Below are 72,089 nucleotides of genomic sequence, written 5' to 3'. Positions count from 1 at the left end.
CTTTCAGCATCGCAAACAACTCGTCGGGTGACTTGTTCATCCCTTGCATGTTGTAGTTCAACACAAAGCCTTTATAGCTTGGCGGCAGTGATTGAAGGATTCTGTCAGTGATAGCCTCTTGCGGGAGTTCAATCCCCAGCTCAGCTAGACGGTTTGAGTACCCAGACATTTTGAGCACATGTTCACTGACAGACGAGTTCTCCTCCATCTTGCAAGCATAGAATTTATCGGAGGTCTCATACCTCTCGATCCGGGCGTTCTTCTAAAAGATAAACTTCAACTCCTGGAACATCTCAAATGTTCCATGACGCTCAAAGCGACGTTGAAGTCCCGGTTCTAAGCCATACAAGACTGCACATTGAACTACTGAGTAGTCCTCCTTACGTGCTAACCAAGCGTTCTTAACATCCTGATCAGCCGTAGCGGGTGGTTCATCTCCTAGCGCAGCATTAAGGACATAATCCTTCTTCCCAGCTTGTAAGATTAGCTTAAGATTACGAGCCCAGTCTACAAAGTTGCTTCCATCATCTTTCAACTTAGCTTTCTCTAGGAACGTATTAAAATTCAGGGTGACTGTCGCGTGAGCCATGATCTACAACACAAATATATTCAAAGTGGACTTAGACTATGTTCAAGATAATTAGAGTTTAACTTAATCAAATTATTCGCTAAACTCCCACTCAAAAAGTACATCTCTCTAGTCATTTGAGTGGTTCATGATCCACTTACACTAGCTCAAGTCCGATCATCACGTGAGTTGAGTATAGTTTCAGTGGTAAGCATCCCTATGCTAATCATATCATCTATATGATTCATGATCGACCTTTCGGTCTCATGTGTTCCTAGGCCATGTCTGCACACGCCAGGCTCGTCAAGCTTAACCCGAGTGTTCCGCGTGCGCAACTGTTTTGCACCCGTTGTATGTGAACGTTGAGTCTATCACACCCGATCATCACGTGGTGTCTCGAAACGACGAACTGTAGCAACGGTGCACAGTCGGGGAGAACACAATTTCGTCTTGAAATTTTAGTGAGAGATCACCTCATAATGCTACCGTCGTTCTAAGCAAAATAAGGTGCATAAAAGGATTAACATCACATGCAATTCATAAGTGACATGATATGGCCATCATCACGTGCTTCTTGATCTCCATCACCAAAGCACCGGCACGATCTTCTTGTCACCGGCGCCACACCATGATCTCCATCAACGTGTCACCATCGGGGTTGTCGTGCTACTTATGCTATTACTACTAAAGCTACATCCTAGCAAAATAGTAAACGCATCTGCAAGCACAAACATTAGTATAAAGACTACCCTATGGCTCCTGCCGGTTGCCGTACCATCGACGTGCAAGTCGATATTATCTATTACAATATGATCATCTCATACATCCAATATATCACATCACATCGTTGGCCATATCACATCACAAGCATACCCTGCAAAAACAAGTTAGACGTCCTCTAATTTTGTTGTTGCATGTTTTACGTGGTGACCATGGGTATCTAGTAGGATCGCATCTTACTTATGCAAACACCACAACGGAGATATATGAGTTGCTATTTAACCTCATCCAAGGACCTCCTTGGTCAAATCCGATTCAACTAAAGTTGGAGAAACCGACACTTGCCAGTCATCTTTGAGCAACGGGGTTACTCGTAGCGATGAAACCAGTCTCTCGTAAGCGTACGAGTAATGTCGGTCCAAGCCGCTTCAATCCAACAATACCGTGGAATCAAGAAAAGACTAAGGAGGGCAGCAAAACGCACATCACCGCCCACAAAAACTTTTGTGTTCTACTCGAGAAGACATCTACGCAAGAACCTAGCTCATAATGCCACTGTTGGGGAACGTCGCATGGGAAACAAAAAATTTCCTACGCGCACGAAGACCTATCATGGTGATGTCCATCTACGAGAGGGGATGAGTGACCTACGTACCCTTGTAGACCGTACAGCAGAAGCGTTAGTGAACGCGGTTGATGTAGTGGAACGTCCTCACGTCCCTCGATCCGCCCCGCGAACTATCCCGCGATCAGTCCCACGATCTAGTGCCGAACGGACGGCACCTCCACGTTCAGCACACGTATAGCTCGACGATGATCTCGGCCTTCTTGAGCCAGCAAGAGAGACGGAGAAGTAGAAGAGTTCTCCGGCAGCGTGGCGGCGCTCCGGAGGTTGGTGATGATCTCGTCTCAGCAGGGCTCTGCCCGAGCTCCGCAGAAACGCGATCTAGAGGAAAAACCGTGGAGGTATGTGGTCGGGCTGCCGTGGAAAGTCGTCTCAAATCAGCCCTAAAACCTCCGTATATATAGGTGGGAGAGGGGGGACCTTGCCTTGGGGCTCAAGGAGCCCCAAGGGGGTCGGCCGAGCCAAAGGGGGGAAGGACTCCCCCCCAAACCGAGTCCTACTTGGTTTGGTGGGTGGAGTCCTTCTTTCCTTTCCCACCTCCTCCTTTTTTTTCTTTTCTCTTTGATTTTTCTTCCAATGCGCATAGGGCCCTTTTGGGCTGTCCCTCCAGCCCACTAAGGGCTGATGCGCCACCCTCAAGGCCTATGGGCTTCCCCGGGGTGGGTTGCCCCCCCCCCCCCCCCCTCGGTGAACTCCCGGAACCCATTCGTCATTCCCGGTAACTCCAAAAACCTTCCGGTAATCAAATGAGGTCATCCTATATATCAATCTTCGTTTCCGGACCATTTCGGAAACCCTCGTGACGTCCATGATCTCATCGGGGACTCCGAACAACATTCGGTAACCAACCATATAACTCAAATACGCATAAAACAACGTCGAACCTTAAGTGTGCAGACCCTGCGGGTTCGAGAACTATGTAGACATGACCCGAGAGACTCCTCGGTCCTTATCCAATAGCGGGACCTGGATGCCCATATTGGATCCTACATATTCTACGAAGATCTTATCGTTTGAACCTCAATGCCAAGGATTCATATAATCCCGTATGTCATTCCCTTTGTCCTTCGGTATGTTACTTGCCCGAGATTCGATCATCAGTATCCGCATACCTATTTCAATCTCGTTTACCGGCAAGTCTCTTTACTCGTTCTGTAATACAAGATCCCGCAACTTACACTAAGTTACATTGCTTGCAAGGCTTGTGTGTGATGTTGTATTACCGAGTGGGCCCCGAGATACCTCTCCGTCACACGGAGTGACAAATCCCAGTCTTGATCCATACTAACTCAACGAACACCTTCGGAGATACCTGTAGAGCATCTTTATAGTCACGCAGTTACGTTGCGACGTTTGATACACAGAAAGTATTCCTCCGGTGTTAGTGAGTTATATGATCTCATGGTCATAGGAACAAATACTTGACACGCAGAAAACAGTAGCAACAAAATGACACGATCAACATGCTACGTCTATTTGTTTGGGTCTAGTCCATCACGTGATTCTCCTAATGACGTGATCCAGTTATCAAGCAACAACACCTTGTTCATAATCAGAAGACACTGACTATCTTTCATCAACTGTCAAGCCAACTAGAGGCTTGCTAGGGAGAGTGTTTTGTCTATGTATCCACACATGTAAATGAGTCTTCATTCAATATAATTATAGCATGGATAATAAACGATTATCTTGATACAGAAATTATAATAATAACTATATTTATTATTGCCTCTAGGGCATAATTCCAACATATGCGGTGTGATTTCGATCTAGTGCCGAACCATGGCACCTCCGTGTTCAACACACGTGCAGCCCAGTGATGTCTCCCGCACCTTGATCCAGCAAGGAGGAGGGAGAGGTTGGGGAAGATCTCCGGCAGCACAACGACATGGTGTCGATGTAGAGACGGGGTCTCCCGGTAGGGCTTCGCCAAGCACCGTGGGAGAGGAGGAAGGAGGGAAGAAGGGCTGCACCGAGGGAGATGGAAAACTGTGTGTAAAACAGCCCCAAAACCCTCTCTATATATAGGAGGGGAGGGGGTGCGCCACCCCTAGGGTTCCCACCCTAGGTGGTGCGACGACCCAGATGGGAGAGGGGGGCGGCAGCCAGGGCTGGGAGAGGGGGTGGTGCACCCCTAGGTGGGCCTTTGGCCCACTAGCGCCTAGGGTTTCCCCTCCCTCCCTGTGTGGTGCGCATGGCCTGGGTGTGGGGGCACACCAGCCCACCTAGGGGCTGGTTCCCTCCCGCACTTGGCCCACATAGCCCTCCGGGGGCTTGTGGCCCCTCCCGGTGGGCCTCCAGAACCCTTCTAGTGGTCCCGGATACCCATGGTGGCTCCCACATGTTCCATGATGATCTCATCGGATGAACCACGATGTCAAGGATTCAATCAATCCCGTATACAAGTCCCTTTGTCTATCGGTATAGAACTTGCCCGAGATTCGATCGTCGGTATACCTATACCTTGTTCAATCTCGTTACTGGTAAGTCTCTTTACTCATTCTGTAGCACGTCATCCTATGACTAACTCCTTAGTCACATTGAGCTCATGATGATGTTCTACCGAGTGGGCCCAGAGATGCCTCTCCGTTACACGGAGTGACAAATCCCGATCTCGATTCATACCAACTCAACACACACCTTCGGAGGTACCCGTAGTGCACCTTTATAGTCACCCAGTTACGTTGTGACGTTTGATACACCCAAAGCACCCCTACGGTGTTCGGGAGTTGCACAATCTCACGGTCGAAGGAAAAGACACTTGACATTAGAAAAGCTTTAGCATACGAACAATACAATCTAGTGCTATGCTTAGGATTGGGTCTTGTCCATCACATCATTCTCCCAATGATGTGATCTCGTTATCAATGACATCTAATGTCCATGATCAGGAAACCATGATCATCTATTGATTAGCAAGCTAGCTAACTAGAGGCTTGCTAGGGACACACTATGATCTATTTATTCACACATGTATTACTGTTTCCTGTTAATACAATTATAGCATGAACAATAGACGATTATCATGAACAAGGAAATATGATAATAACCATTTTATTATTGCCTCTAGGGCATATTTCCAACAGAGGGGGCAAACCCAAGGCGTGGGGAGGCCACCTTGGGCCTGAAGGCCCACCCTAGGGCGCCACGCCCTTGGCCGCCGCTCCAAAGCTATCTAGGGCTGCCGCACCCCTTAGGGTCGGAACCCTCCTCCCTCTCCTCCTATACATAGTGAGGGTTTTGGGGCTATTTTGAGACACAATTGCCTCTCTTCATGGCGCAGCCCTACATCTCCTCATCCTCGTCCTCCGTAGTGCTTAGCGAAGCCCTGTCGGAGTGCCACGTAGCTCCACTATCACCACGCCATCATGCTGTGGGAGCTCTCCCTCAACCTCTCCTCCCTCCTTGTTGGATCAAGGCATTGGAGACGTCACTGGGCTGCACGTGTGTTGAACGCGGAGGCGCCGTTGTTCGGCGCATAGATCGGAATCCACCGCGATCTGAACACTGCGAGTACGACTCCATTAAGAGTGTTCTAGCAGCGCTTCCGCTTAGCCATCTTCAAAGGTATGAAGATGCTCTACTCCTTTGCTTGTTGCTGGTTTCTCCATAGATATATCCTTGTGTGACGTAGGAAATTTTTGAAATTACTACGTTCCCCAACAGTGGTATCAGAGCCAGGTTCTATGCGTAGATTCTATGCACGAGTAAAACACAAAGTTGTGGGCGCTGATTTGTCAATTGCTTGCCATTACTAGTCTTATCTTGATTCGGCGACATCATGGGATGAAGCGGACCATACCGATTGTACACGTACTCTTACGTCAGACTAGTTCCACCGACCGACATGCACTTGTTGCATAAGTTGGCTAGCGGGTGTCTGTCTCTCCTACTTTAGTCGGATCGGATTCGATGAAGAGGGTCCTTATGAAGGGTAAATAGCATTGGCATATCAACGTTGTGGTTGTCACATAGGTAAGTAGTGTTCTTGCTATAAACCCTAACCAGCCACGTAAAACTTGCAACAACAATTAGAGGACGTCTAACTTGTTTTTGCAGGGTATGCTATGTGATGTGATATGGCCAAAAGGATGTCATGTTATATATGTGATGTATGATATTGATCATGTTCTTTTAGTAGGATTCATGACTTGCATGTCGATGAGTATGACAACCGGCAGGAGCCATAGGAGTTATCTTAATTTATTGTATGAGATGCAAACGCCATGTGATTACTTTATTTTATTGCTAAACGTTAGCTATAGTAGTAGAAGTAATAGTTGGCATGACGACTTCATGGAGACACAATGATGGATATTATGAGGATGGAGATCATGGTGTCATGGCGGTGAAAATGATGATCGTGGTGCCCCGAAGATGGAGATCAAAGGAGAAAGATGATATTGGCCATATCATGTCACTATATGATTGCATGTGATGTTTATCATGTTTTTCACCTTATTACTTAGAATGACGGTAGAAAAGATAAGATGATCCATCATTAAAATTTCAAGATATGTATTCCCCTAAGTGTGCATGATTGCAAAGGATCGTTGTCTCGAAGCACCACGTGATGATCGGGTGTGATAGATTTTAATGTTCGCATACAACTGGTGTAAGCGAGTTTACACACGCAAAACACTTAGGTTGACTCGACAAGCCTAGCATGTACAAACATGGCCTCGAATACAGGATATCGAAAGGTCGAACATGAGTCGTATGGTTGATACGATCATCATGGAGATGCTCACCATTGATGACTAGTTTGTCTCACGTGATAATCGGACACGGGCTAGTCGACGTGGATCATGTAACACTTGGATGACTAGAGGGATGTCGATCCAAGAGTGAGTTCATTAGTAATTTGATTAGATTAATTTAATTATCATGAACTTAGTCTAAAATTGTCTTTACAAATATTGTAGATCCAATGGCCAACGCAAATGTCTCATTCAACTTGAACGCGTTCCTAGAGAAAACCAAGTAGAAAGATGATGGGAGCAACTGCGCGGATTGGGCTCGTAACTTAAAGCTCATCCTCACTGCTTCCAATAAGGCATATGTCCTTCATGCACGGCTAGGTGATCCTCCTGTTATCGCGACAGACCAGGACCCTAGGAACGCCTGGCAGTCGCGGAGTGATGACTACTCTCTGGTTCAGTGCGGCATGCTTTACAATTTAGAACCGGGGCTCCAAAGGCGTTTTGAGCAACACGGAGCATATGAGATGTTCGAGGAGCTGAAACTTGTTTTTCAAGCTCATGCCCGGGTCTAGAGATATGAAGTCTCCGACAAGTTCTTTAGCTATAAGATGGAGGAGAATAGTTGTGTCAGTGAGCACATACTCAGAATGTGTGGGTTGCACAACCGCTTGACTCAGCTGGGATTTGAACTTCCGGATGATGCGGTCATTGACAGAATCCTCCAGTCGCTTCCACCTAGCTATAAAGGCTTTGTGATGAATTACAACATGCAAGGGATGGAAAAGACTATTCTTGAGTTGTCTTCAATGCTGAAATCTGCGGAGGTAGAAATCAAGAAAGAACATCAAGTGTTGATGGTCAATAAGACCACCAGTTTCAAGAAAGGCAAGGATAAGAAGAAGTTCAAGAAAGACGACACAGCGGTTGCCACGACCGGTAAACCAGTTGCCAGGAAGAAGTCAAAGAAAGGACCCAAGCCTGAGACTGAGTGCTATTACTGCAAGGGAACCGATCACTCGAAGCGGAATTGCCCTAAGTACTTAGCGGACAAGAAGGCCGACAATGTCAAAGGTATATGTGATATACTTGTTATTGATGTGTACCTTACCAGTGCTCGTAGTAGCTCTTGGGTATTTCATACCGGTGTTGTTGCTCACATTTGCAACTCTTAACAAGAACTGTGGAACAAGCATAGGCTGGCTAAGGACGAGGTGACGATGCACGTCGGGAATGGTTCCAAGGTCGATGTGATCGCCGTCGGCATGCTACCTCTACATCTACCTTCGGGATTAGTTTTAAGCCTTAATAATTTTTATTTAGTACCAACTTTTAGCATGAACATTGTATCGGGATCTCGCTTGATGCAAGACGACTACTCATTTAAATATGAGAATAATGGTTGTTCTATTTATCTGCGTGGTATGTTTTCTGGTCATGCCCCTCTGGTCAATGGTTTATTCCTGATGAATCTCGATCGCGATGTTACACATATTCATAGTGTGAGTACCAAAAGATGCAAGGTTGATAATGATAGTCCAACATACTTGTGGCACTGCCGCCTTGGTCATATCGGCGTAAAGCGCATGAAGAAACTCCATATAAATGGACTTTTGGAGTCACTTGATTTTGAATCATTTGACACATGCGAACTGTGCCTCATTGGCAAGATGACCAAGACTGTGTTCTCCGGAACAATGGAGGGAGCAACCAACTTGTTGGAAATAATACATACCGATGTATGAGGTCCAATGAGTGTTGAAGCTCGCGGTGGATATCGTTATGTTCTCGCCCTCACTGACGATTTAAGTAGATATGGGTATGTCTACTTAATGAAGCACAAGTCTGAAACCTTTGAAAGGTTCAAGGAATTTCAGAGTGAGGTGGAGAATCAACGTGACAAGAAAATAAAGTTCTTATGATCTGATCGTGGAGGAGAATATTTGAGCCACGAGTTTGGCACACACCTAAGGAAATGTAGAATTGTTTCACAACTCACGCCGCCTGGCACACCGCGGCGTAACAGTGTGTCTGAACGTCGTAATCGCACTCTATTGGATATGGTATGATCTATGATGTCTCTTACTGATCTACCGCTATCATTTTGGGGATATGCATTGGAAACTGCCGCATTCACTTTAAATAGAGCACCGTCTAAATCCGTTGAGACTACACCGTATGAATTATTGTTTGGCAACAAACCTAAGATGTCGTTTCTGAAAGTTTGGGGCTGTGATGCTTATGTGAAGAAACATCAACCAGAGAAGCTCGAACCCAAAGTGGAAAAATGTGTCTTCATAGGATACCCTAAGGAAACTATTGGGTACACCTTCTATCTTAGATCTAAAGACAATCTTTGTACACAAGAACGAATCCTTTCTAGAGAAAGAGTTTCTCTGGAAAGAAGTAAGTGGGAGGAAAATAGAACTTGATGAGTGATACGTCTCCAACGTATCTATAATTTTTTATGGTTCCATGCTATTATCTTGTCAAACTTTGGATGTTTTGTATGCCTTTTATATCTTTTTTTGAACTAACTTATTAACTCAGTGCCAAGTGCCAGTTCCTGTTTTTTCCGTGTTTTTGACCCTTTTTAGAGGAGGATTTTAAACGGTGTCCAAACGGAATAAAACTTCCGAAAAGATTTTTTTTCCAGAACAGAAGATACGCACCAGACTTCAGAACCAAGGTAGGGGCCAGCAGGGGACCCCACAAGCCCCCTAGGCGCGCCCAGGGGGCCCGCGCCTAGGAGGCTTGTGGGCCCCCTGTGGCCCGTCTGCCCTACCTCTTCCGCCTATAAATTCAGAAAAAATCCAAAACTGAAAAAGAGATCCACGAAAATACTTTTCTGCCGCCGCAAGCTTCTGTCTTCGCAAGATCCCATCTGGGGCACGTTCTGGTGCCCCGCCGGAGGGGGGATTCGGATACGGAGGGCTTCTTCATCAACACCATGACCTCTCCGATGATGCGTGAGTAGTTCACCATAGACCTTTGGGTCCATAGCTAGTAGCTATATGGCTTCTTCTCTCAGTTAGATCTTCAATACAAAGTTCTCCATGATCTTCATGGAGATCTATCCGATGTAATCTTCCTTTGCGGTGTGTTTGTCGAGATCCGATGAATTGTGGATTTATGATCAGATTATCTATGAATCCTATTTGAGTTTCTTCTGATCTCTCTTATGCATGATTTCATATCCTTGTAATTCTCTTCGAGTTGTGGGTTTTGTTGGGCGAACTTGGTCTATGATTCTTGCAATGGGAGAAGCGCTTGGTTTTGGGATCATACCATGCGGTGACCTCACCCAGTGACAGAAAGGGTAGCGAGGCACGCATCATGTTGTTGCCATCAAGGGTAAAAAGATGGGGGTTTCATCATTGGTTTGAGTTTATCCCTCTACATCATGTCATCTTGCTTAAAGCGTTACTCTGTTCGTCATGAACTCAATACACTAGATGCATGCTGGATAGCGGTCGATGTGTGGAGTAATAGTAGTAGATGCAGAAAGTATCGGTCTACTTGTCTCGTACGTGATGCATATATGTATGATCATTGCCTTAGATATCGTCATGACTTTGCACGGTTCTATCAATTGCTCGACAGTAATTTGTTCACCCACCGTATTTTTTTTTTAGAGAAGCCTCTAGTGAACACTATGGCCCCCGGGTCTACTTCACACCATATTTTCAGCCTTACAATTTTACTTCATTGCACTTTCCGCCTTCATATCTCACTTTGCAGTCAATCTTGAAGGGATTGACAACCCCTTTATAGCGTTGGGTGCAAGCTCTTTTGTGTTTGTGCAGGTACTCTGGACTTGGCGCGATTCTCCTACTGGATTGATACCTTGGTACTCAAACTGAGGGAAATACTTACTGCTCCTGTGCTGCATCACCCTTTCCTCTTCGAGGGAAAAACCGACGCAAGCTCAAGAGGCGATAGAAGGATTTCTGTCGCCGTAGCAATGTGGTAATTGTACCTCCTCTCGAACCGGGGAGTAGCGCAGCGCAAGAAAATGTTCTTGAGGCGCCTACACCAGCAAGAGAAGAAGTTAATGATGATGATCATGACACTTTGGATCAAGTTGCTATTGAACCTCGAAGGTCCACAAGGGTACGTTCTGCACCAGAGTGGTACAACAACCCTGTCATGGAAATCATGTTGTTGGACAACGGTGAACCTTCGAACTATGAAGAAGCGATGGCGGCCCCGGATTCCAACAAATGGCTTGAGGCCATGAAATCCAAGATAGGATCCATGTATGAGAACAAAGTCTGGACTTTGGTGGACTTGCCCGATGATCGACGTGCCATAGAAAATAAATGGATCTTTAAGAAGACTGACATGGATGGTAATGTGATAAGGGTTATCGACAAGTTCAAGGGATTGACTACGATGAGACCTTCTCATTCGTAGCGATGATGAAGTCGGTCCGAATCATGTTAGCAATTGCCGCATTTTATGATTATCAAATCTGGCAAATGGATGTCAAAACGGCATTCCTCAACGACTTTCTTAAGGAAGAATTGTATATCATACAGCTGGAAGGTTTTGTCGATCCTAGCAATGCTAACAAGGTATTCAAGCTCCAGCTCTCCATGTATGTGATGGTGCAAGCATCTCGGAGTTGGAACATTCGCTTTGATGAGGTTATCAAAGCGTTTGGGTTTGTACAAACTTATGGAGAAGCATGTATTTACAAAAAAGTGAGTGGGAGCTCTATAACATTTCTCATATTATATGTGGATGACATATTGTTGATGGGAAATGATATAGAACTATTGGAAAGCATCAAGGCTTATTTGAGTAAGTGTTTTTCAATGAAGGACCTTGGAGAAGCTGCTTACATATTAGGCATCAAGATCTATAGAGATAGATCGAGACGCCTCATAGGTCTTTCACAAAGCACATACTTTCACAAGATATTGAAGAAGTTAAATATGGATAAGGATAATAAGGGGTACTTGCATGTATTACAAGGTGTTAGGTTGAGTACGACTCAACGCCTGACCATGGCAGGAGATAGAGAAAAGATGAGTACCGTCCCCTATGCTTCAGCCATAGGCTCTATTATGTATGCCATGATGTGTACCAGACCTGATGTGAACCTTGCCATAAGTTTGGTAGGGAGGTACTAGAGTGATTCAAGAGTGGATCACTGGACAGCGGTGAAGAACATCCTTAAGTACCGGAAAAGGACTAAAGATATGTTTCTCATTTATGGAGTTGCCGAAGAGCTCGTCGTAAAGGGTTACGTCGATGCTAGCTTCAACACAGATATGGATGACTCCAAGTCACAAACCAGATAGTGTATATTTTGAATAATGGGGCAGTTAGATGGTGCAGTTGCAAGCAAAGCGTCGTGGCGGCATCTACATATGAAGCGGAGTACACAGCTGCTTCGGAAGCAGCACATGAAGAAGTTTGGATGAAGGAGTTCATCACCGATCTAGGAGTGAATCCAAGTGTGTCGGGCCCGATGACTCTGTTCTGTGACAACACTGGAGTTATTGCCATTGCGAAGGAGCCCAGGTTTCACAAAAAGAGCAAGCACATCAAGCGCCGCTTCAACTCCATTCATGGATACATCCGGGATGGAGATATAGATATTTGTAAAGTACATACCAATCTGACTGTCGCAAATCCGTTGACTAAACCTCTTCCACGAGCGAAACATGATCAACACCAGAACTCTATGGGTGTTCGATTCATCACAATGTAACAAGATTACTGACTCTAGTGCAAGTGGGAGACTGTTGGAAATATGCCCTCGAGGCAATAATAAAGTGGTTATTATTATATTTCCAGTTCATGATAATTGTCTATTATTCATGCTATAATTATATTAATCGGAAACCGTAATACATGTGTGAATATATAGATCACAATGTGTCCCTACTGAGCCTATTGTTGGCTAGCTCGTTGATCAATAGATGGTCATGGTTTCCTGATCATGGACATTGGATGCCATTGATAATGGGATCACATCATTAAGGAATGATGTGATGGACAAGACCCAACCCTAAGCATAACACTAGATCGTGTTGTTCGTCTGCTAAAGCTTTTTTAATGCCAAGTATCATTTCCTTAGACCATGAGATTGTGCAACTCCTGGATACCGTAGGAGTGCTTTGGGTGCATCAAACGTCACAACGTAGCTGGGTGATTATAAAGGTGCACTACAGGTTTTTTCGAAAGTATCTGTTGGGTTGTACGAATGGAGACTGGGATTTGTCACTCCGTGTGACGGAGAGGTATCTCTGGGCCCACTCGGTAATCCATCATCATATTGAGCTCAGTGTGACTAAGGAGTTAGCCACGGGATGATGTGTTACAGAACGAGTAAAGAGATTTGCCGCAAACGAGATTGAACAAGGTATAGGGATACCGACGATCGAATCTCGCGCAAGTATCATACCGGTAGACAAAGGGAATTGCATACGGGATTGATCGAATCCCCGACATCGTGGTTCATATGATGAGATCATCATGGAACATGTGGGAACCAACATGGATATCCAGACCCCGCTGTTGGTTATTGACCGGATAGGTGTCTCGGTCATGTCTGCATGCTTCCCGAACCCGTAGGGTCTACACACTTAAGGTTCGATGGCGCTAGGGTTGTAGGGGAATAATCTATGTGGTTACCGAAGGTTGTTCGGAGTCCTGGATGAGATCCTGGACGTCACAAGGAGTTTCGGAATGGTCCGGAGGTAAAGATTCACATATATGAATTAAGGATTTGGTCACCGAAAGTGTTTCGGGCGACATCGGTAATGTACCGGGACCACCGAAAAGGGTTCCGGGGGTCCACCAGCAAGGGCCACCATCCCCAAGCTGCTACATGGGCAAAAAGTGGGTGGGAACCAGCCCCTAAGCGGGGTGGTGCACCTCCACAATCTGCCCAAGGTGCAGCAAGGGGTGGAGGGGGCAAACCCTAGGCGTGGGGAGGCCACCTTGGGCTTCAAGGCCCACCCTAGGGTGCCACACCCTTGGCTGCCGCCCAAAGCCATATAGGGTTGCCGCACCCCTTAGGGTGGGCACCCTAAGGGGGGACACCCTCCTCCCTCTCCTCCTATATATAGTGAGTGTTTTGGGCCTGTTTTGAGACACATTTGCCTTTGTCCACGGCGCAACCCTACACCTCCTCCTCCTCGTCCTCCTAGTGCTTCGCGAAGCCTTGTCGGAGTGCCACGTAGCTCCACTGTCAGCACGCCGTCGTGCTGCTGAAGCTCTCCCTAAACCTCTCCTCCCTCCTTGCTGGATCAAGGCGTTGGAGACGTCACCGGGCTGCACGTGTGTTGAACGCGGAGGCACCGTTTTTCGGCGCATAGATTGGAATCCACCGCGATCTGAATTGCTGCGGGTACAACTCCATCACCCGCGTTCTAGCAACGCTTCTGCTTAGCGATCTTCAAAGGTATGAAGATGCTCCACTCCTTTGCTTGTTGCTGGTTTCTCCATAGATAGATCCTTGTGTGACGTAGGAAAATTTTGAAATTACTATGTTCCCCAACAGTATGCAGCAAGTCATTCCACTTTATTCCTTTTTTTCAAAATACTAGAACTTTTGAACCGAGCGTCAGAACGATAATCCGTTTTCACGGCTGTGTTTCCTATGACGAGCTCTTCAAAACTAGATCCCATATGGATAGGTTTTGATAAACTTTTTTTGAGCAATTGTGGGGTGATATTTAGGCAAATTTAGTGCTAAATAAAAGCAACTTCTTATTAGTGTATGTAGTATGATCACCTATCAACTAAAATTCCTTCAAAATTATCTATCATGACTAAAAGGTTAAATAACTTCACTCTTTAGCAACCACATGGCAAATGTGACCAGCTATGAAATGGTTAAATTATGCGACGGATGTGCATGCTCGGCTCTGTATGCGCTCGATGTCCATTAATTCCTGTATGATTTTTTTTAAAAAGGTATAACTATCAAACCGTGTGTCGGAATTATGATATGTTTTCACCGTTGGGTTCCTCGTGACGAACTCTTTAAAATGAGATCCCATATGAATATATTTTGAAGATTTTTTTTCAAAAGCAACTTTGATGCTAGATGAGGCAACTATAGTGCTAAACAGAAGCAACTTTGATGCTAGATGAATTGCATCGTGTGTATACACATGAGTTGTTTATTGAATGCACTGGAGTTGCGCAAACACACACTAAAAGTTGCTAAGTTTATTGTGATACTCGAGCGCAATTATGGCAACTATTCACAAATAGCAGGCAACTGAGCATTAATGGCAGGCAACCTTAGGCAATTGACCATCGGTAATAGGCAACTGAGCATCAAAATTGAGCAATTCCATAATATTTTTTAGGCTACTGAGCATCAAAATTGAGCATTTTTCACAGTATTTGTAGGCAACTGAGCATCAACCACATGCAACTGAGCATCATTGTTTAATTATGTAAAGCTTTCAAAGGTAAATCTAGTCAACTGTTAGTCATGGTAACCAACTTAGAAGAATTCTTTGTTGATAGATAGTCATACTAAGGGGGAAAGGAGTTGCTTTCCTATAACACTAAAGTTGCCTCATATAGTATACAAAGTTGCTAAAAAGGAAGTTCGTCGAAACCTATCCATATGAGATCTAGTTTTAAAGAGCTCGTCGTAACAAACACAACCGTGAAAACGGATCGTCATTCTGACGCTCGGTTCAAAAGTTATGACTTTTCAGATTTTTTGATGGTTTCATGCTATTATCTTGTCAAACTTTGGATGTTTTGTATGCCTTTTATATCTTTTTTGGGACTAACTTATTAACTCAGTGCCAAGTGCCAATTCCTGTTTTTTCCATATTTTTTACCCTTTTCATAGGAGGATTTTAAACGGAGTACAAACGGAATGAAACTTCCAAAAAGATTTTTTCCAAAACAGAAGAAGATAGGGAAGCTTGAGAACCAAGGCAGGGGGCCTCCACGGACCCCACAAGCCCCCTAGCCGCGGCGAGGGGGCCCGCGCCTCCCACGCTTGTGGGCTCCCTGGGCCTCCCCTGCCCTAGGTCTTTCACCTATATATTCCCATAAATTCCAGAAAAAATCAGGAGATCATCGAAAGTACTTTTCCGACGCCGCAAGCTTCTGTCTCTGCAAGATCCCCTCTGGGGCACGTTCTGGTGCCGTGCCGGAGGGGGGATTCGGATACGTAGGGCTTCTGAATCAACACCATGACCTCTCCGATGATGCGTGAGTAGTTCATCATAGACCTACGGGTCCATAGCTAGTATCTAGATGGCTTCTTCTCTCTCTTGGATCTTCAATACAAAGTTCTACATGATCTTCATGGAGATCTATCTGATGTAATCTTCTTTTGCGGTGTGTTTGTAGAGATCCAATGAATTGTGGATTTATGATCAGATTATCTATAAATCTTATTTGAGTTTCTTCTGATCTCTCTTATGCATGATATCATATCCTTGTAATTCTCTTCGAGTTGTGGGTTTTGTTTGACCAGCTTGATCTATGATTCTTGCAATGGGAGAAGTGCTTGGTTTTGGGTTCATACCGTGCGGTGACCTCACCTAGTGACAGAAGGGGTAGCGAGGCACGCATCATGTTGTTGCCATCAAGGTTAAAAAGATGGGGTTTTCATCATTGGTTTGAGTTTATCCCTCTACATCATGTCATCTTGCTTAAGGCGTTACTCTGTTCGTCATGAACTCAATACACTAGATGCATGCTGGATAGCGGTCGATGTGTGGAGTAATAGTAGTAGATGTAGAAAGTATCGGTCTACTTGTCTCGGACGTGATGCCTATATGTATGATCATTGCCTTAGATATCGTCATGACTTTGCGCGGTTCTATCAATTGCTCTACAGTAATTTGTTAACCCACCGCAATATTTGCTACTTTGAGAGAAGCATCTAGTGAACACTATGGCCCCCGGGTCTACCCCACTCCATATTTTTAGCCTTACTCTTTTTCTTCGTTGCACTTTTTGCCTTCAGATCTCACTTTGCAATCAATCTTGAAGGGATTGACAACCCCTTTATAGCGTTGGGTGCAAGCTCGTTTGTGTTTGCGTAGGTACTCTGGACTTGACGAGATTCTCCTACTGGATTGATACCTTGGTTCTCAAACTAAGGGAAATACTTACTGCTCCTGTGTTGCATCACCCTTTTCTCTTCAAGGGAAAAACCAACGCAAGCCCAACCTCCGTCAACGTGTCAATCTCTAGCACTGTTGTGTGTTGCCACAGCACGGTTCCCTCGAACGGTTCGTCCAAGCACCGTAGATACGATGCCTCCAAGATATCCACACGTGTTGGAATCAGCATTAAGCGGCGGGCTGATAGGTCTGGTCGTGCGGCATGGGGCGTGGGGAGTTGCAGCGGTGGTCATCAGGGAGGAAAACGATCAATCCGAGCATGTGCGCCCTCTCCCCTTTATATAGACTTTTGAGGTGGGCTCAACACTTAGGCCCACTAGGAGTATACACCCATTTTTCATCCGAATCCAATCTGAATGGGCTGCAACCCCTTAAGGGAGTATACACCCATTTTTAATTCGGATCCAGTCTGAATGGGCTCCAACCCCTTAAGTGTGCGACCATATAGGTTCATGTACACATGGACACGACTTGAAACGATAGTTGGTAGCGGCTCCTAAGTAGAACATGCCAACTCCCATGTGTGTATGAAGTTGTTTGACGAACCTCTACAATGTGTCATATGCAGCATTCCTTGTGCCTCACGATATATGTTGTGGAGCTCAAGGCGAGTACTTGTCACCCTTGTGGTAACTCGACCTCTCTTCTCGAAATCGAGATATGGATTCTCGAACCGGGTTAGCTCTTAACCCAAATCACATGACCATGCTTTCTGAATCTGATCACTCGAGAGGGCCTAGATGGCCTAGAGAATATCTCCTTATGGAGGGGAAAATCCCTTCTTGGTCACCATGTCTCACGACTCACCCGAAAGCTACCTTTATAACTACTCAATTACAGAGTAGCGTTTGATAGACCCTAAGTGAGTCAGATCCTCATCCCAAGAACATGCGAGGACCTCAGATCTAGGACATGGCATATACATCGTACTTGAGACTAACATGGCATATACATCGTACTTGAGACTAACATGGCATATACATCGTACATGAGACTAACAGATGACAACATCTCGCTTTGTCTCAAAGTGGGTTTGTCTGATTCGGTGATATCCATCCTTGAGTCCATAGTTTAGCATCTCTTTGCCCATGACTTGTGAAACATAGTCATCAACCGAATTGTATACTAGTTAAAGGGTATGTGTCCACATAACCTTATCAACTAGGGACTATTAGAACAATCATCATACAATATATAGTTCCATAAACGATTCACATACGCATATCACTGATGATGTTCAAGGACAAGACAAAAGGTTCATGAATACATAGGGAAATATCATCATCAGATGATTGCTTCTAGGGTGTATCTCTAACAACCAATTCCACCAAATGAATAATCATGGAATCGCAGCTAGTCGCTGCATATCTACAAAGTCATTGGGGGACGGCCGAAGGAAGGAGAATCAAGGTTTTGGATGATTCAATGGAATGGAAGTTGAAGGATTTGTACTAGAAGGAAGTAGGTCGTGCGAGAAGGAAGCAAATGCAATGAAAAGACAACTCCAAACAAATAAAACACGAGAAAACCAACACCATTCCTCGACGGGGGCAAGAGGTGATCTAGGAGATCATTTTCAACACGTAACGATAACGACATGCGCGATCAAACTACCAATCCCCAAGGGAGAATCAAGTGTCGGCGGGGTATTCCACCTCACCTAGACCCATGGTACCAGAGACTATACTTGTTTATCGGATGGTTGAAGAAATAAGCAAGGAAGCCCACGCTTGGAAACATGAGGATACCATGCCCTATGCCATGCCATGTGAAATTAAATCACAAAAATTGGGTGTGGTTTCATCGGAGGAAACATGTTTGAATCATCATGGCTCAAGATGAGCCATGAGATAAAAGGAGAGCAACGCAATATCATCGACAAGATTATGAATGGACCTTGCCAACAAGTCTGTCTAGAAGGACAATCCTCATCATAGGAAGAACTAGAAACACAAACTTGCGAAGGGTATTACCAGCGGTTTGTAGCAAGTACAACTTGATAGCCACGGAGACACTCTGAAGGATGGGAATTCGACCTGCAAGAATTGGGCCGGTGGTGATGCCCCTAGAAGGAAGAATATATAAACTGAAGGGGTACTTCGATTCTTTCTATCTCCATAGGGACCACATGAAATAATCGTACGGAATGGAGCATCTTCGTAGTTGTGGACTTAGAGATGCCCTCCAATATGGTGTTGGGATTGCGTCTCCTAGAGATGTTTGAACTTGCGTCTATCACGTCAAGAAGATGTTGGTTTCTCTTGGACCTCTACTGATTATGATCAAGGAAACAAAGGAATATCCCATCATGATGTAGGACCTCCTTGGGTGGCCGAATCTTCACGAATTGTAGGTGTATTTGAACAACATGAAGAACATGAAGAAAATCATGAGGAATCACAAGGAAATCCAACACAAATCAACATGCAAGTTACAACACACGATACAAATTGATGAATACTGGAATCACAAGGAAATCCAACACAAATAAACACATAGGTTGCAACACAAGATTCACATGGATAAATAGTGGATCCAAATCATCCACAAGAGTGATGAAACATGTTAGGGTTTTTTCCCATGTTTTAAGACAAGGGGGCTTGATGCTTCAAGGAAGCCTTCTTCTTCTTAGGCGGAGGTCTTGATATTCCTAGATGAATCTTCTCCCTTAGGATATGTTGCACTCCTATGGAGTCTTCTCCTCAAGGGGACTCCTTGATCCCACTAGGGGAGATACATGAGCTAAGCTCTAATGTTTAGTCATCTTAGCTAACCCTAGATCTTAGGTAGGGGAGAGGTATATATAGTCCTATGCGTGAAGGGGCAAGGGAGGAGCAGAAAGGGAAAGATACATGGGCAAAGACCAATAGTTGCGCACATGCTTGCCCATGTGCAATTGGGTGGGGCGTGGGCGTGCCATGTGCACGGGGTGTTCAGAGAGCTGGAGGCAGCACCCCGTGGGCACAACGGTCCAGAGGTCCTTGCACAGGCTTGCCCATGTGCAATGGGGTGGGGTGGACGTGGCATGTGCACGGGGTGTTCAAAGAGGTGGAGGCAGCACCTCGTGTGCGCGGCGGTCCACATGCCCGTGCACATTGGGTATCCCGAGAGCTTCTTGGCTTTTGACCTTCTAGTGGATGTTTCCGGGTTTCAGGCCTGGGTCTTCATGGTTCCTTCTCCGCTTCCATGCTTTCCTTGCAGATCGTGTGGGTCCTTGCTACCTCCTCTATTGCACGTTCGTTATTCGGCTCAAACCTATAGGTGTGAATGGTAGGGAGGTCAAGTAGTATACCATCCTTGGGAGACTGAAGTAGACACATGGAAAGGAGAAGATTCACCTTTATATATATGATGTAGGAGATGTGCGTGTCTCTTGACGATGGGGCACTTGACATGGTGATATCCGTGGGATGCTCCGCATCACATCATGTACCCAAACACAACGCCCGTGGGCTTAAGAGGACGAACAAAATCCAAAGGAGAGTGTAGACTCGCCAAGTTCAACATAAGGACAAACTCTGCTTCTACAAGCGAGATAAGCAACAAATTTGACAATCCATCGTGCCAAAAGATATGGAACAAAAGGGAGAAAGTAAAACCCATGTATCCAGTATATATTCGCGATGGCGTACACCGATTCCCTTGTAAACCCACAATGATACGACAACAACCACTACAAGCCACTCATGCTCATGCTTAGGACATTACTTTATCCCTAAGGTAATCATGTAGGGCTAGCTTAGTTATTCATCATGTATGGCATTATTAACAATAACATTGAGAGTTGGATGACGTATCCATTAAAATACTCCCCCATAAGGGAACATGGCTAAACCGAAAAACCCAAATATACCATCGATGCTGCTGCTGCTGCAATGGGAAGGAAAAACACGAAGGGATTATAAGAGCAATTACCTCGGACTAGAGGAAGACAATGCCTTCAAAAGGGCACTTGGCGAATAATGGGATGGACCCTCCGCGACAATAACTATCTGCAATGTTGCCCTCTTCTTCGCTTTGTAGGAGCATGCTCCGCGACCTCCCTATCTACGGGAGACCATGCCCTACCTTCACTAGGCAAAAAGGAAAGATGACCGGAGAGACGGGACATTCATAATCTAGTATCGATGCTAGAAGGAAAATGGGGAAAATATAAGGACAAGTTTGATCCAAGGAAAGCGAAAAGTGATCCATGAAACTAAAGGATGGTAAAATACCAATAGTTTTTTTACTAAGACTGCAGGGCTTACACCACACATTATTTTATTGATAAAAGAGCAACATGGATTACAAGGTTATGTACAAGTTCTAGTTCCTCCAGCAGAGGGAACTGTAGAACCAAAAGACAAAAAGATAAAAGAAAAAGGTGGGGCCCCTCTTATGGAGGCAAAAAGTATATCCAACGAAGTAGGTCATCCTTGAATTTGAGTTTGATCCTATGAGTGAGGAGGGTGATATCATGTACGAACCCACTTCTCCACTGCCCAAAGAGAGTTTGATGTGTTTGAAGGCTTTATTATTCTTGACCTTCCAGATATTCCATCGAGCCAGAAAAACCACCTCTGCAAAAAAGGCTTGTCAAATCCTTTCCTAGGTCCCTCTGCAATCTCCACCATGTCAGTGCCAATTGTACAGTCAATTTGCAGGTAGTTCCAGACCCTACAGCTAAAATTGCAGGAGGTGAACAACATGCCGATAGTTGATTCTCGTGAGCGATCGACAAGGTGCCTAGGCGTACTAGCGGAGGACCACTCCTTGGAATCTCCCGCAAAGAGATTAGTGAGACAATTGTTCACCTCCTCATCCTCCTAGGTGAAAGGATCTACGAGGAAAATTAAAGAAATTTCAAGTAAGAAAAGAAAATACGAAGAACACACGTTAAAAGGAAAATTACTAGGTAGTTACAATTGAGCTCCTATACGGTTGATTGACCATTTTGGTAATCCCAAGAAGGAAGAGGATTAGATCTCAGCAAGCACCGACGACGACGGGGAAGTCATCGGCCCAATTCGCGCTCGTCAGCCCACCTCCCCACCTCCATGAAGCTCGTAGACGTCGCCACAAAGAGACAACAACTTGTCATCTGCGGGAGGCTCATATCTTAATGGGTAGAAGTTAACAAAAGAAGGGTCGTTGAAAGTCCTCTTCACTTTTTCGAGAAAACACAAAAAGCATTTGTGTTTCTTTGCATTGAAAAGGAGTTCGGTTACAATCGTCATAGGACGAATTACATCTTGATCAGTGGACATCCCAGGTTTATGGAATCACAAGACGGAGGCCAGGTGCCCCGACGGCTGCCCAAGATCGGGCCTCGTCCTTGATCCTATCGAGAAGCGTTTTCATGGATGGTGTTGCATTGTCGAAGACGCAACTGTTTCTGTGCTTCCAAACCATCCAGAGCACGAGTAGCGCGGCCGATTCTAGGGCTTTGTGGAGGATCCTTGGTGTGTTCTCCTTAGCATACTTCCACTAGTCCATGAGTGAGGGCTCGCGGCTGGGTATCGATGCTGGAATGCGAAGCTAGCCAGGGTCTCATGCCATGCCTCGTGAGCGAATGGGCATTCCAGCAGCAGGTGTCATAGTGTTTCCGGCTCTTGACCGCATAGGGGGTAGTACGGGTGATGTTGCCAGTCCATGGCGGGCCAACCTCTCGGCAGTCCAGCATTGGTCCTGGTTGGCCAGCCAGCGGAAGAATTTGACTCTCGCTGGCGTCCAACTTCTCCATATGAGCTTCCAGGAGTAGCATGTCGTCGATCTATGGAATGTGGCCAAATAACAAGACTTCGCGGAGTAGGTGCCGCTCGCTTTCCACTTCCAGATCAACTGGTCCGGGGCAGCCGAGAGCTCGATGTGTTGCATGATCTGCCAGAGCTGTAGGTACTAGACGATCTCATGCAAGCCTAATTTTCCATGGATGTCGCGTGCCCAGGAGTTGCCATTGAGTCCGTCCACCACAGATCTGGCCGTGCGTCGATGCTTGGGTATGCAGTCACACATGCGGGACATGAGCTCGGGATGGACCGGTTGTTGATCCATCGGTCCTCCCAGAGCAGTACAGTCATGTCGTTATTAACGACTATGTAAGAGGATGTCCACAACAACACATGCTCCGCATGTGAGAACTGGAGGTCAAGCCCTTGCCATGCACGCTCGAGATGCATTCTTGAAAACCATAACCAGCGAAGCCACTTTGCGAGTCTAACATGTTCGAGATCGCGTACGCCCAAGCCCCCAAACTCGATGGGGGCGGCAAATGCGGTTCCAGTTCATGTGACAATCCCCATCATTGACCGAAGCGCGCCCGACCCAGAGGAACCCACATTGAATCTTCTCAAGCTACTTGAGGGTCTTTTTGGGGGGTGCGAAAGCTAGCAGCTGGTGCACTGGGATGGTGCGTAGGACAGATTTTACCAAGGCCAGGCGCCCAGTTTTTGACATTAGCCATGCCTTCCAAGTTGGGAGCCGCGCGGCGACCTAGTCAACCATGGTCTGCAGCTGGGCGGCCGACGCGTAGACACGGGGATGCCGAGGTAGGTTATTGGCAGTGGAGGTGCGCAATCGTCTCCGTGGTTGTCTGATCGCCGTGCAAGACGGTGGCGGAGCTCTTGGCGAAGTTCACCTGGAGGCTGGAGGCCCTGCCAAACAAGGCGGGAATCTCCTTGACCACTGCGACGTCGCCAGCCGTGGCATGGCAAAAGATCATGACATCATCGACGTATAGCGAAATCGCTGGGATGAGTGTCGTGGGTGCAGCGGCTATAGAATGCCCGAGCTGTGGGCGCGTCGGAGGAGACGACCAAGCATGTCGTCGGCTAGCACGAACAACCGCGGGGACATGGAATCACCCTGGCGGAGTCCTTGTCGGTGCCAAATGGGTGGTCCCGACTTGCCGTTCATCAGGATTTGTGTGCTGAAGGATGATAGGAGTATGGCGATCCACTCCAGGAAACAGTTCCCAAATCCATATTGACGCAAAACCTCGAAGAAGAATGGCCAAGATAGGTAATTGAAGGCGCGTGTGAGGTTGAGCTTAAGCATGACCCTCGGAGCTCCGAGCTAATGCAACGTCGTGATCGATTGCTTGACGAGGATGTAGTTGTCGTGCAAGCTTCGTCTGACGATGAAGGCATTTTGGTTGCGGCTGACAAGGCGGTCCAACTTGGCACCAAGGCTAAGCGAGAGCACTTTCGTGAAGATTTTTGCCACAATGTGAATGAGGCAGATTGGCCGGTAGTCTCGCGAACCATGGGCAGCGGCATGCTTCTGAAGTAGAGTCAGCAATGCTTGGTTGAGCTTGTAAAATCCCCTTCCACGTAATTCAAACAGCTGTTGGAATACATCAATGAAGTCCTCTCCACTTAAATCCAACATGGCCGACAATCAACCTTAGCGCCGCCCTTGGCTCCAATAGGAGTGGAGGCTTGTCGTTGTGAGGGCGAGCAACACAACAACAATGGCTCGAATAGGAGCAGAGGCTTGTCGGAGTGCCACGTAGCTCCACCGTCACCACACCGTCGTGCTGCCAGAGCTCTCCCTCAACCTCTCCTCCCTCCTTGCTAGATCAAGGCGTTGGAGACGTCACCGGGCTGCACGTGTGTTGAACGCGGAGGCGCCGTTGTTCGGCACATAGATTGGAATCCACCGCGATCTGAATTGCTGCGAGTACGACTCCATCAACCGCGTTCTAGCAACACTTCTGCTTAGCGATCTTCAAAGGTATGAAGATGCTCCACTCCTTTGCTCGTTGCTGGTTTCTCCATAGATAGATCCTTGTGTGACGTAGGAAATTTTTGAAATCACTATGTTCCCCAACAGTATGCAGCAAGTCATTCCACTTTATTCCTTTTTTTTTTCAAAATACTAGAACTTTTGAACCGAGCGTGAGAACGATAATCCGTTTTCACGGCTGTGTTTCTTATGACGAGCTCTTCAAAACTAGATCCCATATGGATAGGTTTCGATAAAGTTTTTTTTGAGCAACTGTGGGATGATATTTAGGCAACTTCAGTGCTAAAGAAAAGCAACTTCTTATTAGTGTGTGTAGTATGATCACCTATCGACTAAAATTCCTTCAAAATTATCTATCATGACTAAAAGGTTAAATAACTTCACCCTTTAGCAACCACATGCCAAATGTGGCCAGCTATGAAATGGTTAAATTATGCGTCGGATGTGCATGCTCGGCTCTGTATGCGCTCGATGTCCATTAATTCCTGTATGTTTTTTTTGAAAGGTATAACTATCAAACCGTGTGTCGGAATTATGATATGTTTTCACCGTTGGGTTCCTCGTGACGAACTCTTTAAAACGAGATCCCATATGAATATATTTTGAAGATTTTTTTTAAAAGCAACTTTGATGCTAGATGAGGCAACTGCAGTGCTAAACAGAAGCAACTTTGATGCTAGATGAATTGCATCGTGTGTATACACATGAGTTGTTTGTTGAATGCACTGGAGTTGCGCAAAAACACACTAAAAGTTGCTAAGTTTTTTGTGATACTCGAGTGCAATTATGGCAACTATTCACAAATAGCAGGCAACCGAGCATTAATGGCAGGCAACCTTAGGCAATTGACCATCGGTAATAGGCAACTCAACATCAAAATTGAGCAATTTCATAGTATTTTTTAGGCTACCGAGCATCAAAATTGAGCAATTTTCACAGTATTTGTAGGCAATTGAGCATCAATCACATGCAACTGAGCATCATTGTTTAATTATGCAAAGCTTTTAAAGGTGAATCTAGTCAACTGTTAGTCATGGTAACCAACTTAGAAGAATTCTTTGTTGATAGATAGTCATACTAAGGGGGAAAGGGATCTAGTATACAAAGTTGCCTCATCTAGTATACAAAGTTGCTAAAAATAAAGTTCGTCGAAACCTATCCATATGAAATCTAGTTTTAAAGAACTCGTCGTAACAAATACAACCGTGAAAACGGATCGTCATTCTAACACTCGGTTCAAAAGTTATGACTTTTTAGATTTTTTTGAAAATGCTAATAAATGCATGTGATTTTTTGTTGTTGTTTTTTAGGTGCGTCTGCTATCATGAGCGGGCGCTGCTGTGCTCGGTAGCCTGACCAAATTAGTATCACCTCGCGTATACATCTTAAAGAGTGAAGTCTATTTTAAACCCTAAAGTTATAGAGAGCGACACAAATGGACCCCGACCTTCGAATCCCTGAAGTTCATATCCTGTAATCGTCCGTCCTGATCAATTTAGACCCTGAATCCGTTTGGCATACCGGGAAGAAGATAATTCTGGCCGGGATAAATTATGACTCTCATTGACCCGTGATAAATTATGACCCTCATTGACCAAGTTGGCTCACCTGTCATATTTATCTTCTATCCCAGCCACCCCCTCTCTTACCCTAGCACACACGGAAAGGAGGCCACGATGGCTGGGGAAAATATTTCGACGTGGTTGGGAGAGGTAGGCTAGCTCCGGAGCGAGGGCACGAAATTCAACCACGACGGCTGGGGAGGAGCGCTCAGGGACGAGGCGTTGGATTTGAACCTGCTATATCAAAGAAACTATGCGTACATGCAAGTTAACAAGCACACTAGCAGTCTGCTTATAATTAATCTACATGATCAATACGTGTAGCTGCTGGGTGAACATACGTGGCCAGCTAGCTAGCTCTACCGATCGGATTGAATCGATCTTTGGGTATCTCTTAGCGTAAACCACGTAAACTAGCGACGTAAACTGGACAGAGAAAACTATATTTTTTTACCTACGAACAACTTGCTCCTTTTTGTTTATTTATTCAGTATATAAAGGATATAGGAACGCCCCATCCAATGCGCTATCGGACTTGTCAGCCAACACGACGGAGACACGCACAGAGTGCAGTTTATAAACAAGAAAACAAAAGGGACTAGTACTAGGACTAGACTAATACGTGACTATACCTAATACTACAACCAGATTACACGAAGGGCTTCACGAGAGGATGCTAGAGTCTTTCGGAGAACTGCAAAGAGTCGACGTAGCTGCCAAACCGGCAAGGCATAAAGAAGTTGATGAAGAAGAAAATATGACACGTGGGTCCATGCGGTCTCTTAGAGAAATGAATGATCCCGGTCGGGATTATTCTTCCAAACAGGTCTAAGTTAGGTTTAAGATTATAATTGGTCGGGCTCGTTGAATATAGGTATATATTTCACGGATTTAACTGTCATGGTCCATTTACGTCGACCTTTACGACCTTGGCTTTAAAACAGACTTCACTTCATCTTAAATACTCCCTCCGTTTCTAAATATAAGTCTTTTAAGCGATTTTATTAAAAGTTACATACGAAGCAAAATGAGTGAATCTACACTTTAAAATATGTCTATATACATCCGTATCTAGTCTACTAGTGAAACCTACACAAAGACTTATATTTAGAAACGGAGGAAGTAAAAGATAACGAAACCAAATATGTCATTAATATAGGTATAAAAGAAATAAGGTATAGATATAGACTAGGCCAGCAGCTAACCACCGATCCACTGCCACCGGCCCTCACCACTCTCCCCCTCCCCTCTCCACGCCGCCACCCAAGCCGCCGTATCGCCTCCCCGAAGAACCCCTCTGAGGATCGATCACCAGAACCCCGGGATCCCATCGCCGCCTCGATGGGGTGTGCACAGTCCAAGATCGACCAGGAGGAGGCGGTGTGCCGCTGCCGGGATCGAAAGCGGCTGATGGCTGACGCCGTCCAGGCGCGCAACGCCTTCGCCGCCGCCCATTCGGCCTACACCATCCTCCTCAAGAGCACTGGCGGCGCGCTCTCCGACTTCGCTCACGGCGAGGCGCCCGACCCCAGCATGGTAGCCTCCCATTCCCACCAGGCCGCCGTTGCGGCGGCCGCAGCCGGAGCCTCGGCCTCTGCGCTGCCGCCCCCGACCACCACTACTGTCCTCATCCCGCCCTCCCCACCGCCCCCGCCCTTCATGAACTTCCCCCACGGTAGCCTCCAGCGCTCCTCGTCAACCCCCAACATCCCCATGCCCGATCCCCGGGTTGCCACCAAGAACCGCCCCCCAGCTAGTGCTGCTATCCAGGAGGAGGAGGAGGATGGCGAGGAGGACGATGGCCATATCATTACTGACAGCAGCGACGAGGACGAGGACGATGACGACGATGATGATCACGACGACGATCACCACGAGCATGACGATTTCAGCATGGATGATACGGTGCACGGACAGCTGCCAAAGAGAGGGGTGATGGACAGTATGGGGTCTTCTCCACTGACACCACCGCCACCACCGCAGCTAAACCCATCCCCAATAACGCCTGCGTCAGTGACACCACCGCCCCCGATGCCGGAGGCTCAGATGGCTACCTGGGACTACTTCTTCGGTCCAACCCCCACACCACCGCCCACCCTGGAGCAGCAAGCTGATGATACTTGGATGGACAGGCGGGAGAAGGAGTCAGTGCCCGAGGTGAAGGCACCAGTGATGAATCCAGTTGTTAGTGAGCCATCTGCACCATTGCATGATGCTGAGTGGGCCGAGCGGGCACCACAGACAGCACCGGAGAAGGCGAAGGCCATTGATGAGCTTGCGGCAAACCTTCCCCCGTCGAAGCCGATTGTTAGGAAGCCACCCAAGGCAGCTGGCCTGCCACCAGAAGTGCACCACCAGCATGCCTCGTCCATGGGCTCAGTTGAGACCCGGAAAGGGAAGATTATGATGGTGTCTGCCAGCTTACTGCAGATTATTGCTCAGCTTGATGATAACTTTCTCAGGTCTTCGGAGAGTGCACATGATGTGTCAAAAAAGCTTGAGGCCACAAGGATGCATTACCATTCCAACCATGCTGACAGTCGAGGCAAGTGTCTTGTTTCTTTTGAATGGAAACTTTAGGGGTTGTCCCCACAGTAATCCTTGGTTTTGAATCCTAAGCAATCAGTCCACACTCATTGTGCCGGACAATCACCGTGCCACTGATCGTTAGCTTTGGAAACAAGAAAGCAATTAACATTTATGAATCAATCGATGTTCTTTTGGTTTAGATAAAAGTGGAAACTAAATTTCTGCCCCATGCCAGATTAGTTTAATAACCCAGTACCCCAGACTAGCTCTATTCTAAACTAGAGCGTATATAGTGTACTTCCCTTTGATGTCATTTTCCCTTCTATTTTGTTGTCATAGCACCTTTGCAAATTGGAAAACTGCATGTTGTAATGCTTTGTTGAGTCGGTGCTCACAAAAACAGCTGCAAGATTATTTTGGTACTTGTCTTGGGTGCTAAGTTTACTGTAAGGTGACCATCATTTATCCTTTTTTATCTCTAGCTTCATCTCAGATAACTTAACTCAGAAATATCGGTTGTGGTTCACAAGCAGCTAGTTTTCTGGTTTACTGAATTCCAAGTTTAACTTCCCATTTTTCAGTGTGTGCAGTGTGGTACTGAATTTACACTTCTTTACGATCCCTGGATGTTTTTCAGGACATATAGATCATTCTACGAAAATCATGCATGTTATCACATGGAACCGCTCCTTCAAGAATTTACCGGACCAAGAGGATTTAGGTGTTAATTTTGAGATTGATGAACGATTTGAAACTCATGCCACAGTTCTCGACCGGATGCTTGCCTGGGAGAAAAAATTGTATGATGAAGTGAAGGTAATGTCTTTTAAACTACTTTCTTAGAATAGCTTTGCTAGGATACTTTTTTCTTTGGTTTATATCCATGTCCCATTTCGTTGTTAGAATATTAGTGCGTTTGTCCTAGCCGCTCCGCGGCGATATTTTGGAACCTGTAGTGAACAGTGAACACCTCTGCAGCTAAATCCCTACTATTAGCCAGATTTTTAACTGTGGAACATAAATTTGGTTATCTCAAACACCAGATTTTCTACCTTTTGTTTTCCATGTTGCACTATGTCATACTGTTGCGTCAGGGTCAATATTTTCAAAAAGGTTTCATTTATCAGGTTGTGTAATTAACTGTTCTTATACAGGTTGCTAGCCAAAGATCCTATCATTGGGAGGATACACCCTCCAAATCCAAATTTAGGCTGTTCGGATGTTGGCCAGTCTATGAGCCACTTTGATTGCTAATTGCTTACTAAAACATGTTGTTGTAAAGCTGCAAACATCATGTATTATGGAAGTAGATTCAAGATGAAATGTAGTAATTTAGGACTATGGATTTGCATCTAGGGGCGATTACAAATGCAGTGATAAGTCAATTCTTGTTAGTAGGAGCAATGAGTGTAGACTAAACTGCCTCCACATTCTTGACCCGTGGTTTATTTTAGTGCTCTTTCCATGTGAAATCGTCAGCGATTGTTCTTTTGTCATGCTTGTTCGCTGATTTTGTTGCCTGATCTGCTTTATGAATGTGCCAAACCAGGCAGGGGAACTTATGAAAATTGATTATCAGAAGAAGGTTGATCTATTGCATAAACAAAAGAAACGTGGTGTTAAACTTGAAACTCTTGAGAAGACAAAGGCCGCCGTTAGCCACTTGCACACAAGGTACATAGTGGATATGCAATCCATGGATTCAACAGTTTCGGAAATAAATCGTCTACGCGATAAGCAACTATACCCGAAGTTAATGGACCTTGTCGATGGGTGAGCGTTCTTTGACTTATGAAAATTGTCAGGAAATGAATTATGTCATTTTCTATTTTATGCCAATTTGGTTTCTACCATTCAGGTGCAATTAATTGTGTCAATGATATATACTTTGTCTATTTGCGGTTCCTTCTCATAATCTTATCCATCTGCTGACTAAGCTACCTGACTGTCCACCGCTAATATGATGAACTGGTGGTAGATCTATTTGTGTGGAGATCAATTTAACAAGGCTAAAATATGCATTGATAGACAATTTATAATAATGTGAAGTAAGGGGAATATGCTGCCACATAAACACTCTCCTAGCCTTGATTGCACCTTGCTGTCTCAACAAGTAGTTAAATTCACAAATTCGCCCTTCAGTACATAGTTTCATAGTTTCTGCTTATGTATAACATTTTGCAACTGACAACGATGAGTAAATTATCCAAGGCTTGTCGTAGTCAACACTGTATCAATGCCCTTGGGCCCAGGTGCGGGCCTGGATACCCAAGACAACACATCACTGACTATGGAGGAAACTTCCGATAGGACATAGAAGGAGATCCTATAGAACATGAAGGAAAGGTTTCAACGTATTGGGTATTGATATCGATCCGACTCCTACTCCTATATGCCTCACGCAATGACATGAGTTCTCCATACCTACCCTGTATAAGGGCTAAAGGGACACATGAAGAGGGGATCCACACCATTTAGATAGCCTATAATGTTTTACAATATGTAGAGACCTCGCCGTTACCGTTGAGACCTAGTTCCATCTCGTTGAGTTCCCCTAACTCCTCGAGTACCCCTTGATAGTGTATCCATTGTATTCACCACATATTTTTGAAATGAGAGGGCTAGACAGGAAGTGGAGCTTTTAACAAAATTGGGGGCCTGAACTGGGTAAATCATGTGTCCCCTTCTATCGTGACAGTCCCATGACTACAAATCCATGTACTAGTTCTAGTACCGCCGTTAGAATCCGATGGAAAATCATTCAACTTCTGGCGCTGATCGTGGGGATGTCATGATATCAAATCGGTTCTATGGCTCTATCCTTTCATCGGATAGCAAATCATCATAATCGGCGAGCAACTATCGACAAACGAGGAAGAGAAGCCCGGGGGCTTGGCGAAAGATGGATCCTTGTCGCCTTCTTGTGCCATGAGAAACTAAGCGAGAAGGAACTTGTTTGGAAATTCGCCCTGTGAATTTTGGAATAGAAGAAGAGAAGGTTTCTCACCAACTTTACAAGGAAGGACCTCTACAAAATCGACGGCGGTTGCCCAGTCGAATGGCCTCAGGAGACATCATCTCAATGGCACAACATTGCCCGACATGTGTATGAAGACATAATTAGTTCATTGGTCATTCGTGGGATGCAGGAACAATGGAAAAAAGAGTGCCGTTGGCTACTCCTCTAACACTAAAGAAAGTGCACTAGCATCTAGAAACAAAAAGGTGGCAGAAGGTTGAGAGAAGGCAACCTTTGATGTCCCAGTGGTATGGTGCGACTGTTGGAACACACGGTACGCTACGCTAGCGCCAAATAAAATATTTCTACCGCGCACCCAAGATCATGCTGCTGGAAATAGATCACGGGATCATGTTTGCACTAGACGCGTAGTCACCGCAGCGGAAGAAGATTTTGTGATGCGTGTAGTCGATTAATCGAGTCGTCTCCTCCTGCAGTCGATCTCCCGCGAACAACTCCTGGTGGATCCCTCGAACGGCTCCTTGCGGTTCCCTCGAACGGTTCGTCCAAGCACCGTAGATGCGATGCCTAGATATCCACACGTGCTGGGAGCTGCGTCGAGCGGCGGGTTGCTAGGTCTGGTCGTGCGGCATGGGGGCGTGGGGAGTTGCAGCGGTGGTCATCAGGGAGGAAAACGATCAATCCGAGGAGGTGCGCCCTCTCCCCTTTATATAGACTTTTGAGGTGGGCTCAACACTTAGGCCCACTAGGAGTATACACCCATTTTTCATCCGAATCCAATCCGAATGGGCTGCAACCCCTTTAAGGGAGTATACACCCATTTTTCATTCGGATCCAGTTTGAATGGGCTCCAACCCCTTAAGTGTGCGACCATATAGGTTCATGTACACATGGACACGACTTGAAACGATAGTTGGTAGCGGCTCCTAAGTAGAACATGCCAACTCCCATGCCAACTCCCATGTGTGTATGAAGTTGTTTGACGAACCTCTACAATGTGTCATATGCAACATTCCTTGTGCCTCAGATATATGTTGTGGAGCTCAAGGCGAGTACTTGTCACCCTTGTGGTAACTCGAACTCTCTTCTCGAAATCGTGATATGGATTCTCGAACCGGGTTAGCTCTTAACCCAAATCACATGACCATGCTTTCTGAATCTGATCACTCGAGAGGGCCTAGAGGGCCTAGAGAATATCTCCTTATGGAGGGGCAAATCCCTTCTTGGTCACCATGTCTCACGACTCACCCGAAAGCTACCTTTATAACTACTCAATTACAGAGTAGCGTTTGATAGACCCTAAGTGAGTCATATCCTCATCCCAAGAACATGCGAGGACCTCACATCTAGGACATGGCATATACATCGTACTTGAGACTAACATGGCATATACATCGTACTTGAGACTAACATGGCATATACATCGTACTTGAGACTAACAGATGACAACATCTCGCTGTGTCTCAAAGTGGGTCTGTCTGATTCGGTGATCTCCATCCTTGAGTCCATAGTTTAGCATCTCTTTGCCCATGACTTGTGAAACATAGTCATCAACCAAATTGTATACTAGTTAAAGGGTATGTGTCCACATAACCTTATCAACTAGGGACTATTAGAACAATCATCATACAATATATAGTTCCATAAATAATTCACATACGCATATCACTGATGATGTTCAAGGACAAGACAAAAGGTTCATGAATACATAGGGAAATATCATCATCAGATGATTGCTTCTAGGGTGTATCTCTAACAACCAATTCCACCAAATGAATAATCATGGAATCTTAGCTAGTCGCTGCATATCTACGGAGTCATTGGGGGACGGCCGAAGGAAGGAGAATCAAGGTTTTGGATGATTCAATGGAATGGAAGCTGAAGGATTCGTACTAGAAGGAAGTAGGTCGTGCGAGAAGGAAGCAAGTGCAACGAAAAGACAACTGCAAACAAAGAAAACACGAGAAAAGACAACTGCAAGATGTGATCTAGGAGATCATTTTCAACAGGCAACGATAACGACATGCGCGATCAAACTATCAATCCCCGAGGAAGAATCTAGTGCCTGCGGGGTATTCCACCTCACCTAGACCCATGGTACCAGAGACTATACTTGTTTATCGGATGGTTGAAGAAATAAGCAAGGAAGCCCTCGCTTGGAAAGATGAGGATACCATGCCCTATGCCATGCCATGTGAAATTAAATCACAAAAACTTGGGTGCGGTTTCATCGGAGGAAACATGTTCGAATCATCATGGCTCAAGATGAGCCATCAGATAAAAGGAGAGCAACGCAATATCATCGACGAGATTATGAATGGACCTTGCCAACAAGTCTGTCTAGAAGGACAATCCTCATCATAAGAAGAATTGGAAACACAGACTTGCGAAGGGTATTACCAGCGGTTTGTAGCAAGTACAACTTGATAGCCACGGAGACACTCTGAAGGATGGGAATTCGACCCGCAAGAATTGGGCCGGTGGTGATGCCCCTAGAAGGAAGAATATATCAACCGAAGGGGTACTCTGATTTCTCTATCTCCATAGGGACCACATGAAATAATCGTACGCAATGGAGCATCTTCTTAGTTGTGGACTTAGAAATGCCCTCCAATATGGTGTTGGGATTGCATCTCCTAGAGATGTTTGAACTTGCGTCTATCACGTCAAGAAGATGTTGGTTTCTCTTGGACCTCTATCGATTATGATCAAGGAAACAAAGGAAGAGCCCATCATGATGTAGGACCTCCTTGGGTGGCCGAATCTTCACGAATTGGAGGTGGATTTGAACAACACGAAGAACATGAGGAAAATCACGAGGAATCACAAGGAAATCCAACACAAATCAACACGCAAGTTACAACACAAAATACACATTGAGGAATACTGGAATCACAAGGAAATCCAACACAAACAAACACGCAGGTTGCAACACAAGATTCACATGGATAAATAGTGGATCCAAATCATCCACAAGAGTGATGAAACATGCTAGTGTTTTTTCCCAAGTTCTAAGACAAGGGGGCTTGATGCTTCAAGGAAGCCTTCTTCTTCTTAGGTGGAGGTCTTGATATTCCTAGAGGAATCCTCTCCCTTAGGATATGTTGCACTCCTATGGAGTCTTCTCCTCAAGGGGAGTCCTTGATCCCACTAGGGGAGATACATGAGCTAAGCTCTAATGTTTAGTCTTCTCTTAGCTAACCCTAGATCTTAGGTAGGGGAGAGGTATATATAGTCCTATGCGTGAAGGGGCAAGGGAGGAGCAGAAAGGGAAAGATACATGGGCAAAGACCAATAGCTGCGCACATGCTTGCCCGTGTGCAATTGGGTGGGGGGTGGGCGTGCCATGTGCACGGGGTGTTCAGAGAGCTGGAGGCAGCACCCCGTGTGCACGGCGGTCCAGAGGCCCTTGCACAGGCTTGCCCGTGTGCAATGGGGTGGGGGTGGGGTGGGCGTGCCATGTGCACGGGGTGTTCAAAGAGCTGGAGGCAGCACCTCGTGTGCGCGGCGGTCCAGAGGCCCGTGCACATTGGGTATCCCGAGAGCTTCTTGGCTTTTGACCTTCTGGTGGATGCTTTCGGGTTTCAGGCCTGGGTCTTCATGGTTCCTTCTCCGCTTCCATGCTTTCCTTGCAGATCGTGTGGGTGCTTGCTACCTCCTCCATTGCACGTTCGTTATTCGGCTCAAACCTATAGGTGTGAATGGTAGGGAGGTCAAGTAGTATACCATCCTTGGGAGAGTGAAGTAGACACATGTAAATGAGAAGATTCGCCTTTATATATATGATGTAGGAGATGTGCGTGTCTCTTGACGATGGGGCACTTGACATGGTGATATCCGTGGGATGCTCCGCATCACATCATGTACCCAAACACAACGCCCGTGGGCTTAAGAGGACGAACAAAATCCAAAGGAGAGTGTAGACTCGCCAAGTTCAACATGAGGACAAACTCTGCTTCTACAAGCGAGATAAGCAACAAATTTGACAATGCATCCTGCCAAAAGATATGGCACAAAAAGGAGAAAGTAAAACCCATGTATCCAGTATATATTCGCGATGGCGTAGACCGATTCCCTTGTAAACCCACAACGAGACGACAACAACCACTACAAGCCACTCATGCTCATGCTTAGGACATTACTTTATCCCCAAGGTAATCATGTAGGGCTAGCTTAGTTATTCATCATGTATGGTGTTATTAACAATAACATTGAGAGTTGGATGGCGTATCCATTAAAATACTCCCCCATAAGGGAACATGGCTAAACCGAAAAACCCAAATATACCATCGATGCTGCTGCTGCTGCAAAGGGAAGGAAAAACACAAAGGGATTCTAAGAGCAATTACCTCGGACTAGAGGAAGACAATGCCTTCAGAGGGGCACTTGGCGAATAATTGGATGGACCCTCCGCGACAATAAATATCTGCAATGTTGCCCTCTTCTTCGCTTTGCAGGAGCATGCTCCGCGACCTCCCTATCTACGGGAGACCATGCCCTACCTTCACTGGGCAAAAAGGAAAGATGACTGGAGAGACGGGATATTAATAATCTAGTATCGATGCTAGAAGGAAAATGGGGAAAATATAAGGACAAGTTTGATCCAAGGAAAGCGAAAAGTGATCCATGAAACTAAAGGATGGTAACATACCAATAGTTTTTTTTACTAAGACTGTAGGGCTTACACCCCACATTATTTTATTGATAAAAGAGCAACATGGATTACAAGGTTATGTACAAGTTCTAGTTCCTCCAGCAGAGGGCACTGTAGAACCAAAAGACAAAAAGATAAAAGAAAAAGGTGGGGCCCCTCTTAAGGAGGCAAAAAGTCTATCCATCGAAGTAGGTCATCCTTGAATTTGAGTTTGATCCTATGAGTGAGGAGGGTGATATCATGTACGAACCCACTTCTCCACTGCCCAAAGGTTGGTCTGATGTGTCTGAAGGCTTTATTATTCCTGACCTTCCAGATATTCCATCGAGCCAGAAAAACCACCTCTGCAAAAAAGGCTTGTCAAATCCTTTCCTAGCTCCCTCTGCAATCTCCACCATGTCAGTGCCAATTGTCCAGTCAATTTGCAGGTAGTTCCAGACCCTGCAGCTGAAATTGCAGGAGGTGAACAACATACCGATAGTTGATTCTCGTGAGCGATCGACAAGGTGCCTAGGCGTACTAGCGGAGGTCCACTCCTTGGAATCTCCCGCAAAGAGATTAGTGAGACAGTTGTTCACCTCCTCATCCTCCTAGGTGAAAGGATCTACGAGGAAAACTAAAGAAATTTCAAGTAAGAAAAGAAAATACGAAGAACACACATTAAAAGGAAAATTACTAGGTAGTTACAATTGAGCTCCTATACGGTCGATTGACCATTTTGGTAATCCCAGGAAGGAAGAGGATTAGATCTCAGCAAGCACCGACGACGACGGGGAAGTCATCGGCCCAATTCGCGCTCGTCAGCCCACCTCCCCACCTCCATGAAGCTCGTAGACGTCGCCACAAAGAGACAACAACTTGTCATCTGCGGGAGGCTCATATCTTAATGGGTAGAAGTTAACAAAAGAAGGGTCGTTGAAAGTCCTCTTCACTTTTTCGAGAAAACACAAAAAGCATTTGTGTTTCTTTGCATTGAAAAGGAGTTCAGTTACAATCGTCATAGGACACGAATTACATCTTGATCAGTGGACATCCCAGGTTTATGGAATCACAAGCCGGAGGCCAAGTGCCCCGGCGGCTGCCCAAGATCGGGCCTCGTCCTTGATCCTATCGAGAAGTGTTTTCATGGATGGTGTTGCATTGTTGAAGACGCAACTGTTTCTGTGCTTCCAAACCATCCAGGGCACGAATAGCGCGACCGATTTTAGGGCTTTGTGGAGGATCCGTGGCGTCTTCTCCTTGGCATGCTTCCACCAGTCCATGAGCGAGGGCTCGCGGCTGGGTATCGATAATGGAATGCGAAGCCAGCCCAGGGTCTCATGCCATGCCTCGTGAGCGAATGGGCATTCCAGCAGCAGGTGTCGTAGTGTTTCCGGCTCTTGACCGCATAGGGGGCAGCACGGGTGATGTTGCCAGTCCATGGCGGGTCAACCTCTCGGCAGTCCAGCAATGGTCCTGGTTGGCCAGCCAGCGGAAGAATTTGACTCTCGGCGGCGTCCAACTTCTCCATATGAGCTTCTAGGACTAGCACGCCGTCGATCTCTGGAATGTGGCCAAATAACAGGACCTCGCGGAGTAGGTGCTGCTCGCTGTCCACTTCCAGATCAACTGGTCCGGGGCAGCCGAGAGCTCGATGTGTTGCATGATCTGCCAGAGCTGCAGGTACTTTCCGATCTCGTGCAAGCCTAATTTGCCGTGGATGTCGCGTGCCTAGGAGTTGCCATTGAGTCCGTCCACCACAGATCTGGCCGTGCGTCGATGCTTGGGTATGCAGTCACACAGGCGGGACATGAGCTCGCGGACGGACCGGTTGTTGATCCACCGGTCCTCCCAGAGCAGGACGGTCATGTCGTTATTGATGACTATGTAAGAGGATGCCCAGAACAAAGCATGCTCCACACGTGAGAACTGGAGGTCAAGCCCTTGCCATGCACGCTCGGGATGCGTTCTTGAAAACCATAACCAGCGAAGCCACTGTGAGAGCCTGACATGTTCGAGGTCGCGTACGCCCAAGCCCCCAAACTCGATGGGGGCGGCAAACGCGGTTCCAGTTCACGTGATAGTGCCCATCATTGACCGCAGCGCGCCCGACCCAGAGGAACCCACATTGAATCTTCTCAAGCTGCTTGAGGGTCTTTTTGGGGGGTGCGAAAGCTAGCAGCTGGTGCACTGGGATGGCGCTTAGGACAGATTTTACCAAGGCCAGGCGCCCGGTTTTTGACATTAGCCATGCCTTCCAAGTTGGGAGCCGCTCGGCGACCTAGTCGACCATGGCTTGCAGCTGGGCGGCCGACGCGTAGACAGGGGGATGCCGAGGTAGGTTATTGGCAGTGTCACCACTGGGCAGTGGAGGTGTGCAATCGTCTCCGTGGTCGTCTGATCGCCGTGCAAGACGGTGGCGGAGCTCTTGGCGAAGTTCACCTGGAGGCTGGAGGCCCTGCCGAACAAGGCGAGAATCTCCTTGACCGCTGCGACTTCGCCAGCCGTGGCATGGCAAAAGATCATGACATCGTCGACGTATAGCGAAATCGCCGGGATGAGTGTCGTGGGTGCAGCGGCTTTAGCATGCCCGAGCTGTGGGCGCGTCGGAGGAGACGGCCAAGCGTGTCGTCGGCTAGCACGAACAACTGCGGGGACATGGAATCACCCTGGCAGAGTCCTTGTCAGTACCAAATGGGTGGTCCCGGCTTGCCGTTCATCAGGATCCGTGTGCTGGAGGATGATAGGAGTATGGCGATCCACTCCAGGAAACAGTTCCCAAATCCATATTGACGCAAAACCTCGAAGAAGAATGGCCAAGATAGGGAATTGAAGGCGTGTGTGAGGTTGAGCTTAAGCATGACCCTCGGAGCTCCCAGCTAATGCAACGTCATGATCGACTGCTTGACGAGGATGTAGTTGTCGTGCAAGCTCTGTCCGACGATGAAGGCATTTTGGTTGCGGCTGACAAGGCGGTCTAACTTGGCACCAAGGCGAAGCAAGAGCACTTTCGTGACGATTTTTGCCACAATGTGAATGAGGCATATCGGCCGGTAGTCTCGCGAACCATGGGCAGCGGCATGCTTCGGAAGTAGAGTCAGCAATGCTTGGTTGAGCTTGTAAAATCCCCTTCCACGTAATTCAAACAGCTGTTGGAACACATCAATGAAGTCCTCTCCACTTAAATCCAACATGGCCGACAATCAGCCTTAGCGCCGCCCTTGGCTCCAATAGGAGTGGAGGCTTGTCGTTGTGAGGGCGAGCGACACAACAACAATGGCCCCAAGAGTGCCATTGATCTATGGAAGACATGCGGAAGTGACTTCGAAACGATGCCACATCCGGCAGCGCCCCAGTATATCGCACAGATGTGTGAAGACAGCAGGATACAAGAAGGAATCCGACGCAGGTTCAGCAGAGCAATCCCATAGAAGAAATGTGACTTCGAAACAATGCCACATCCGGCAGGGCCCCAAAATATCTTGATAGAAGAAGGAATTGGGCATCAGGTTCACCAGAGCAATCCCATAGAAGAAATGGAAGTCCAGCATGGAGACAGAAATAGGTAGACTGATGCCGCATCATAAGGAATCGGCCAGAACCACCGTCTTGTCTGGACAAGGCAATGGACGGCTCAACCAGATGCAGGAGCATGGCAGACGGGAACAAGTGGGAGGCTTTCCATGTCCTGAAGATCCCTTAGGTCATGTTTGGATTGTCGTTCCCCCAACAAATACACCTGTATAAAAAATACAAACCTCCGACGGTCGTTTACTTTACAGCCGGTATCCTTCACAGTTTGGTAAGTTACATTTGTAAATTAAATACACTTGTATTGAAATACCCCATGCCAAGCGCGGCCTTATCGATCCCTCATCAGTCATTGTTGGCTTTTAAACCGTAGATCAAAACACCCAGGAGCACCACGTATGTGTACGTACAAAGCTAACTCGAACAAGCACACTAGCAGCTTGATCGATTAGCCCTTGTACACACGTACGTGCAACTAGCCAGAGACTTGTGTATGAATACGCTTCAGCCGGCTAGCTTCGGTTGATTGGATCAATCACGCGGCAACGGATCAACTCGGCTTTCTCAACAAGAACGTAAAAACGCGAAGGCACTGAATTGTTGATGGCTACAGGCTCGTGTCTAGCCTGTCGTAATACTTTGTATTGCTTTGCTATCTGATCTGGTATTACAAGCACCACCCCTAGGGTGCCTTTTATACACATCTACAAGGAACTATGGAAATAGACTAGGACTAGGTATCCTAATACTACTAGGACTTGGTTTGGCTTTTTTCCTAATCCTATGTGTAGGGCAACATGATTAACTCACATTCACCCCCTAATCACGATGTCCTTACTTCCGACCTGGGTCCCAAACACGATTGCTGCTTCTCATAACTGTTATCATTGGCTTGGCCTTTGCCGTCCCTTGCAGCATTTTATGGACCGTCTTTACTGTCGTCGGCTCGTCCGTAGCTCGATGACAACACTCCTTTTTGGTCGTGTCTTCAATCTTCACCTCTTCTTCGGTGCTTTGTAGACTGTCCTTCGGATCATCGAGGGCACATCTTTTGAACCTGAGCGTGACCATACTTTGGTCTAACTTTGAATTCCAAGCTCTTGGCGCTTGCATCAGCCCGTAAAGTGCCTTCTTGAGCTTGTCAACTTCCGCTTGTTCATCTTCTCGTAGTTGAGGGGTTGTTCTACATGCACTTCTTTTGTGAGATCGCCGTTGAGGAGAGCGGATTTAACATCCATATGATGAACCTTCCAATCCTCTTGTGCTGCCAAAGCTAGGAGCACTCTCACTGTCTCGAGTCGAGCAACTGGTGCAAACACCTCATCATAGTCAACTCCTTGACGTTGTACGTAGCCCTTTGCAACGAGTCTTGCCTTGTACTTCACAATGGCACCCTCCGTGTCCTTCTTGAGCTTGTAAACCCACTTCAAACCTATCGCCTTTTGGTTTGGAGGTCGGGTTACCAAAGTCCACGTGCCATTGCTCTCAATCGCCTTCATCTCCTCATCCATGGCGTGCGTCCAGCTAGGACTTTTGCTCGCCTCTACGAAGTTCGCTGGCTCCTCAACTCCGACCAGACATAGTCCGGAGTACTCGAGCGTAACTGGCTTTGTGTACTTGTTGACTTTCTTGAGCGTCTTGTAGCGACGAGGCCCTGAGGAGTCCGTTGTAGCTTGCGAAGGAGGCGACACAAATTATGTCGGTGTTGATGCACTTGAGGAAGATGACTGAATCCCGGGCATGTCATCAACATCTGCGTCGTCGGCGTAGTCGTCGTGACCGTGACCATCATCTTGATTGTCGTCGTCACTATGCGCCTCGTTGTCGATGTTGTCGTCGAGATCTTCGCCTATGCCGTGCGCGGCGTTGTCGCTATCTCCTTGCGACATATGCGCGTTGTCGTCCGTGTCGGCACGATGATGATCCCTCCCATTGTGGTCACCTTGTTTGGGCGTCTTGCCAACCACATGGACATCCTCCCCTGCATCATCATCAGTTGGAAATTCAACCGTGAATATGTTACCGTTTGGAGTATTGTTGGCTGCGGCACTCCAATTCCACGCTTGGTTTTCTTCAAACACGACGTCGCGTGAAATCCGTTGACGCTTGGTTTGTGGATTGTAGAAGCGGTATGCCTTGGTGCCAGAACTCCTCTCGTATCCGATGAACACCATCTTGGTGCTACGATCGGCAAGCTTTGAGAGATGTGGCTCCGCCGTCTTCACATGTGCCACGCACCCGAACGTCCGTAGATGAGACACATTCGGCTTACGTCCGTAAATTGCTTCATACGGAGTCTTGCCGATCACCGCCTTCGTTGGAGCCCGGTTGAGAAGATAGACCGCCGTCGAGATAGCTTCTCCCCAAAAAGTTCCCGACAAGGTTCTTGCTCTTGAGTAAACTCCTTGCCATGTCAACGATGGTTCGATTGCGTCTTTCAACGACCCCGTTCTGCTGCGGCGTGTAAGGTGCCGTGAGGAACCTCTTTATGCCAATCTTCTCGCAGTAGTTGTTGAACTCATTCGACGTAAATTCTTCGCCGCGATTAGTTCGTAGAGCGCGAACCTTCAACTTGTGTTCCATCTCCGTTGCAGCCTTTAGCTTCTTGAACGCTTCATCTTTAGATCGTAGGAGAACGACCCACATATATCTCAAGTAGTCATCTGCCACAAGGAAGAAGTACTTCTTTCCTCCGTGAGTTGCCGGGGTGATAGGGCCACATAGATCACCATGGAACAGCTCGAGTGCATCACTTGCACGATAGGTAAACTGAGCAGGGAACGGCCTGGGGTGCTGTTTTCCAACCAAGCACCCGCCACATACTCGATCAACATGGTCGATAACTGGCATCCCGGATACCATCTCCATCTTTGACATCTTTTTCAAGGCGTAGAAGTTAACATGTCCAAATCTAGCATGCCATAACCACGAATCATCATCACTCTTGGCGAGCCAACACTCCGGTTGAGATTGATCAAGGTTGAGGATATAGAGTCTGTTCCGTGTGCGAGTAACACGAGCTAGCACGTTTCGATGGTTGTCGAAGATCGTCATCACTCCGTTCTTGATACCCACCTTGCATCCATTCTCGTCAAGCTTCCCAATAGAGATGATGTTGTTGCGAAGCCGTGGGATGTAGTACACTCCGGTGAGTATGCGATGTTCGCCTGTGAGACCCTTGAAGAGGACAAATCCTTTCCCACAAATCTCCACATTTGAACCTTCACCAAACTTGACCGAGCCTTCATCCCGTCATGTGGTTACTGGCACCCGTGTCGAGATACCACGACACGTTGTGATCCCCGGATAACTTAGGTGTCACATTCTTCTCATGAAGTAGCACCTTCCGGCTTGGTTTCACAACTACTGTTTCAGCGAGATCACAAACTTCGGCCATCAGAAGACCTGGACCTTCGTTTTCCTGCTTTGCCAAATTTGCCTTGATCTTCCGCTTGTTAGGCTCCGGACAATCTTTTGCAAAGTGACCCATCTCGTTGCAGTTATAGCACTTGACCTCGGACATATCCAAGTTCCGTTGCTTCCGCCCTTTAGACCGGTCAGCCTTACCACGACCTTGTGGCTTACCTTTTCCGGTTTGTCCGCCGCGCGTTGCGTTGCTTGAGCCTTCGTTGCCATCACGCCTTCCTTTGCTACTTGGGGACTCCCAATCTGCACGCGAGTACATGAGTTGGTCACTACCTCCTCCGTTGCCTTTCCGATAACCACGAGCATTCTCTTTCCACGTCCGCAGGCGTCCGATCGCCTCTGTTATGGTGATGTCGTAAAGCTGCTCGAGCGTGCCGATGATGTACGTGAATTTGTCAGTCACCGAACTGAATAATTTCTCCACAATCTCGGTCTCCTAGAGCTTTGCACCAAGCGCGCGGATCTCTCCCACCAAAGTAGTAAGACGCATGGCGTATTCGTTCACTGATTCAATTTCCTCCATCTGCAACTTGTGAAATTGGCGCTTCAACATTTGTGCCCGAGCCTTGGTGACGCGATCTTCTCCGATCCTCATCTCCTTGAGTGCGTTCCACGCCTCTCTTGCCGTCTCGAACTCCGCCAATGTCATCAGCACGGAATCCGGCACGGACTGGGCTATGGCGGTCATGGCACCTTCGTCGGACTCGTCATCGACGTCGTCGTCCGTGATTGCCTGCCACACTCGGAGTGTTTGGAGAATAATCTTCATCTTCACCGCCCACACGCCATAGTTGGCGTCGGTGAGCATCGGATATTGGATGGGGATGTTGCGATGCGCCTGGACGTTGGCGCCACACGTTCCCCCACCACTAGTCGCTGACTTGCCGCCCTTCTTCACCTTGTCGCCGTTCTTGTTCCCCTTGGCACCGCCACTACCGGACTTGACCGACTCAGCGTCGCTGTCCGTCATCGTAGATCGTCGAGGCTCTGATACCAATTGTTGGCTTTTAAACCGTAGATCAAAACACCCAGGAGCACCACGTATGTGTACGTATAAAGCTAACTCGAACAAGCACACTAGCAGCTTGATCGATTAGCCCTTGTACACACGTACGTGCAACTAGCCAGAGACTTGTGTATGAATACGCTTCAGCCGGCTAGCTTCGGTTGATTGGATCAATCACGCAGCAACGGATCAACTCGGCTTTCTCAACAAGAACGTAAAAACGCGAAGGCACTGAATCGTTGATGGCTACAGGCTCGTGTCGAGCCTGTCGTAATACTTTGTATTGCTTTGCTATCTGATCTGGTATTACAAGCACCACCCCTAGGGTGCCTTTTATGCACATCCACAAGTGACTATGGAAATAGACTAGGACTAGGTATCCTAATACTACTAGGACTTGGTTTGGCTTTTTCCCTAATCCTATGTGTACAGGGCAACGTGATTAACTCACAGTCATCACCGGCTCATCAAGCGTAGGCAACGGCCAGCGAGGTTCGCAATTGGAGAAGGGGAAGTCGAAAAGGTCATAGTGATAGGAAAGGAGGAAGAACCGTTGTGTATCTCTACACCAAAAACAAAAACTCTATAAAGAACATGCACACGAGTCCGTTCAAAATTTGTGGCCTAAGGAAAGAGGAAGTGTCGAATCAGCGTCACATTATCATATGTAATTATCACTGACCTGACATGCCAAAGCCTTTCACCACGATACGTTGGCATTAGATGGAATCTTAGTCGTTCAAGGACACGGCTGCAACTGACATCGACTACGCGCCGTCCATGGAAGGGAACTTTCTAGATGACATTGAAGGAAATCCTATGGAATATGAAGGAAAGGGTACCCAGTACGGATCCGACTCCTACCCCTATACGCCTGATGTGGGGTTCTCCTTACCCATGCTATACAAAGGGCCAAAGGGACACATGAAGAGGGGATCAATGCCTTTCAGCTAGCCTAGAACCTTTACACCACATGGAGGTCTCAACGCTTCCCGGCGAGACCTAGGTCCATCTTGTCGAGTTCCCCAAACTCGCCGAGTACCCCTGATATTGTAATCCTTTGTGCTCACCACATATTATTATATAAGAAAAGAGAGAACCTAGGTCCATCTTGTCGAGTTCCCCAAACTCGCCGAGTACCCCTGATATTGTAATCCTTTGTGCTCACCACATATTATTATATAAGAAAAGAGAGAACGAGAGAGCAAGGCAGTAAGTAGGTCTGTTACCCGCATTGGGTACAGGTAACCTGCTGTGACGTTCTCACAACTACAAATCCACGTACTTGTTCTAGTATTGTTGTTAGGATCTGACCAAAAAAAATAAAATCCTTCGACACCACCTATTTATTTGTTACCATTGATTTATTTAGCATTTCATTTACTTGCGACATACCAGGAAAGTACCTCCCGCATCTGACACGGACCACCGAAGAAACCCCCAAAAGGCAAAAGAAGTTTACCCTCGCCTCCCACATGCAAAGGAAACGACCAAAGAAAACTGAGAAAAATACCTTCCCCTATAAACGGCAAACAAACTATCAAGAGGAAGAAAGCTTTTGTCTTTATCTTCGCAAGATCAACCATATATATGTCTTCATACCTATATATTTTTCAATGTTGGGCATGGTTCGCTATTAAGCACTTGTTCTCCAAATATATCTGTCAATGCATCCGATTCTTTGCCAGGATAGCCGGACCATATTTTCTGCAATGATTGGGAAAGTTAGTAAGAATTCCATGATTCAGTTGTCTAGGTGCGTATAGGTAGGAGAAAATCTGTACTAGTCAGTGCATCTTTTTTCCTCTAATTCAAAAGTAACCAGCTATTTTTTGGAGACGAGGTACAATAACAGATAGTGAAATTCATGATAAAATAAGAATTGCCATCGTAGGTAACAAAGGAGTTCATAATGTTTTGGTAATTTGTTCTTATTAAATGAGATCATACCTTTTCTTGTGATATAGTGCTTGCGATCTTAGTTTGTATCTAAGCTTTCCTGCTTTCTTTGTTTACCATTTCTCCTCAAGTCAATATTTGTCTTGTGCAGCATGGCAAACATGTGGAGTTCTATGCACCGTCAACACAAGAGCCAGTTTTTGATCATATCGGGGATCAGAGCTTTTGAGGTACCGCCTGTTCCAAGGGAGACAACTGATTTGCATTATAAGCAGACCTGTGAGCTACGTGACATTGTCAGGGAGTGGCATATGCAGTTTGAGAAACTTATGGACCATCAAAAAGGGTACATCAGAGCACTCAATGCATGGTTGAAGCTTAATCTCATCTCCATCGAGAGCAATCTGAAGGAGAAAGTATCCTCCCCTCCAAGGCAGGTGGAACCACCTATCAAGAATCTGCTATATGCCTGGCACGACCAGCTTGAGAGGCTTCCTGTTGAACTTGCCAAAACTGCCATTAAAAGCTTTACTGAAGTCATAAGCAATATTGTACTGCTTCAGGAAGAGGAAGTCAGCCTAAGGCGGAGGTGTGAGGAAACTCGCAGGGATCTTGACCGTAAGAGGGCACAGTTTGAAGACTGGCATCGTAGGTACACAGAAAGAAAGGCATCCCAGGGTGAGGAAGCTAACCCCGAAGCAGCCAATACTTCTAGCCTAGATCATGTCAATGAGAGGAGGATAGCCATTGAGGAAGTAGAGATCAGGTTGAAGGAAGAGGAGAGGCTCCACCTTAGGCTTGCGAGGCAGGTGAGGGAGAAGACGCTTGCAAACCTCCGGATGCACCTGCCAGAGCTCTTCAGAAACATGACGGACTTTTCGTTCTTCTGCCATGACATGTACAGTAGCTTGAGAAAATCTGCAGTGCTGCAAATGCCCAGAGACGAGTTTCAAGGTTGATGTCTTGTGCGTGTTAGTGTTACTGTAATTTACCTGCCACCAGAGGCAGGCAAATATTTATTTTGGTTGTAGTTGTTTGCTTGCCATTTCTAAACTGCGAGGCTGCTCTGAATATGTATGTTCCAAGTGCACTGTAGAGGTCAGCCAGCAATGACGATCTGATTAATACCGTCTAAATTGAGATCATCCCCTGATACCATCAATCATTTATCGTGGCATATGGTCATTGAGGAAGTGGTTTAACTGCACTTGATTGTTCCGAACCCTTACACCATGATAGCACCTTGCGTGTTCTGATATTTTCATAAGAACTTTTTTGATATGGGTGGAAACTTTGATGACAGGAGTATATACTGGTGTCAGGGCAACGAAGCACGCAACGAAGCACAACTATGAAATCGCGGGGATCACTGTTCGGCGGGGGAGAGGGTTGCACCAAAAGCAGAACCAACAATCAAGCATGAAGGGAGTTCTATTCAGGTTCGGGTCGCTGAGAAATGTAAAACCCTATTCCTGTTTTGTGTGTATTGTATGTGTTTTAGGGTTTGGGCAAACAGAACCAAAAATCAAGCATAAAGGGAGTTTTATCCAGGTTCAGACCGTTGAGAAGTGTAAAACCCTATTCCTGTTTTGTGTGTATTGTGAGCGTTATGCCATGCACAACTGCTACGTACTGAGGCTAACCCCAGAGATTTCATCCCTTTATAGCTACGCCTTAGGCCTCCTTTTATAGGTTAAAGAGGTCACCAATAGTGACGAAATTGGGCACGCACGGGGTGTACGGCTAATACAATGTTGTTGGCGTCTGAAGACAGACGCATTAAATATTTCGTCAGGCGTCCCTGACATGGGACAGGGACGCGTTCCATCGGTGCTGTCCACCCTCACATGTCGCTTGACACGTATCTGGAAGATCGACATGTGTCAAGGAAAAAGGGACAGCTGGTCGTTGTGCTGGAGCAGTGACGGACTGAGACCTTGCCAGGAGCGCGTCTTGCCGGGGCTTTGCTAGCTTCGCCCGGCAAGGATCTTCCCGGGGCCTCAGCCTTCGGTCTTCAGTCTTTTGGATGTTGACTTGGACGTCTTCGTTCTTGTCTTTCGCAGTCCCCCGACAAGCCTTGCCGCGGGTGTGGCTACAACTGCTCGTGCACAAGTAAGGGGCGCTAAAGGCCCAAACTTTAGTGCACCGACATGAGCCTCCGGGCCTAGGCCATACACGGGTGCGAGGCATTGTTGGGCAAGGCCCAAATAGTGCTCGAGTACGCATGGCCGGGATCTGCGGGTGCGAATTTTACCGTTACTGTGCCCATGCCCCCACAACACGCGTTGAATGCGCGACGTGGGGGACGCGGGCGGAGTGTCTGAAACGCCCACGTACGTACAAGGTGGTTTTCAGCTTGCCAAGAGGTGGCCCTGCGTTCTCCACATAAAGGGGAAAACCGCAGACACACCTACCCATTACCTCTTGTCCTTTCCAATCTCGAAACTGTCGTCTCCTTCCTCTCTTGAGCACAAAACAGAGCTCCTTCACTCCTCCACCGCTTCCAAGGCCCCACCATCTCCGGCCTCTGCTCCCACTATCGCCATGGCTCCGAAGCCAAGCAAGGGAAAAGGTGTCGTCTCGGAGAACGATCTGGTGAAGATGCGTAAGCAGTTCGCCTTCTTCCCCCGTGGGCTCGACGCGCTAACCCTGAGGATCGGTACCTGTTCATGTGGGCGAGGAAGACGAAGGCGCACCCCGCAACTCGCGCGCATCCAGGCTCTGCCGAGGGCGGCCTAGATAAATTCCCTTTCTTCGCAGACTAATTTTATTCCGGCCTTTGCCCTCCTTTTTCCGATTTCTTTGTCGACGTCATGCACGTACGACTTCCGACTCTTGGTTTTTACGCCGAATGGCGTAACGTGCATGTCTGTCTTTGCCCACCTCTGCGAGAACTTCGCCGGAGCAACTCCGAACATAACACTTTTCCGCCACTACTTCTTCCCTCGGATTCAAAAGGGAGATGCCCTCTTGGTTCTATCACTTGGATCCCAAGGATACGGAGCAAGGAGATATACCCAGAAGGGGCCTTCTGCGAGAAGTGGGGGGAATAGCGGGGGAAGTGGTGCTGGATCATGGAGGGGGAGCCCCAACCCGTCTTCTTGCCCCGGACAACCAAGATGACGCGCGGTGATGACTGGAGTGCTCTCGATCCTCAAGACGAGAAGCTCACTGTCGCCATCACCAGGATCATGCGTCTCACGTCTGCCGGGCTCACAATCGAGATGGTGGGCGCGAATTTCCTTCACTGACGCATCGCCCCTCTGTAGAACAAGGGGATGCCAGCTCAGGACTTCAGGAACGCGGTAGATATCATGAGGCTGCGCCCCGGGCTAAACGGCAACCTGATGGTCATGGAGCACACTGCCCTCTGCCATAAGCTATTCAGGACCGACGAGAAGTTCAAGCTGCCGGCAGGGTAGTCCCCGTGTGCAACAACTGTGTTGTGAGCTCAATCATCGCCATGATGCCGGTGTGCAACACCCATGGCCTTGACAAAACTTGGGATGAGCCGGCAGCAGAGCCGACACTACAGTTCATTGACAACCTCACGGAGATAGCCATCCAGGAAGAGACGCACCTCATCCGCCCCACCACTTCTGAAGAAGTGGCGTAAATCGCCTCCAGGGTCGAGGAGGAGAGGCTTGCTGTAATGCCCCACAGTGTAACTTGCCTAATTTGAACCTTCTGTATGTGGGTCCATCTTGTCATTGATATGAGAGTTATATTTCATGTGGTATCTCATGTGATCATGTCTTGTTTCCCTTTGCATGCGTGCATCCATTTCATTCCATGCTTTCATTGTGTTGTTGTTGTTGGAATCCATGCATGTGGTGTGTTATGTGATGATGTGTGATGATATGTGTTGATTTGTGAAGTGATGTGGAGTGGTGCATTTGAAAGTAGGGAGCAACTAGGTTAGTCTGCAATAGGTTTTAAACCCCCCCTCTTCATTTTCTCAAAGCTCAAGTTTCACTTGCTCCATCCCTGTTTCAAAAATGTTCATGTTTTAGTATGAATTGTGGTGGATGTGATGCTAGGTTTAAAGTGTTTTGAACCCATGTTAGAGAGGGGCAAATATTCACAAAACAGTGTAATTAATTCTGTTTTGTAAATATTTAAGTGCTCCAAAAATTCCTTTTTCATTTTATTTAAATAGGTCATAATTCCTTATGACGAGGGGCCTTTTTGTTTTATTTTTAGCTTCACCAATGTTGCCTGTGTTTTATTTTCTTGTCTCTGTTTGTTTTAAAATAGAAAACCCCAGTGGGTTTTCTTTTTCTTTTCTGGCGCATCCAAGTGGGCTTCCTCTCCTTGGCCGGCCCAACTTACCTCCTAGCGCAGCAGCCTGCTTCTGTAGACGGCATCTTCCTCCTCCCTCCTTCCGTCAGTTTCGTCAGAGAGAGAGGCGAGACAGAGAGCGACGCCGTTCTCACGGACGTCGAGGTGGCTCCCTCGCCCCTCTATTTTACATGGGCGTCTGTGCAGTGGCCTAGGGTTCCTCCCTAGCCGCCACCACTTCTTTCCCCATCTTCCTCCTCCCTCTCCCTCGTCGACAGTAGGTAAGCGAGCCCCTCCTCCGCCATGGCCGTACCTTGAGGAGCTCCTCGCCGTCGTTGCCGTGCCCCTGCGTCCTCTCCAAGCCTTCGACGAGCACGCGGGACGATATGAGGTTCCGTTCCCGCATCCAATCGACACTGATCTGCCCTGCTACCCCTACATCGACGAAGGCCTCTTCCGCTCTGACGATCTCCTCCGCCGCGGCTACTTTCTCTTCTTCCCATACCTCCTCTCTGGCAGGGTCGGCTTCCTCGACCAGTGGGTGAGCACGTACCTTCCCCCTCCTTCCCTGTCGGCAGATCGTGAGTAGGAACCCGTAGCCGCACCGCCGTTCTTCTCTCTGTCGTCGGCGCCGCCGTGCTTGTTGCAGCAGTAGGTGTAGGCCTTCTCGTGGAGAGTTGAGTGTTGGAATGGAACGAGGGATGTTCCCTCTTCCTCCCAGCAACGAGCCCATGCTCGATTTGAAGTAGATCGCCGACGGTGTGCTTCCCCTGTTCCGGCCACCGTCGGGTGTGTTAGATCCACAGGGGTTGCTCAAAAGAGCAGAGCCCTCTTCTCTATTAAGATCCATAGCGTAGCGCAGTGGTAGGCGGCGTTTTGCTGTTCGGCACGTCGTGGGTTCGAGTCCCGCATCACCACCCCTTTTGCTAATTAATTCTTGTGGCACAGTAGCGCACGGGGAATGCATATCTTGCTTCCTTCCTCTATTCTGTCGAGTGACTCAGCAGTAGCGCAGTGGTGGTGGTTATGTTGTTTAACCAGCAAGTTTGGGGTTCGAATCCCCCAAGCCCCTTTTATGTTTTTTGTCATTTCCTTTTCTTTTGCTGATTGTATGCTTGGGCATCTCCATTTTTGGTTCTAGGATTACAAACCAGTAGGTTTCATCTATGTTTTAGTTAGTAGCACTTGATGCTTATGCTTGTGGTTGTGCTAGTGTATGTGTGAGCAAGCTTCCATGTATGTGTGTGTGTTACTCATGTTCATGAGTGTTGAGCTTGCACTAGTTTGTGCAAGTGTGTGGGTGTGTGTGTGTGGGTTCACCCCACATACTTTGTGTGTAGGAGTAGCGATTCTTGTGTGTGTAGGTGATCATGTTGGTGTGTGTGTGTGTGTGCGCATGTGTGTGGTGATACCCACATGCCAAGGCATGGTTTGCCTTGATAAGCACCTATACGCAAGAATGTATGTGTGAGTGTTAGTGATGGTGTGTGAGTGTGAGTATGTTTGATGTATGGAGTTGAGCTCAATAACATGTGTAGGTCCTTGGTGTGTGTGTGTGTGTGTGTGGTGATGAGCTATGGCACACATACATGAGGTCTAAACCCTCATGTCACCATTGGTGTTATCAGAGTGTGCAAGTGCATGTGTAGGTGATGATCTAGTGAGGAACACATGTGATATAGCACTATTTACCTCTATGTGATTCCGTGTAGATTTCCTTCTTAGCTTTGTGCCCATTTGTTCTATGCAAGTACCTAGGTATTATATATGTTTTTGGGGTAGAATCACCCCAGAAATCCAATGGTGGAATCAGATTTCCCTTTCGAACACTTTCTGGGAATGTCATTTTGCTGTTTTGTTCAATGTTTAGAGCTTGGTTCCATGTGATGTGATGAACCCCTCTACATCATGGTGTTGTTGTTTCATGCTTAGGAGTTTATAGGTGCAAGTTGTGCTTAGTCAAAGTAGGCATGTGGCTGTAATTTCAGCTTAGTGAAAATATGTGATTTTCACTAATTCTGAGAAACCACCGATATTTTCTTCCCTTGTAGTTGTGCTTGCAAAAGTTCATGTGTTGGGATCAGCCCTTGCAATCAACTTGAAAGTTGGAGCTTTTGTGTTTGTCTAGCAATCTGTCAATTTTCATTCCATTTCACTTCATGTAGATATTGTTGTGGGTGCTGTCAAAATGCTTCAGAGCATAAACAGCTGGTGAAATTCTGAAGTCCTTGAAAACTGATATTTTTGGCCAAGTTAGCAGTTGTAGATCTTTCTGTGTGAAACTCCTTTGTACTATCTTTTTGCTCATGCTTGTACATATTTTGAATAGCTTCTCCAACGTATCTTATTTGGCACATTTGGGTGGCTTTAGGTGCTTTGCATGTTGCTCTCAAACTGCTATGTTGCTGTTTAGGACATAATGTATAGTTTTCTTGTTTTGATGCTTGTGAGTGCATAGTTGTTGGTGTGGTGAGTTTCTTTGCACCACCCCATCTATACTTGTTTGTTTGGTGATGTGGCAACCTGGGAATACCAGAAGTATGCCATTGGAGTGTGTTTGTGATGGATTTGATCCGCAGGACTCCATTTCTTGTTTCGTAGTTTCCGGTTGATCCGTAGCTCCGTTCATAACGTTCTTTTTATGTTTTTGCATCGTTTTCGCGTGATGCATCTGTTCATGTCATCTTCATGCATGTCAAGGTAGCTTAGAGTGAGTTTTGTACAGAAGTTTGTAGTTTCTTCTCATGCATTTGCAAGTGACTAGATTAGAGATGCATGTTCATTCTCATCTCATGCATCATGTGTTTGTTGCATCATGATGTGTTGTTCATTGGATGCTATTTTTATGTTGGGTAGCACCGGGATCGGAGAGCGAGTACGTGGATCTGGGAAAGTACGTGCAGGACGAACAAGAGCAGTTCCAAGATGAAGACATCACAGGCAAGATGACCATGACCTTGATACCGTCTCTAGCTTTGTTATGCCTAGATTCACATTTCCTTCGTCATATGCTCGCTGCCTACCACTGAAATAATTGCCTCCTGACATTGCCATGAAACCCAAACACTTTCCCCTCCTATCTAATATTGAATGGCTAAGTAGGCTTGCTCAGCTTCTAATGTTAGCATTGCTAGTTGCAGGTGCAATTGTCTCATGTGATAACATGAGTTTTGATATCATTATGTTTAAATCTGTTATTTAATTAATGCACATATATACTTGGTACTGACGGGAGGCCTAGCCTTTTGCCGGGTGTTTTGTTCCGTTATTGCCGCCATAGTTTCCGGCTACCGGTGTTTGATTCCATAACTGATCGCTCCTAACACGTTCGGGGTTGTTATTGGGACCCCCTTGATAAATCGTGTAGCATTAAGACTTGTCCGGCAGGACCCAACATTGGTTTTAATCTGCTAATCACTTAATAATAATCTGCATAGGGGAATAGCTACCCCGAGGAATTAATCAACAACCCGGGCCAGTGCTCCTCATGAGTGTTGGTCCAAATTGAGCAGACTATGGGGCCACCACAGGGCAACCCGAGGTTTGGTATAACCCGTAGTTTGACTCATCCGTCGTGTCCTGAGACTGAGATATGCGGCTCTTATCGGGGTCGTCGACACGATGGGAGGTCCTGCTAGTCTTGTCTTACCTTAGCGATATATCTTGCGTATAGGAATCCCGGTGAAGCTTTGGTTCTCCCCAGAGTTGAGGTTTTCCTCTAAGGAATCCCTCGAGATCACGAGATTCGCGATAGAGGATTACTTTGCGGCCCGTGACCATTTGTGATGGACTAGTTGGAGCACCCCTGCAGGGTTTAATATTTCGGAAAGCCGTGCCCGCGGTTATGTGGCAACTTGGAATATTTGTTAACATCCGGTTATAGATAACTTGAACTTAATCTAATAAAACTTCCAATGGTGTGCGTAACCGTGACTGTCCCCTTCGAAGACCTCTCTTCGATCGGGAACATGGTGGGGTTATGTTTGACGTAAGTAGGTGTTCAGGATCACTTAGTGATCAGCTAGTCTTCGCCCGCTAGCGTAGACCACCATTATTCGCTTGTTCTACGTAAGATAGCTACCATAAAAGCTTAGGATGCTGCAACCTAAACACTGAACCTTCCTCACCTAATAACTTGACTAGTTTTGGTACCGAGGTCATAGATTGATGAGTCCCTGTTGCTCACAGATTACTTCAACACCCCAACAGGTACAGATGCGCCCGACACAGGTGATCCCGATGGCACGCAGCTGGCGTGACAGTACGATGAGGAGAACGACCGCCTGTACGTGAACTATCCAGAAGACTGAGTCATGGTCGTGATCGTGGGCAAGCATGCAGGGTAGCAGAGCCTTTTTTTCATGTTATGTAGGCAGTAGCAGAACTACCTTGTCTGAATAAATGTGTGATGTAAACTCTGATATTATCTATGAGATGGCAAACAATTCCCTATTTGTCATTCTTTTATTATGTATGTGCTATGTTATCTTGCTTGCGAAACGCTTAGATGCGCTTCTTTCCATTTTGGGGCCTTGTTCCCTAAATCGGAAAGGACCGCATCTTAGTCGTTACAAGTTGGTAATCAGAGCCTTACGACCATAGGAGCCTTTGTGTGATCGTACTTGGCCGAGTCGAGTCTAGTAAAATGTTTTGAGTCTTAGTTATATCGGAGAGTAGGATTCTTTTTTCTCCTCTTCCATGCTCTGGTGAGGTTCTCGACTTAGGAAATCTTAATTCTACTCCTCTTCTCGCTCAATTTTTTTAGGATCACGCGGGTATTTTTGAAATCTATATGATATCGATGTGACGGAGTTCTGTCTTGGTGCCTCCTATTTGCCTTGATTTCTTCCGGGGAGTTGAGATCCAGGGGATTCTTGTGCACATCGCCATCATTCAGATTTTTGAGTATCTCAGAACGAAGGATGTTCGTAATTGCTTCAATACTAGTAGTGGCGAGATAACCCCGATGTCCCTAGTACTGGTGCAGATTGTTCGGGAGTACTGCCATACTTTGTATCGTTGTGATCACGAGGGTCTGTAGTAGATGAAGGTCCGAGATTCTGGTTATGTGTTGACGGATGTGATACATTGGACGGGTTAGTATAGGAGTTGTGTGAATATTACTCCTTGTATCCGTGTACCAGATTGCATGACCAGATATTTCGGGAATTCATAGGTGGGATATCAAGTGGTGACTTATAGGACAATCTTCCTATAGATGTATGATGTGAGGTTGGGATTCGACATTCAGTGGGTATGTTTGTTCACGGTCGTCTTACAGCGGTTCTCGTTGTGTCTTAAAGAGTTCTTGTAGCTTGCTACGACTCGGAGATACTTCGTAAGTTGTGTGCACTACCTTGCACAGGATGGCTACTGTAAATTCGAGCCCGTGCGATCTTATTCATGAAGATATCGGATGAAATCTCGATCATATGTTTGTTCCGAGTAATTCTAGCTCATACTTGTTTGCAAGTGGTCTTAATCAGAATTTTGTCGACAGTCCCTTTGAGGAAGCATTCTTACTATTTTGTTCGAGTGCAGTTGTTAATATTCCTTTTCAGATATTCGTGCCTTTTTGATTCAGCTATACGTTCAATTTATTCTGTGGGCTAATGTGTTGTCCGTCTTCAGGATGGCTCCACCAACTCGTCAGAATCCAGGTCGTGAGGATGTGCCGCCACCACCTCCTCCTCTAGAGAATCCTCCGCCACCGCCTCCTCCTGCAGAGGCTTGGCAAGCGGTGATGGCCGCTACAAATGCAAACACTCAGATGCTGATATAGTTGTTGCAAGAGAGGACTAATCAGCAGCAAGGCAACTTCCATCATGGTGGCAATCAGTTTGCTAATCTGAGTTAGTTCCTGTAAAATCAGCCGAAGACCTTCAGGTCGTGTGATCAGCCGTTTGATGCTGAGGATTGGATCCGTGACACGAACAAGCACTTTGAATGCAGTAATGTTCGTCCAGAGGATTTCGTCAAGTTTGCAACATTCCATCTGAAGGGGCAAGCATTTATGTGGTGGCAGCAATTGAAGGATTCCACGGGTGCCAGAGTGATCTCTTGGGATGAGTTCTGCAGAGACTTCAGATCCCACTACATCCCGTCCAGCTTTGTGGAGGAGATGCGTGAGAAGTTCAGGCGCTTGAAGCATGGTGGTAACTCCGTGTACAAGTACAACATCGAGTTCCACGAGCTAGCCCGATACGCCTTGCAGGATATCCCTGATCAGAAGAGCAAGATTTATCAGTTCAGAGGTGGCTTGAAAGAGGATTTGCAGCTAGCTCTTGCTTTGCACGATCCTGAGGAGTTCGATAAGTTCTACAACTTGGCTCTGAGGGCTGAGGCAGCTTTGCTCAGGGTGGAGAATTCAAAGAAGCGCTTCAGAGATTCCAGCTCGTCTTCCTTAACTCAGGTGGTTCAGAAGCAATAGAAGTATTGGGTGTCTCCTCCTCCTCCTCGGCACACAGAATAGTTCAAGCATTCAGGTGGCCGTGGTTCTTCCCACCCACCCAACCCAGCTTTCCAACAGAGATTCCAGCAACAGAAGCAAGGGCCTTCTCAGACACAGTACCGTCAGTCGGCAGATGTTACTTGTCACAAGTGTGGGCAGAAGGGTTACTATGCCAACAAGTGCACTTCTCAGCTCCGTCTTCCGCCTCCTCCTCCAGGCAAACCTCCAAGCAATGCTCTCATGAAGTTCAACCCCAGGTCTGCTCAAGTCAACATGGTGAATGCGGCTGAGGCAGAAAACTCGTCAGATGTGATTATGGGTAACCTCCTCGTTAATGATATTCCTGCTAAAGTGTTGTTTGATTCTGGTGCATCGCATTCTTTCTTGTCATATCCGTTTGCGGCAAAGCATGATTTCCATCTTCAAGAGTTGGCTAAGTCATTGGACATTGTTTCTCTGGGGATGCTTATGAGTTCTCGTTGGGTTGTTCCGGATGTTTCTGTCAACATGGGTAGTTATTCTTTTCTGACGTCTCCTATTGTCTTGGGCAATTCCGACATTGATTTGATCCTTGGTATGGACTGGTTGGCCATGAACAAGGCATCGATTGATTGTGAATCTAAAGAAGTGAAGCTTACTCACTCTTCGGAGGACGTGATTATCTTTGCAGCGTGCGATGACACAATCCGTCTATTTTCCTTAAATGAGAAGGGCGAGATTAATCCTATTTTGCAAGTCCCAGTGGTCTGCGAATATGAACATGTGTTTCCAGAAGAGCTGCGAGGAATGCCTCTGCACCGAGAAGTTGAATTTGTTATTGAGCTTGAACCAGGTACTGAGCCCGTGTGCAAACGGCCGTACAAATTGGGTCCAGAAGAGCTGAAGGAACTTAAGAGGCAACTCGATGAGCAGGAGCGTTTGGGTCTGATCAGACCAAGCTCGTCTCCTTGGGGCTGTGGAGTATTGTTTGTCAAGAAGAAGGATGGCATGGATCGATTGTGTGTCGATTACCGTCCATTGAACAAGAAGACAATCAGAAACAAGTATCCACTCCCTAACATAAATGAGTTGTTCGAACAGTTGAAAGGTGCTAAGATCTTCTCCAAGCTCGATCTCAGAATGGGCTATCATCAAATTCGCATTCGCGAAGAGGACATTCCGAAGCCTGCTTTCAGGACAAGTTTTGGCTCGTATGAGTATACGATCATGTCTTTTGGTCTGGCAAATGCTCCACCGACATTTTATCGAATGATGAACTACATATTCTCTCTGTTCAGGAATGAGTTCGTCTTGCTGTATCTCGACGACATTCTGGTCTTTTCGGAAACTAAGGAAGAGCATGAAGAACATCTCAGGCTGGTGCTTGATAAGCTGAGATAGCATAAATTCTATGCCAAGTTTTCCAAATGTGAGTTCTGGTTGAAAGAAGTCGTCTATCTTGGGTACATCATCTCTGCCGAGGGCATCAAAGTTGATCCGTCGAAGGTGCAGGCCATTGTTGAGTGGGAGCCTCCGCAAAATGTGAAGCAGCTTTGAAGCTTTCTCGGGCTTGCAAGCTATTGTAGAAGGTTCGTTGAGAACTTCTCCAAGATTGCTAAGCCTCTCTCAAGTCTTCTTCAGAAGGGTGTGAAGTATGTCTCGTCTCCAGAGTGTCAGTTGGCCTTCGACACACTCAAAGAGAAGCTCACCTCTACTCCAGTCTTGGTTCCTCCTGATGACTCCAAACCATACCAAGTGTTCTGCGACGCCTCTCTTCAAGGTCTTGGTGCAGTTCTGATGCAAGAGAAGAAAGTGGTAGCTTATACCTCGAGGCAGTTGAAGCCAGCTGAGAAGAATTATCCTATGCATGATCTTGAGCTGGCAACAGTGGTACATGCTCTGATGACTTGGAGACACCTCTTGTTGGAACGAAAGGTTGAAGTGTTCACCGATCACAAGAGTCTCAAGTACATCTTCACCCAGCCTAATGTGAATCTTTGGTAAAATCGTTGGGTGGAAATGCTCCAAGATTTTAATCCGAGCGTTGAGTATACTCCAGGCAAAGCTAATGTCGTGGAAGATGCTTTGAGCAGGAAGGCTTACTGCAACAGTCTCATTCTGAAGCCTCTCCAACCTGACCCTTGTGAATCTTTTAGGAAGCTCAACCTTCAGTTAGTACCTCAGGGATTTCTTGCAAATCTGGCGATCTCTCCTACCTTGGAAGATCAGGTCTGAGCAGCACATCTTCTTGATGAAATGGTGAAGAAAGTCAAGATTGGCTTGGCAAAGGGAGTTCCCAAATATAAGTGCTTCAGTGTTGATGCCAGAGACACGTTATTCTTTGAGGATCGTCTTCTCGTTTCGAAAGGTGATCTCAGAAAGGTAATCATGGAAGAAGCTCATAACTCTTTGCTCTCTATACATCCAGGAAGCTCCAAGATGTATCAGGACTTGAAACAGACCTTCTGGCGGACTCGCATGAAGCGTGAGATTGCTTAGTTCATAAATGAATGTGATGTATGTCGAAGGGTGAAAGCATAGCATCAACGTCCAGCAGGTCTTTTGCATCCATTGCCCATTCCCGAGTGGAAGTTCGACCATATTGAGATGGATTTCGTCACCGGGTTCCCGAAGTCCAAGAAGGGTAATGATGCCATCTTCGTCGTCATCGACAAGTTGAGTAAAGTGGATCATTTTCTTCCAGTCAAGGAATCCATCTCGGCAGCTCAGCTTGCAGAGCTGTACACTTCCAGGATAGTATCTTTGCACGACATGCCTATGATGATTTCTTCGGATCGCGGAAGTATCTTCACTTCCAAGTTCTGGGACTCTTTTCAGTCTGCGATGGGCACGAAGATACGCTTCAGCACAACTTTTCATCCTCAGACTAGTGGTCAAGTGGAGAGAGTCAATCAGGTCCTTGAGGATATGCCGAGAGCCTGTGTTATCTCTTTTGTCATGAAGTGGGAAGACTGCCTGCCTTCCGCCGATTTTTCGTATAACAACAGTTATCAAGCTAGTTCAGGCAAACTCCGTTTGACATTCTATATGGCAGGAAGTGCCGTATCCCGCTCAACTGGTCCGAGACCGGCGAGCGTCAGATTCTTGGGAATGACTTGATAGAAGAAGCTGAAGAGATGTGTCGGGTCATTCGGGTAATCTCAGAGCAGCGCAGTCCCGTCAGAAGAGCTATTATGATAGCAAGCATCATGACATGTCTTATGAGCTCGATGACTTCGTCTATCTCAAAGTGACTCCTATGAAGGGTACACAACGCTGTGGCATCAAAGGCAAGCTTGCGCCTTGTTTCGTTGGTCCTTTCAGAGTTGTTGGCAAGAAAGGCGACCTTGCGTATCAGCTCGAGCTCCCTTCAAACTTTGCAAATGTGCATGACGTGTTCCATGTCTCTCAGCTTCGGAGATGCTTCAAGACTCCCGAGCGCACAGTTCATCTTCAAGACATCAGCCTTCAACCCGACCTATCCTATCGTGAGCATCCAGTTGCGGTTCTCGAGGCGACTGAGCGCAATACCCGCAACAAGTCTGTCAAATTTCTCAAGGTGTAGTGGTCACATCATTCCGATAAATAGGCTACTTGGGAACGCGAGGATCACCTCCGTTATGAATTCCCAGATTTCTTTTAGTCCTAGATCTGGGGGCGAGATCTTTTTGTAGTGTGGGAGAGTTTGTAATGCCCCAGAGTGTAACTTGCCTAATTTGGAACCTTCTGTATGTGGGTCCATCTTGTCATTGATATGAGAGTTATATTTCATGTGGTATCTCATGTGCTCATGTCTTGTTTCCCTTTGCATGCATGCATCCATTTCATTCCATGCTTTCATTGTGTTGTTGTTATTGGAATCCATGCATGTGGTGTGTTATGTGATGATGTGTGATGATATGTGTTGATTTGTGAAGTGATGTGGAGTGGTGCATTTGAAAGTAGGGAGAAACTAGATTAGTCTGCAATAGGTTTTAACCCCCCCCCTCTTCATTTTCTTAGAGCTCAATTTTCACTTGTTCCATCCCTGTTTCAAAAATGTTCATGTTTTAGTGTGAATTGGGGTGGATGTGATGCTAGGTTTAAAGTGTTTTGAACCCATGTTAGAGAGGGGAAAATATTCACAAAACAGTGTAATTAATTCTATTTTGTAAATATTTAAGTGCTCCAAAAATTCCTTTTTCATTTTATTTAAATAGGTCATAATTCCTTATGACCACGGGCATTTTTGTTTTATTTTTAGCTTCAATAGTGTTGCGTGTGTTTTATTTTCTTGTCTCTGTTTGTTTTAAAATAGAAAACCCCAATGGGTTTTCTTTTTCTTTTCTCGCGCATCCAAGTGGGCTTCCTCTCCTTGGCCGGCCCAACTTACCTCCTAGCGCAACAGCCTGCTTCTCTAGACGCCGTCTTCCTCCTCCCTCCTTCCGTCAGTTTCGTCAGAGAGAGAGACTAGACAAAGAGCAACGCCGTTCTCACGGACGTTGAGGTGGCTCCCTCGTCCCTCTATTTAACCTGAGCGTCCGTGCAGTGGCCTAGGGTTCCTCCCTAGCCGCCGTCACTTCTTTCCCCATCTTCCTCCTCCCTCTCCCTCGTCGACAGTAGGTAAGCGAGCCCCTCCTCCGCCATGACCGTACCTTGAGGAGCTCCTCGCCGTCGTTGCCGTGCCCCTGCGTCCTCTCCAAGCCTTCGGCGACCACGCGGGACGACATGAGGTTCTGTTCCCGCATCCAATCGACGCCGATCTGCCCTGCTACCCCTACATCGACGACAGCCTCTTCCACTCCGACGATCTCCTCTGGCGCGTCTACTTCCTCTTCTTCCCATACCTCCTCTCCAGCAGGCTCGGCTTCCTCGACCAGTGGGTGAGCACGTACCTTCCCCCTCCTTCCCTATTGGCAGATCGTGAGTAGGAACCCGTAGCCACACCGCCGTTCTTCTCTCTGTCACCGGTGCCGCCGTGCTTGTTGCAGCAGTAGGTGTAGGCCTTCTCGTGGAGAGTCGAGTGTTGGAATGGAACGAGGGATGTTCGCCGGCGGTGTGCTTCCCCTGTTTCGGCCACCGTCGGGTCTGTTAGATCCAGAGGGGCTGCTCAAAAGAGCAGAGCCCTCTTCTCTGTTAAGATCCATAGTAGTAGCGCAGTGGTAGGCGGGGTTTTGCTGTTCGGCACGTCGTGGGTTCGAGTCCCGCATCGCCACCCCCTTTTGCTAATTAAATCTTGTGGCACTGTAGCGCAGGGGGAATGCATATCTTGCTTCCTTCCTCTGTTCCGTCGAGTGACTTTTATGTTTTTGTCATTTCCTTTTCTTTTGCTGATTGTATGCTTGGGCATCTCCATTTTTGTTGCTAGGATTACAAACCAGTATGTTTCATCTATGTTTTAGTTAGTAGCACTTGATGCTTATGGTTGTGGTTGTGCTAGTGTATGTGTGAGCAAGCTTCCATGAATGTGTGTGTGTGTTACTCATGTTCATGAGTGTTGAGATTGCACTAGTTTGTGCAAGTGTGTGGGTGTGTGTGTGTGTGGGTTCCCCCCCACATACTTTGTGTGTAGGAGTAGTGATTCTTGTGTATGTGTAGGTGATCATGTTGGTGTGTGTGTGTGCGCATGTGTGTGGTGACACCCACATGCCAAGGCATGGTTTGCCTTGATAAGCACTTACGTGCAAGCATGTATGTGTGAGTGTTAGTGATGGTGTGTGAGTGTGAGTATGTTTTATGTATGGAGTTGAGCTCAATATCATGTGTAGGTGCTTGGTGTGTGTGTGTGTGTGTGTGTGTGTGTGTGTATGGTGATGTGCTATGGCACACATACATGAGGTCTAAACCCTCATGTCACCATTGGTGTTATGAGAGTATGCAAGTGCATGTGTAGGTGATGATCTAGTGAAGAACACATGTGATATAGCACTATTTACCTCTATGTGATTCCATGTAGATTTCCTTCTTAGCTTTGTGCCCATTTGTTCTATGCAAGTACCTAGGTATTATATATGTTTTTGGTGTAGAATCACCCCAGAAATCCAATGGTGGAATCAGATTTCCCTTTGGAACACTTTCTCGGAATGTCATTTTGCTGTTTTGTTCAATGTTTAGAGCTTGGTTCCATGTGATGTGATGAGCCCAAGAGGATGATTCCTTGTTGTGGCAGTAGAGGGTGAACCCCTCTACAACATGGTGGTGTTGTTTCATGCTTAGGAGTTTATAGGTGCAAGTTGTTCTTAGTCAAAGTAGGCATGTGGCTGAAATTTCAGCTTAGTGAAAATCTGTGATTTTCACTAAGTGTGAGAAACTGCTGATATTTTCTTCCCTTGTAGTTCTGCTAGCAAAAGTTCATGTGTTGGGAATCAGCCCTTGCAATCAACTAGAAAGTTGGAGCTTTTGTGTTTGTCTAGCTCTCTGTCAATTTTCATTCCATTTCACTTTCTGTAGATATTGTGTTGGGTGCTGTCAAAATGCTTCAGAGCCTAAACAGCTGGTGAAATTCTGAGAATTTCACTAAGTCCCTGAAAACTGATATTTTTGTCCAAGTTAGCAGTTGTAGATCTTTCTGTGTGAAACTCCTTTGTACTATCTTTTTCCTCATGCTTGTAGATCTTTTGAATAGCTACTGCCACATATCTTATTTGGCACATTTGGGTTGCTTTAGGTGCTTCGCATGTTGCTCCCAAACTGCTATGTTGCTGTTTAGGACAGAATGTATAGTTTTGTTGTTTTGATGCTTGTGAGTTCATAGTTATTGGTGTGGTGAGTTTCTTTGCACCACCCCATCTATACTTGTTTGTTTGGTGATGTGGAAACCTGGGAATACCAGAAGTATGCCATTGGAGTGTGTTTGTGATGGATTTGATCCGTAGGACTCCATTTCTTGTTTCGTAGTTTCCGGTTGATCCGTAGCTCCGTTCATAACGTTCTTTATATGTTTTTGCATCGTTTTCGCGTGATGCATCTGTTCATGTCAACGTCATGCATGTCAAGATAGCTTATAGTGAGTTCTGTCCAGAAGTTCGTAGTTTCTTCTCATGCATTTGCAAGTGACTAGATTAGAGATGCATGTTCATTCTCATCTCATGCATCATGTGTTTGTTGCATCATGATGTGTTGTTGTTCATTGGATGCTATTTTTATGTTGGGTAGCACCGGGATCGGAGAGCGAGTACATGGATCCGGGAGAGTACGTGCAGGACGAACAAGAGCAGTTCCAAGCTGAAGACATCACACGCAAGATGACCATGACCTTGATATCGTCTCTAGCTTTGTTATGCCTAGATTCACGTTTCCTTCGTCATATGCTCGCTGCCTACCACTGAAATAATTGCCTCTTGATATTGCCATGAAACCCAAACACTTTCCCCTCCTAGCTAATATTGAATGGCTAAGTAGGCTTGCTCAGCTTCTAATGTTAGCGTTGCTAGTTGCAGGTGGAATTGTCTCATGTGATAACATGAGTTTTGATATCATTATGTTTAAATATGTTATTTAATTAATGCACCTATATACTTGGTACTGATGGGAGGCCTAGCCTTTTGCCGGGTGTTTTGTTCCGTTATTGCCGCCATAGTTTCCGGCTACCGATGTTTGATTCCATAACTGATCGCTCCTAACACGTTCGGGGTTGTTATGGGGACCCCTTGATAAATCGTGTAGCGTTAAGACTTGTCCGACAGGACCCAACATTGGTTTTAATCTGCTAATCACTTAATAATAATCTGCATAGGGAATAGCTACCCCGAGGAATTAATCAACAACCTGGGCCAGTGCTCCTCATGAGTGTTGGTCCAAATTGAGCAGACTATGGGGCCACCACAGGGCAACATGAGGTTTGTTATAACCCGTAGTTTGACTCATCCGTCGTGTCGTGAGATTGAGATACACGGCTCTTATCGGGGTCGTCGACACGACGGGAGGTCCTGCTAGTCTTGTCTTACCTTAGCTATATATCTTGCATATAGGAATCCCGGTGAAGCTTTGGTTCTTCCCAGAGTTGAGGTTTTCCTCTAAGGAATCCGACGAGATCACGAGATCCGTGATAGAGGATTACTTTGCGGCCCATGACCGTTTGTGATGGACTAGTTGGAGCACCCCTACAGGGTTTAATCTTTCGGAAAGCCGTGCCCCCGGTTATGTGGCAACTTGGGATATTTGTTAACATCCGGTTATAGATAACTTGAACTTAATCTAATAAAACTTCCAACGGTGTGCGTAACCGTGGCTGTCCCCTTCGAAGACCTCTCTTCAATCGGGAACACGGTGGGGTTATGTTTGACGTAAGTAGGTGTTCATGATCACTGAGTGATCAGCTAGTCTTTGCCCGCTAGCGTAGACCACCATTATTCACTTGTTCTACGTAAGATAGCCACCATAAAAGCTTAGGATGCTGCAACCTAAACACTGAACCTTCCTCACCTAATAACTTGACTAGTTTCGGTACCGAGGTCATAGATTGCTGAGGCCCTGTTGCTCACAGATTACTTCAACACCCCAACAGGTCTTCTTGAACTTCTATTTCAGACTCATCTTGTTCTCCTTCTCTTGGTTTCAGATGCACCTCCGATGGAAGACATGGATGACGATGCCATCGTCAAATAGATCACCAGGGATGCTGCCGCCGAGGCCGACAACGTTGCCGCTGATGAGGCCACCAAGGCTGCGCAGGAGGAGGCCGCCAAGGAGTGTGCGGATAGGGCCGACAAGGAGCCCAATGACCCAGGAGCGCCACACGCTACACCGGCCACTAAGCCCTTAGTTTCCGGTGGGGCGGATGCTTAGGTTCAGCCGCCAACGTCCAATCCCCCCTCTTGACGAAGATACCTCGAGGCTGGCGAGAACCAGTTCGTCAGCATGCCGGGGGCGATAAGCGCCAGGGAGCCCATCAAAGGAGAGACCTTTGATGGGGAGATCACCACTGCTGCCGGGCTCAAGATCATTGGCGAATCAATAGCCGGCGGCAACAAATCTAAGGAGGAACAACTCCTCCAGGCTATGAGCGATAACTTCAACCAGCTCCAGGCACTCCACCTTTCTAGGAAAGAGAAGCTCGACTCGAGGCAGCAATCGTCAATGCAGTGGAGGCGGATTTCCAAGAGCTTCAAGCTGGCCGGGCACAGCTGAACGAAGACCGGAACGAGCTCCTCTTGAAGCGGTCTGATATGGAGAAGGCGCAAGAGGAGGCCTCACAACGGGCCGCCGCAGAGGAAGCCCGCCTCACGCACCTCCGCGTCGGGCTTGACGCCCAGGAAGAGGATCTTGCCGCCTGTGAGGAGGTGCTCGCCGGCAAGCTTTGCCGCAAAGACGAAGAAGTCAAGAGGCTTGTCGCGTAGCGGACTCAGGAGCTGGAGCGGAAGCATCGAGAAGCCCTCGCGGCCCAGGCCACAGACCATGTCGGCAAGCTGAAGGAAGCCGTTGATGCCACCGTTGTCGCAGAGGCCGCCAAGAGCGAGCTTTCCGACAGGGTGAAGAGGATGGAGGTGGATCTTGAAGGATCCGGCAAGGAGATCTCAACGCTCAGGGCCGAAAGAGAGAAGACTCTCCTTAGCCTAGCGGAGATGCAGACTGCTGTATCCGACAAGACCACCCAACTTGACGCTGCCAACGCCTCCCTTGTCGATCTGAAGCTGAGGTTGGCTACTTTGGAGGAGGACCTCGAGAGCGGCAAGTCTCGCGAGTGGTCCTTGACCAAAGATCTCTAGGACGAGAAGGCCAAGCTCGATGGTGCTGCCGCTACTCATGACGACTATGTGGTAGGCGTGCAGACCTGGTTTGAACGCCTTGCCGATGTCGCGGCAAGGCTCACGGCGTAGCTGTCCACCATGGGCATGCACAACTTCCGCTACTCTTCTGACACAGAGACGTTCCAGAGCGCTAGCTAATTCAGTTCTTCGACAGTCTGATTGGCGCCCTGGAGCAGCTCCACGCTAGCCAAGCAACCTGTTTGGCTGACGAGTCCCACAAGCTCTGTCGGGCCGTCCTCCTCAAGGTGCTCACCAAGGTGGCGCACAAGAATCCTGGCATCAACCTCACCAACGTGTTTGAACGCTTGCTGAAGGACGTGGACCTCAAGGTGCTGGAGGAGCTGGTCATGCCCATCATCGACAAGGTGAGACAAGTCAAGAGGGTTGAAGGCCAGCGCCGGGACTAGCTGCTCCACTTCTTCTTTTTCTTCTTTTGCTGCTGCGTATTCCATGTAAAAGACAATTCCATCTTAAGTTAGAATCGCGGCAACTATCTATGTAATATATTTCGCTATGTTTTGAATGGATGTATGCTATTCTCCTTGTTTGATTTCTTCCCGTATGGAACATGCCCTACACTTTGTTGGAAACTTGCCGGTGCGCACAACCCTGTCGCGAGCGCTTTGAGGAACAAATCCTTAGCAGACTAGTGGAGGTGCCGCCGCCGGCAAGATACTTTGGCGCAATCAAACTCGCCGGTGCGCATAGGTGCCACGAGCGCTTTGAGGAACGGGTCCTTAACAGACTGTTGGCGGTGCTGCTACTGGCAAGGTATCTTAGCGCAATCAGTGCAACCACTTAAGTTGCTGAGCGGGGCTCGAAACAAAGTAAGGGCGCAACTCATCATGACAAGGTTCCTTCGCGTGCAGGTTTTCCATACAAAAGTCGAAATCATCCAAGGAAAATAACTCTATAGCTCAAATTTACTCAGAGTTTTTGCAACTTAGCTTTCTGTTGCTGTACTCTTTTCTGTTGAACAGAACATCTCCTGAACTTTGCTTGTCGGTGTCCATACCCATCCCCCTGACAGACTTGTATGCGAGGGAACCTTCTATCCCTTGAGAAAAAGAAAGAAGAGAAAGTAGAGATATGGAACCTTGGCGGTTCGTTAGTATTTTGCTGGAAATAAGCGTAACACAAAACCTCAGATAAACATGCACATAAACATGAAAATCGACAAGAATTGTGAAACACTTAACTTTATTTAACTACGCGCAGGGTCTGGGCCTGGCTTTGTACAAAGGATTACATGCCTTGCCGGCAAGACTTGCACAAAAGGTGGTTGCTGGGAGGATCGACAACCGTGCCTTATGGATAGAACTTATGAAGATGCTCGATGTTTCATAAGTTGCTCGCCGGAATGCCATCTTCGGTCTCCAGGCGGACTGCGCCAGGCCTGGTGGCGCGTACTACCCGATAATGGCCTTCCCATTTCGGCGTCAACTTGTTGGAATTCTTGGCTGACTGAACGTGCCGAAGAACAAGGTCGCCTTCCTCAAGACTTTGGGTTTGGACCTTGCCGCTATGGTAGTGGCGCAAGGCTTGCTCGTAGCGAGTAGCTCGCACATCAGCCCGAAGACGATCTTCCTCAAGGAACGTTGCGTCATCTTACCGCATCTGCTCTTGCTCAAACTCATCATTGGCGAGCACTCGAGGTGACCCGTATATGAGTTCTGTTGGGAGAACTACCTCCACCCCATAAACTAGGGAGAAGGGTGTTTGGCCAGTGGCTCGATTTGGTGTAGTTGTGATTGAACAAAGAACAGCCGACAGCTCATCAATCCAGCGTCTTCCGCACTTGTGCAGCTCATCGGAAGTTGTTGTCTTGAGGCCTCGCAGCACTTCAGCATTTGCCCTTTCCACCTGGCCGGTGCTCCTTGGATGAGTAAAAGAAGCAAAACAGATCTTGCCGCCAAGGTCTTGGACGTACTGCATGAAGGTGCGGCTCGTGAACTGTGTGGCATTGTCAGTGATGATCCTGTTTGGAACACCAAAGCGGTAAACTAGTCCCTTGAAGAACTTGACGTGTGATTGTGTTGTCACCTTCCTTACTGGCTCCACTTCCGGCCACTTTGTGAACTTGTTGATTGCAACATACAAGTACTCAAAGCCCCCGACAGCGTGGGGGAAGTGGCCGAGAATGTCGAGCCCTCAAACCGAAAGTGGCCAGGAGAGAGGGATTGTCTGAAGAGCCTGGTATGGTTGATGCGCTTTCTTCGAATGAAACTGGCACGCTTCACACTTGGTTACTAGTGCAAGTGCATTGCGGAGGGCGGTGGGCCAAAAGAAACCTTGCCGGAACGCCTTTCCGACAAGAGCCCTCGACCCTATGTGGGAGCCACATATACCTCCATGTATCTCTGCCAATAGCTCTAGTCCATCTTCCTGTGGAATGCACTTCAATTTCACACTATTTGTTCGCCTTTTTGTACAGTACATCATCGACAAACTGGTACATGCTGGACCGACGGGCTACTTTCTCTGCTTCTTCCTGCTCTTTGGGGAGTTCCCTGTTTGGAGGAACTAGACTATGTGTTGCGCCCATGCCGGATCCTGAGGCTCGACGACAAGTACTAAAGGCACGTCTTATGTCGTGGGAGAATTAGGTTCGATGACAAGGACTCGAGGTCCTATCGGATCCTGTCGGTCCTCGGCAGGCTTGGTGTTGTTCCCGGTAACTTCTTCGTCAGCAAGGGACTTGCCGGCAGCTTCTGGTAGCTCTGGAGGGAAGTACTGGCCGGAATTCAACTTCCTTCTCTTATCTGGCCTTGCTCATGGTGCCACGGATGGTTGAGTCAGTTGGAGCGCAAAAGTCCCTGGTTCCACACGCAACTTGAGGGCATCACGTTTTGACAGGTCATCGACAATGCTAATTTCAGCACGGGGGACGTGTTGTGTTTGCAGACCATCAAAGCGTTCCTCTATCTTCCTCACTTCATCAACGTAGGCTTCCATCAATGGGCTCTGGTAATCTTTATTGACTTGCCGCACAACGAGCTGCGAATTGCCTTTGACTATGAGCTTCTTGATCCCGAGGTGTGCCGCGATCCCGAGACCAACATGCAACCCTTCGTATTTGGAAGTGTTGCTTGTTGAATTCTCCCAGGGAAAGTGCATATGTATTACGTACTTGAGGTGCTCTCCGGTGGTTGCGACAAGCAGTACGCCAGCACCGGCACCTTGCAGTGAGAAAGCTCCATCGAAGTACATGATCCATTCCTGAGTCGTTTCCTTGTCGGGGAGAGTCGTTTCTCGAATTTCTTCGTCTGGCGTTGGGGTCCATTATGCAATGAACTCCGCCAAGGCTCTGCTCTGAATAGTTGCAGTGCTTTCAAATCTGAGATCAAAGCTTGATAGTTCCATATCCCACTCCACGATCTTGCCGGTTGCTTCTGGATTTCGCAGAATCCGTTGCAGCGGCAAGCGGGTGATGACGGTGATCTCATGTGCTTGGAAATAATGGCGCAACTTCCTCGAGGCCATAAGGAGGCTGAAGAGAAACTTTTGCACACCAGAGTATCTTGACCTAGCCCCCTGCAGAAGGGAGCTGACAAAATAAACTGGGCGCTGCACCATCTTCTTCTTCTGCGTTGCTTCACTTGGCGGCGCAGACTTTGCCTTGCCGACTTCAGACTTTGCCGGGGAGTATGCTGGCTTGCCACTTGGTGGTCCTGCGCTTAACTGCACTTCCCCTGCCGCTGCCTGTTCACCATTTTCTCTCCGCGCCACTAACGCAACACTAACCACTTGATTCGTTGCCGCCAAGTATAGCAACAATGGCTCTTGCGGCTTAGGTGCGACTAGTGTTGGCGCAGAGGACAGGTACCTCTTCAAATCTTGCAGCACTGCCTTCGCTTCCAGAGTCCACTTCATGGGACCTTCCTTTTTTAAGATTTTGAAAAAGGGTAGGGCGCGCTTAGCATATTTGGAGATGAACCTACCCAGAGCAGCAACGCAGCCGGCAAGGCGACGGACATCTTTGACGCACTTGGGTGCCTCGATCTGCTCAATGGCCTTGATCTTGTCGGGGTTCGCTTCAATCCCACGCTGAGACACAAAGAACCCGAGAAGCTTGTCGGAGGGGACACCGAACACACACTTCTCAGGATTGAGCTTCAAGTTGATCTTGCGCAGATTAGCAAACGTTTCTTCCAGGTCTTGTATGAGCTTTGCCTTGTCCTAGGTTTTGACCACTATGTCATCCAGGTAAGCTTCCATATTTCTATGCAGCTGTGGCTCAAAACTAATCTGTATTGCTCTGGCAAATATTGAACCAACATTCTTCAACCTGAAAGGCATACACACGAAGCAGTACGTGCCACAAGGGGTGATAAATGCGGTCTTTTCTTCGTGTTCCTTTGCCATGAAGATGTGATGATACCCAGAATAGGTGTCAAGGAATGACATCAGATCACATCCGGTAGTGGAGTCCACAATTTGGTCGATGCACGACAAGGGGAATGGATCCTTTGGACATGCTTTATTGACATCTGTAAAGTCGATACACAACCTCCATTTTCCGTTTTCCTTGCATACTACAATTGGATTGGACAACCATGTTGGATAGATCACTCCCCTAACTAAGCCTGCCACTTCTAACTTCTTGATTTCTTCGGCAATAAACTCTTGCTGCTCCAAAGCTTGCTTCCTGACCTTCTGCTTGACGGGCCGTGCATGAGGGTAGACAACAAGGTGGTGCTAATTCACCTTCCTGGGAACACCAGGGATATCATATGGTTGCCATGCAAACACATTGAGATTCACCCGCAGGAAGGCAATGAGCATGCTTTCCTATTTGCTGTCGAGGGTGGAATTTATGGTGAAAGTCCCCCCGCACCATCCTCCTTGGCGGGCACCTTCTTGGTCTCTAGCGGAGCTGCCTTGGACTTCTTGCTCCTGGTGTTGGAGCTCTGTGGCACATCGTCAACAGCAGCGCATCACTCCGAGGAGGTGCGCTTGCCGGAGTGTGAGCCAGAGGTCTTCTTGCCGGTCTTCTTCCCCCCCAGCTTCAGCGGAAGGAGCGGTTGCCTTGGCGGCAGGCGCTGCAACTTCTTCCCAGTAAAGCTGGTTGGTGCAGATGAGCGCATCCTTCTTGTCAGAGTTGATGGTGATGACGCTCATCGGCCCGGGCATCTTCAACGTGTTGTACGCATAGTGCGATGCCGCCATGAACTTGGCCAGTGCTAGACGACCAAGGATCCCATTATATCGCAATGGAATCTCGAGGACGTCGAAGACAACCTTCTCCGTCCTGTAGTTCAGCGTAATCTTCCCTTTCGGCTGGATCTTCCCTGCACCGATCCCTTGAAACGTTCCCGTTTCTTCGAGATCCTTATCCGGAATCTGCAGCCTCTTGATCACGTCTTGCGAGATCATGTTCACGCCGGCCCCACCATCAACCAACATCTTTGTCACCTTGAGGTTGCGGATTGTTGGCGAAACCAACAACGACAGATACCCGACCGCAGTTGAGCGATCAGTGTGAACCTCAGCGTCAAAGACGATAGGCGTGTGGGACCACTTTAGTGGTTTGCGGGCATTGGCAGATGGTTCTGCTGCATTCACTTCACGCGCCCAATTTTTAAGCCGGTTGTGGGAAGAATGCAATGAGGCACC

At 47.1% G+C, this 72,089-nt stretch overlaps 1 protein-coding gene and 1 long non-coding RNA gene across 3 annotated transcripts; both read left to right on the top strand.

Moving 5' to 3' along the window:
* The first annotated feature begins 27,229 nt into the window (after window positions 1-27,229).
* LOC123443605 (protein ALTERED PHOSPHATE STARVATION RESPONSE 1-like) lies at window positions 27,230-47,241 on the top strand. Of its 2 annotated transcripts, none has more exons than XM_045120067.1 (4): window positions 27,230-28,575; window positions 29,197-29,375; window positions 30,109-30,233; window positions 46,186-47,241. In XM_045120067.1, the coding sequence occupies exons 1-4, from the start codon at window positions 27,372-27,374 to the stop codon at window positions 46,991-46,993; spliced, it is 2,316 nt and encodes a 771-aa protein (XP_044976002.1). In that variant the 5' UTR covers window positions 27,230-27,371; the 3' UTR covers window positions 46,994-47,241. The 2 variants fall into 2 exon arrangements, with proteins under 2 accessions (XP_044976002.1, XP_044976001.1); XM_045120066.1 differs by having other exon boundaries at window positions 30,109-30,332.
* LOC123443606 lies at window positions 45,095-45,630 on the top strand. Its single transcript, XR_006630746.1, has 2 exons — window positions 45,095-45,141; window positions 45,240-45,630. It is a non-coding gene; the product is annotated as an uncharacterized LOC123443606 (long non-coding RNA).
* Window positions 47,242-72,089: the final 24,848 nt, after the last annotated feature.

Source organism: Hordeum vulgare, chromosome 3H (assembly GCF_904849725.1).
Source record: "Hordeum vulgare subsp. vulgare chromosome 3H, MorexV3_pseudomolecules_assembly, whole genome shotgun sequence".
Lineage (NCBI taxonomy): Eukaryota > Viridiplantae > Streptophyta > Magnoliopsida > Poales > Poaceae > Hordeum > Hordeum vulgare.
Note: the sequence above shows the minus strand (reverse complement) of the source record. Positions and strands in the feature narration are given on the sequence as shown.

Excerpts from the sequence above, each read along its gene's own strand:
- LOC123443605 (XM_045120066.1), top strand. The coding sequence starts at position 27,372 with ATGGGGTGTGCACAGTCCAAGATCGACCAGGAGGAGGCGGTGTGCCGC. Across the intron at positions 28,576-29,196 it reads CAACCATGCTGACAGTCGAG|GACATATAGATCATTCTACG; the intron begins GCAAGTGTCTTG and ends GATGTTTTTCAG. Across the intron at positions 29,376-30,108 it reads AATTGTATGATGAAGTGAAG|GCAGGGGAACTTATGAAAAT; the intron begins GTAATGTCTTTT and ends GTGCCAAACCAG.